Source organism: Nyctibius grandis, chromosome 5, assembly GCF_013368605.1.
Source record: "Nyctibius grandis isolate bNycGra1 chromosome 5, bNycGra1.pri, whole genome shotgun sequence".
Taxonomy (NCBI): Eukaryota; Metazoa; Chordata; class Aves; order Nyctibiiformes; family Nyctibiidae; genus Nyctibius; species Nyctibius grandis.
This window is the reverse complement of record NC_090662.1, coordinates 43,123,187-43,195,275: the sequence shown is the minus strand read 5'-3', so window position 1 is coordinate 43,195,275 and position 72,089 is coordinate 43,123,187. Positions and strand designations below refer to the sequence as shown.

Here is a 72,089-nt window from a genome sequence, read left to right as displayed (position 1 = left end):
TCTCATAGGATTAATGTAAGAATAATATTGAAGATGGAGGAAGAAGTAGGTTATCTGGTGCGCTCCTGGAAATTTCTTAGTTTTCATACATTGAAAGTATCTGTGGCATGTTTTTTACAAAGTGTCAGTGGTGGAAGAAGAGTCTGAATGAGGAAGTAAGACAGGGCGCAGAGGAGCCTAGGGAGAAAGCTAAGATCCAGAAAGACTAGTATGAAACCCATTTGCTTGTTGAAATTACTGCTATTTGAAGCTGAGAATGCTCATCAAGTTCCAAATATTTGGCTGCGGTTCTCTTTCCATAAACACTGGAGTCACATCGTACATGTCTACAGGGCTCAGCCACACCTCTTCTGCCTTTGCCTCAGAATCCCTGCCACTAGGGGTGCAGCCAACACAACAGTCCAGAGCACTCTCCTTATTGTTCCTAATTCCTCCTTTTAAAGTTTGTTTTGGGGCAGCAACAGGCAAAGTCTTTCCATCACCTCTCTGCAATTCAGGGTCGCTGACCACTTTGGACATTGGGAGACCAGGTTCTTCTTACGTTTCATGAGACCCTGAGCTTAACTTATGTGTTTATAGAAATAGCTGGTGATTTTTTAACTTCCAAGAAGAGTTTGAAGCTTTAGGGGCTATCTCCACCTTGTTGAACTCTTTAGCCTAAACAGATTGCCAAATCTTTGAGGATGCCAAAGGTTGTGCTAGCTAGTTTCATTTGGGTCTCCCACCCAAACAAAAAGGTGGAGAATTCCAGATGCAGTGTGATTCAGGAAGGCCAAAAACCCTGTAAGACTCCATGAAAAATATTTCTTTTTTATTTTTTAAGCCAATCCAGATGAAACAGCACATCCTTTTTGCCTTTAACTCAGGTGCAAGAGAAATTTGAACTACCACTGAAGATGGAAATTCTGTGTACCTGATTGTATTGTTGTGTTTTTAAGCAGAACCACAATGGTTTTAAGTGGAGCATTTTGGTTAAAACAGAGGTCAGTCTACCACTTGGGATGTTTTGGTTGTTTGCATTTATATGTGTATGGTAAACTGTAGTGACAGCTCTTTGCCTGTGTGTTGTCAATGTGTGTGCAAGTAAGCTTGCTTGTAGTTACTGTGTGAAAAGCAAGTCCTGGGAGGTACCTCCCTGTACTGATAGCAAGACAGTCTTCTAACTTCTCTGCATTTTAGGTGTGACATACATATAAAACTCAGTTTGTCACTGGTGCTAACTGTCAGGCTTTGCCAAAATGGACTGCTCTCATGCTTTCCCCGATACCTGCTGGAGGAATCCTAGGAAGCATTTTATTATGCCGTAGATATCCTGATCAGGCGTGCAGCAAAAACTATTTCTAGTGCATGGTGGAGGTGGTAGCTACAGTTTACCTATTGGAGGTTTTCCTTATTCAGATTTGTGCTGGTTTTGGCTGGGATAGAGTTAAGTTTCTTCATAGTAGCTGGTACGGGGCTGTATTTTGGATTTGTGCTGAAAACAGTGTTGATAACACAGGGATGTTTTGATTACTGCTGAGCAGTGCTTACACAGGGTCAAGGCCTTTTCTGCTTCTTAGACTACCCTGCCAGCGAGTAGGCTGGGAGTGCACAAGAAGTTGGGACAGCTGACCCCAGCTGACCAAAGGAATATTCCAGACCATATGGTGTCACGCTCAGCAATAAAAGCTGGGGGAGTGGAGGTTGGTGGGGACTGCCGTTGCTCAGGAACTGACTGGGCATCTATCGGTTGGTGGTGAGCAATTGTTTTCTTTTGCAGCACTTGTTTTTCTTGGATGTCAATTTTCCCCCCTCCATTTTCAAATAATTAAACTGTCTTTATCTCAACCCATGGGTTTTGCCAGTTTTACCCTTCTGATTCTCCCACCCATCCCGCTGTGGGAGCATGAGCAAGTGGCTGCGTGGTGCTTAGCTGCCTCCCGGCAGTTGAGCCATGACAAGATTTGAACTGCCACATGATCCCATCTGCCTCTCTTCTGAATCCCTGGAAATCATAGTTCAGAATGTGGTTTGGGTGCTCGTCATGAATGTGCATCTGCAGTGCTTAATTGGCCTTGTTTCTGCTCTGCTGTGCTCCTAACCAGTTTTATTCCAATAGTAGAGAAATTTTATCTACAATAAAAATAATCACTTCTGGCTTCCTTTGCAGTCAATGAAGAGAAACAAACATTTGTAGAGTATGATTCATCTCATTCTGAGGTAGGTGTCTAAACTAGTTTGGATGAATCATGTCCTAAAAATGCCTGATTCTCTACATAATGAGAGCTAATGGTGACAACTTCAGGTGTAGAGTTCTTCACTTTAGAAACCCTTATCCAAAGGGAGATGAAGTGAATCTCACCTAAGGAGATCCTGAGAACAGATAAACTACCACATAAGGCCAGACCATCTAGGTTAGTACTACCAATGACTGCTGCCTGAGACAACATGCCTAAAGAATAATGCAAGACCAAGGCAAGTATTACCTTTCCTCGTTATACTCTCCCAGCTTCTGGTAGTCAGCAGATTGCAGTCTCCATGGGCCAGGGGTTTCCCCCTGATCATTGCTTATTGTAGCTATTAGTGTTGTCTTCTATGTACTTGTCTAGGCCAGTGAATTAATGTACCCCACTAACCCTCCCCACTCTCCTCTGAGGCTTCAGGATTCTTGTCCGGGATTGAGTGTCCTACTATTCCTAATCTATCCTCATATGGCAACTGTTTCAATCTAATCAATCTGATCCTTTTCTCTGTATTTTCTCTATTTCTATTATACCTCTGGGAACCAGAACTGCATGTTGTATTCAACACATCTGTACTGCATGGATCATATTGTTGTATTTTGTTCTCAATTACCTTCCTGATATTTCCTAACATCCTAGCTATCTTTTTGATCACTACTGAGCATTACACTATTTTTGTAAGTAATTATTCACCATCACTCCAGAACTGGTTTCCTTGACAGAGAGAATTAATAAATTAATGAGTCATAAGGTACTTTTTCCTCTGTGCATTGCTTTACACTTGTCAATAGTAAATTTCAAATTCCATTTTCTTTCTTAGCCTAGAACATTCTGAAATTCTTCTGCAATTCTTTGCATTTATCTTGATTATGGCTGCTCTGGTTTATTTTCACAGAATCACAGAATCAAACAGGTTGGAAGACACCTCAGGGATCATTGAGTCCAACCGTTGCCCTGACACCACCCTGTCAACTAGACCATGGCACTAAGTGCCGTGTCCAGTCTTTTCTTAAACACATCCAGAGATGGTGACTCCACCACCTCCCTGGGCAGCCCATTCCAATGGCTAATAACCCTTTCTGAAAAGAAATTCTTCCTAATGTCCAACCTGAATCTCCCCTGGCGAAGCTTGAGGCTGTGTCCTCTTGTCCTATCGCTAGTTGCCCGGGAGAAGAGGCCAACTCCCACTTTACTACAACCTCCCTTCAGGTAGTTGTAGACTGCAATAAGGTCACCTCTGAGCCTCCTCTTCTCCAGGCTAAACAATTTTGTATGATCTGGAAGTATTGCTGCCTTTTTGTTCATCCAGTTCCTGTGTAAATTTGTTAAAGAGAACAGATTCCAGAATAGATTAACATAGGACAACAGAGATGATATACTCCTATAAAAAGTGGCCTCTTAGCCTCAAACTTTGCTTTGTATATTTTAAGCAGTTGTTTATCGTATAACAGCTTAGTTTTTTTAAAGTTTCTTTGATAGAGGATCTCACCAAACTCTGTTAAATTTTATGGTGTCTTTGCCAGTTAGAGATTAAAAGGGATTTTTCACCACAGAGAGCGAAAGTGAATTGTGAAATATACATTGTATTAGCAGAGAACTGGGGTATTAGGTAGTGGAGGAAAAGCACAGAAGATCATTTTATAATAAATAGCAAAGGAATTCTGTGGAAAAAAAATATAATTTCTTTCATAATAATTTCATAATAAAAAAAGTTAATTGCTTTCTTCATGGAAAGGGTTATCAAGCAGTGGAACAGGCTGCCCAGGGAAGTGGTGGAGTCGACATCCCTGGAGGTATTTAAAAGACGAGTAGATGTGGTGCTTAGGGATATTGTTTAGGGTTATTGTTTAGTGGTTGACTTGGTAGTGTTAGGTTAATGGTTGGACTCAATGATCTTAAAGGTCCTTTCCAACCAAGACGATTCTGTGATTGTGTGATTCATTGCACAATAAATTAGTTTTAAAAGGCTGCGATTCCAGTACTTGAAAAGATTAAGATTCAAAGGAGCAATCTTCTCTCTCCCTCTGTTTCAAGCCTGCTGCTTTAGAGTCTGCCTGCTTCTAATGTGAAGCTGTAGTGCACCATGCAAAGTATACATACAGATTCCTTCAGTTTTGATGACATTTTGTTGGAAGACACAAACATGTTTCTCGCAGATTTGTGATCTGCAAGAATTCTGTGTGTGCCAGTACATTGGGGACCATGCCATAGATCACAGTTCAAAATTGCCAGTTCACTCTATTTATTTACCTGGGTTAATAGAAACAAAAGAATATTGAACTGCAATTAAACTGAACTTGGAAAAGGATTTATGAAACCTTGTCAATTGTGTTATCCAACACAATACCATTTGTGGGAGAACAAATATTGTTCATTTAGAATATGTTGAAACCATAAGTGAAATCACCTTACAGATATTTTTCTCCTTGAACGGATAACATCTGACAGACGGGAAAGCAATGCCTAACCCACTATTAACCATTACAAGGTTACCATTATAGTTAATTACCAAGGCATTACCCATAATCCTCTGAAGACAATAGTTTCTGGCTGTGACCCAGGCCTGCTGCAGTATAGGCTCACTGACTCCAGAAGGCTGACAAGAGCATTTTCTTGCAATAAGTATGTTGCTAAGGAAGCCTGGTGAAGGTAACACGTGTTACTTCAGCTTTGGGAGACCGATTTGATCACATTAGCTGGCAGCACTTCTGATGTTCATTTTAATGTCAGGGAAATTTCTGCATCAATTTTCAAAACATAACTCTATATACTAATGGCCTTTTCTCTTTGGCAGATGCCTAACTTTAACAAGGAACTAATTTGAAACCTGTGCCCTTGTTGAGAACTTGTCAATAGATCATGAAAATCAGGTCGCACTTTGAAAAACTGCAAGTTTTTTTCACTCTCTGTGAAGAGAAGAGTTTAACATCTTCATTAACAGTCTGGATGATGGGGCAGAGTGTATCCTCAGCAAGTTTACTGATGACATAAAACTGGGAGGAATGGCTGATACGCCAGAAAGTCTTACTGGATTTCTCTACAAAGATGGCCTGACAGTGATGCTGAGCATGGTTACGTGGGAGATGTGTGCTTCCTCTTCGGACTGTGCCGATATGGCCCACTTCCTCACCTGGAAGATGCTAGCATTACTGTGCTAGCAGCCCATTCAACTGCTGAAATAAATGAAGGGCTATGCTTTAATCCATAATGACATACCTTCATCACTAAAAAGGAGAATAAGAGGCCTTCAATGTGGTAGCTCCTAAGTAGCTGACTGGCAAGTGGATGGATCATACAGTAAGCATGTCAGTGGACCTTTATCACACACAACTTGAGAACAGTCCAGCAAACATCAACACTGACCACTTCGGACAGTAAAGGAACATAAATAGGGATTGCTAAGGTCCTGTTCCTTACACTATTTCTGACTCACGGTGATAAGCTATTTCTGATGCACATCCTGATGTTTAAGCCCCCACATTTTCAAGGCGAATTTTCAATGACCTTTGAAAAGAATTCTTGCATTTCCATTCCTTTCATACTTTTGACCCACACTTTTATTTTAATAATATTCTAGCTGGCAATGTCAGAAGAAGTGAAGATCGGAAAGAAAAACATATATCATTACTCAGCAGTCTCATTGCTCAGCCAGGCTGTCTTCTCCATAACCTGCGTTCAGTGCTTTGCTCACTGAAATACCAGTGTGCAGATTGCATAGCCCAGAACCCATGTTGAATTCTGGGATCTGTGTCAGGGAGGTATTGGAAAAGACGACCTCATGTGATAGTCACTGTGGCGTGGTGGCTTAGCACTTCCCTTTTGTGGAGGAAAATTTATTAAACAGAGACTGTATATATACATGGGCTCATTCACCTCGTTTTCTCCCCATCCTATCTGCCAGTGTCTAGATGCAACAGAAAGACCAAGGTTTCATGGCTTTACTGGTGACAAAGGGCCCCTCTGTGAGTTTTGTTGTTGGGCTGCTGATAAGAACCACCTGGCACTCTGCATCAGTTCATGGGTCAGGAATGGTGAGAGACAAAAATGGAGCATGTGAAAGAAGACTGCCCTAGTCAAACTAAGTAGCCTTGGGCAGATGTTGTGCATAAGCTCAGCTGAGGTTCAGAACTTAGACATCTCCTCACCAAAGCACACTGAGTGGCTTGATCGGGAGAGCAGGAACTACTCCAAATGTACTGACAAAGGCATTCCTTACAAAATTTGTCTGTGGGTGCCACCTTCATTACAAAGCTAGTGCATAAAGACACCCTCCCCATCCTCCTCTATATAATAATCTGTGTGATCCTTCAGCCTGGAGGTGTAGCAAATCTGGATTCAGGCCCTCTCCATCTTAAGGGCATGCAGATTCAGATCTCCCAATAGAGTGCCTTAATCCTTGGCTGTGGGGGAGCATGGGGAAGTGACCTTAGTCCATTTTGTCAAAGTAAATGCAAAAAAAAGGAGCCAAGATTCATTGGGCCAGAGAAAAAGAGAGAGATCTGGGCAGTTTCCTCAAGAAGGGGAGCCCTGGACATCTTTTCTACTGTTGCTGTACATTATATGGAGAAGTCACTTGATAAAATGAACTGAATTGAAAAACACCCAAAACAAACCCAAACCAAACACTTTTCAGGGGCCTAAGTCTTTTTGGATCTAACCATAGGTCCTTTCATCGCTAACTTTTATGGCGCTATATCACTTTGATGACCCTGTTGTGAATTCCCTTCGTTTTACTGTAGCAAATGCTTGGCCTGTGGTGGCCTGTTACTATAGCTTTCCTTCTGAGAACAACGACATGACTGTAAGCTGCGCATGTACATGCAGAATGTGTGGTGGCACACATTTAACCTCATTTCCCAGAGCAGAGGTATTATTCTTACTTTGGCTCACTTGGTAAGTTCACTAATGAGTGGGAGAAGAATAATGGAATCCTGGAGATCTGGCTCATGAGATACAGCTGTGTGCCGTAAGTAAAGCCCCCTTTGGAGATATCATTTTGGGCCAATTTCTTTATTTTGTAGTCAGGCAAAACTCCCATTGACGTCAATGGGAATTTTTCTTCCATAAAAAATTGGGACTCAGGTTTGGCCCTGATTTTTTTTGTCAGCTTGGGCCACTTCAGATAATGCCAGTATTCTGAACACCCATTGGTGGGCAGAAAGCTTCTGTGATGTACTTAAGATATCCTCAGGCTGGCATAAAAAGGTAAAAATAAGGAAAAAACCCTCATTGGTCAGCTTTTATTCAGTATTCCCAAATGTATCTTGTATGAATAGTTGGACCCCCTCAGATGCATAAGGATAGCAGGTATTTTGAATTTAATCTTTCAAAAATGCTTTTTAAATCAGACATCTAGTAATAGCTTGTAAATAGAAATGTTAATAAAAAGGCATCATATTCGGGGATATTCACAATGTGAACTGCTTACTCCACCCCAAGCTTAGGAAAAGTAAATGTTACCCATTTTCACATAATTTTTTAGCCAAAGTCTTTCAAGCATATAACTTTACAGCTTTCATAAAAAGGGCATAAAAATGAAAAATGTGTTTTGCAATGAATCTGCCACTGATATGAGTGTTCAATTAAATGGACCGTGCAAGAAAAGAGGAAAGATTTGCTACTGGGATATTGCCAATGATATCCTTTGACACTTCTATGGTCTCATGTGTTCCTGATCAAGCAGCACAGAGCACTGGAAAATCCCATACCAATAAGCTTCAAACCAGACCAGTCTGCATACATTTGATATGCAGTCAGAAGAGGCTGATTTGAAATGATTGGCACTAAACTGTGGCCTTTCTATTGACTTACCTTAAAACATTTTTGCCCTTTTGTTGACACATAACTTCACCAACTCTATTTATACTCTGGAAAACTGCATGTTTCTGCTTAGACAACAGATTCAAACTGTGTTTTTACTAGTGGCAGCCATTTGGAATTCTTTCCTACCACACTGTATCCCATTTCACTTTAAATCTTCTCTTCTGGACACATACAAAGTACATACTTCTGTAAAATCTAGTTACAAAATTTGGTAATTTATCATTAACGTTATCCAGTGAAATATGTAACTGGTTTTAGTCCAGCTCCTAAGTTTGTGTATTTTGTTCCCATCACAGAAACTTCAGCATTCCTGATGCAATCTTGTACAGTTCCCAGTGTAAGATCCAGATTGCCATGCATGTTGTACTGCAGGTGCAGAGAAGAAAGTGTCAACTCTGCTGTCTTGTCCTTTCTTTCCAGTTCCAACTCTCTCTCCTATGACCTCAGGATGCCTGTCCTTCTGGGCACCTGGTTTGAGGATACATGAGCATGAAACAAGGACTGGTTGTTGATCCATCTTGGCCATTGTTTAAACCCTTAGTAGCTGATGGATGCCGAGATTGTCAAGGGTAATAGAGTTGCCTCCTACCTTTGTGGTACAGATTCCTAAGAGGGCTAAGGAAGGGAAGTTCCAGGAACGAAAAGACAGGATGTCTTCTGGTGGCAGAAAGCCTGCCTGCAACCTGACTCGGGAACAAATGTTGGGTTCCCGTGGTTTCTCTACCTGTGATCATTTGATTTTGGTGCAACCTCCTGAACACCAGCTACTGAGAGAGCCACGGGTTTTAGGAGACAACTCCTCTGCTGTTCGCTCATTGGGACAGCAACCACTCATTCTGATGGAAGAAAGAAAAGGAAAACCTATGAAAAAGGTATATAAATGTTTCCATCATCTACTCTGTCACACACTCATACACATAGAAAGATGCATTTAGAGCATAGTAGGAGCTCTTAACAAAGAAAACGTGAAAAACAGAAAGTCACAGAGACCATTTTCCTTGTAAAGCTAAAAAGTGGAATTGCATCATATTTGCATTCTTGCCACTCACTGGCTTACCTTGCATAAAGCTGAGGTCTTCCTTTTCCAGCGCTACAAATCTGGCACCACTCATAATGATTAAATTCTCTTAAAGAAAAATAAGAAGAGAGAAAAAGAATTATTTTGTTGTGGCCAAGGAATGCACAAACTACTGGAAGAAGAATTTTATAACTGCTTAACACAACATAACAGAGAGGTTATGCCAGTCTTCAGGATAAAAAAGAAATCTCAGGAGGAATTCATCTTCTTACTTGCAGTCTCATGTAATTGCATTCTCATCTGTGCTGATGCTGTTTAGTTCTAAGTATAAAACTACTATCAGATGTGTTTTTCATATGCAAGAAATCCTATTTCCATCAGTTCAAGATTCATCTGCTATGACTGAATTTGTTTTCTTGTGCATGAAGAAAGATATGTATGTAGCTCATTTGTCAAACAAATGACATGTAAAGGACCTGACACTACTCTTCCAAACATGTCCAATTCAGATATATCTTGGTTTTTGTTGGTGAAGAGCATGGTTGTTCAAGATCTGGCTCTCTTCACGGCAACTCACTCAAATTCCATCTTTGGCTGCATTGACCAGTGCATCCCCAGCAGGCACATTGACTCCCTGCCCTGCATATGGATGATTGATCCCTACAGTAGAGAAAATGGGACAGATCTCAATCTCAAGGACAAGTGCCATGGCAGACCTTGTGATTGCTAAACATATTTCCTCCTCAAAACAGGACAATCTTGTCCATGCTCCTTCTGAGAAAAGTCTCTGCCCTGTGCTAACCCTTGTATCATACCTTAGCATTATGTGGGAGGGTGTTTTAATTGTCTCATGTCAAAACTGGGAAGTATTCTAACAATTGTATTTAACAGATGATCCTAGGAAATTGTTCACACGGATGTCCTGACTGTAACCTTTTTACTAGTGTAAACATAGTCCAAAATATCTCAAATCTGCCACATTAAGACTGGAACACTAAGGAGTAGGCTTGAATTGGTTTGCATGGGAAGCACAGGTTTTAGTGTGTTATGAGTTCTCATTGGTCTTTCTGACTTAAATTGAAGTCTCACTGAGTATTTCCATTTAGTGGTAATTTGCAAACAGAGAAAAAATGCTGAAGACAGGTAAGCACACCATTAAGAAATAAACTCAAGCCTTGGAAAATGTTGAATAAATGTATCTATGTAACTTTTAAAACAAATGATGGACATCTCTCTAGACTGCTAAATTAACATTATCCCTTCATTTTTTTCCATAACATTATTCCTTTGTCTAACGAGGAATAATTCAGTGCAGCTGAAATTCAGGAGCTGAAATGAAATGAAGTGGGACTAATCCCAGTAAAGTTACTTGCCTCATGCCAGCCAATGACTTCAGTACAATGAGTCATTTTAATTGCATTCTGAGTGTCCAAAACACCTTCTGTTTCATTGACCTCTTCTAAAAGTGAAGGCTTCTTGTTGGGATAAGTCCTTTCTATTTCATTCCTTGCTACAATTTGTGTAAGTCTGCCTATGAGATGTATAGAGGACTATAAAAAACTGAATCATCAAACTCCAGACAAAATTAACTGTGGTGTTCAGAACAAAGCAAGATGATTGGCAAACATACAACCCTTTATGATTCCTTTTCAGTCTACGTGGCAAAATAGAGATGGTATTAAAATCTAAAAGGAAAACTAGTTATGTTTTGCATATTGCTCCATGGATACCTTCAGAAATGAAATCTTGGCATTCTCACATTCGTTGAAGCAAAGAGAAAATACAACTCTCTATTTGCAACCATATTATATTTTCCTTAATTATTTCAGAGCTTTCATCTATTGTATCATGGACTTCTTTATAGAGAAAAAATCAGTCTAGTAATATAATTTGTGCAATTTCATGACTCTAATTTCCTTTCCTGTGAAGTGGTCAAAAAGAGTGTGTTTATTCTATTTTGGTTAGAGAGCATTTTGGCAAAAACTTAATTTTGGAATAATTTCCTTGACATTTGACTTACCAGTGTACAGGAGAATGAAGAAGGAGAAAGAAGAATTTCCATCTGGAATCTTTCCATTCGGTGCTACCACTTATTCTGTGGCAATCAGCAGCTATTCAAAACCCTCATCAGATACAATCAATGAATGGTACTTGCACATTAATACATGTTTTATTTTATTTATTACAGTGTGGTTTTTACATGGAAGTTTGAGGTAACAGTTCACAGTGATTTTAAGAAATGTTTGATAAATAATCTAAAACTCCTCCTAATCTGCATGAGAACTAAGCTTTAGGAAATGAAAAGAACTTCAGGAGGTCACCTATTCTGAAGAAGATTTTTGCAAGATCAGGATCAGGGCAAAAGCGTTCCTGGAATTCCTTCTCAACAGAAAATAATGTTTCAGGGAATCATCACTGGGGAAAAACCATGCATAATACACTGATATGCAAAATTCCTGCATAATACCTCTGCATCACATTCAATCCCACATTAGCCCAGTATAATTTTTGCGATGGATAGGCTTGAGTAGGCCTCTGCACAGTTAAAATAGATTTATAGGGCAGTGTTTTCTTGTTGAAAAAAGCACCCCACAGTAGCAGGAAGTAGGAATAAAGTGGGAATGTGGTTGCATGTAAAGATAGAAACCCCTAGTAAACACTGTACTCTGAGACTGAAAGGCTATGAACCTGTTATTAAGCCCATTAAAGTTAACAGGAGCAGTTCTGACCACGAGAATGAGTGCAATTCACATACGGACTTGAGCTCACAAGTTTGCATAAAACAAGAGCAAACCTGAAACCATGTGAAAAAAACTTGAACTGAACCAAGCCTTTTCCTGAGGGTTGGAAAAAATTTGATTAATTGTTTAATTTTCACATTCCTCATCTTTTCCATTTTCATCTGGGAGCAAAAGTGGACAAGAGAGTATTTTGTGGTATTTTTACTGGCCTGACTGAAGCTGAAGAGGTATTAGAGGTAATCTCATGAGAAAATTTGACCTTGCAAGATTTCTGATTGATTTCCAGAGCCAAAAGATTCAGATATATTTGGATATACTTCGAACAAACTTCCAAACTTCTTCATGCTTGTCTGAACTGAAGATCCAAATGTTTTGATATGCCCTCCTTCCTCTCCTTGATGAACAGACGTGTATATTGTGCACATATTTGCATGTGTTTGTTATTTGTGAAACTTGGGGGAAATACGTGTACATTTAGGCTCTTGTCAGAGGAGTTTCTGGGCTGAAGTGCTAATTCATTACTGGAAATAAAAGTTGATATAAAACATAAGTGCTAAGTACTCCAGAAAGTACATTATGAAAAATAGTTGAGCTATATGCAGTCTTCAGTCTCATTAGGAAGTGAGAAAGAGATGGCATGGAAAAAATTAACTTGTCAACATAGCCATATATAATTTTCAAAGAGCACAATGCGAACACAAGATGTTGCACTGACCATTGAAGTAAATCAGAAAGCTGTGAATTGTTTCAGAGATTTATTGATTTAATTACCAATCATAACACAATGTGTTTGTTCTAAAGTAATCCTATAAAAAAGGAAAAACATGATGTATTTATGCAGCTCTTGGACAGAAAAGCAGATCCTTTGAAACTGGTGAGTTAAGGACTGCATGTGAATCACGCATTTACTATGCAAAGCTTTTAAAAGTTTCTGTAGAGAAGAGGAGCATCAACAACGCATGTTAAATGTTAGAGATTCCAATGGAGATCTTTTTGACCTCAGAGTAGCTGAAGATTTCTCTATGATTTTAGTTATCACTGAAACCTAGAAACAGCAAAGGAGCACACTGACCAGAAAGATCATTTAGCATGGGAAAATAAATCATTGACACTTTTCAGCCTTGCACACAAACAGCACCTGAGAATAACTACCCTGCAAAACTTGTATCTGAATATTTGTCAGTGTTTCAATATTTAAACACCCTGATCAGAAAAACTCATTAGACTTCAGCACAAGCTAAAGACTCCTGAGGCAATTCACATGCTGAAGGTTATGCATGTGCTTAAGAGCTGCCCTGGGGCAGGTCTGTGTAGATATGGAAGCCAGTATACTGGAGCAGTACTGGGAAACAGAAGCAAACAAATAGACGTATAATTCACAGAATCACAGAATCACAGAATGTTAGGGATTGGAAGGGACCTCGAAAGATCATCTAGTCCAATCCCCCTGCCGGGGCAGGATTGCCTAGACCATATCACACAGGAACGCGTCCAGGCGGGTTTTGAATGTCTCCAGAGAAGGAGACTCCACAACCTCTCTGGGCAGCCTGTTCCAGTGTTCAGTCACCCTTACAGTAAAGAAGTTTTTCCTCAAATTTAAGTGGAACCTCCTGTGCTCCAGCTTGCACCCGTTGCCCCTTGTCCTGTCAAGGGATGTCACTGAGAAGAGCCTGGCTCCATCCTCTTGACACTTGCCCTTTACATATTTATAAACATTAATGAGGTCACCCCTCAGTCTCCTCTTCTCTAAGCTAAAGAGACCCAGCTCCCTCAGCCTCTCCTCATAAGGGAGATGTTCCACCCCCTTAATCATCTTCGTGGCTCTGCGCTGGCCTCTCTCTAGCAGTTCCCTGTCCTTCTTGAACTGAGGGGCCCAGAACTGGACACAATACTCCAGATGCGGCCTCACCAGGGCAGAGTAGAGGGGAGACAATTATGGACAAGGAGCAAAAAAAGCAAGTAGCCACAACATAGTGGAAGAGAAGTCACAATGATTAAATTCACTGCCTTTGGATGGATCCCTTTGTCTAAGGCAAATTTTCCTCCTTAGGACATGCTGCTGAAAAACCTTGGTTGGGTTGCCCAAAGAACCCACAAGGCACAGGAGAGATCTTTTTGCCGTAACAGCACAACACAGTTTATACATATATTTATACAATACTTGTAATCCAGAACATTCAAAGGTTTTGTTTTTCAGGGACTTGGTTCATTCAGAATGGGGCCAGAATAAGCTTGTGTGTGCTCACTGTGAGCAGTCAGGGTACAAGGCCCAGTGAAATGGGAAGTGAACTAAGTGAATTAAACTTAGTGTTTTAGACTAAAAAGTGTCAACTTCTATAAGGGATGGGGAATGAATTTACCAAAGCCACAAGGATTCCTGTCTACCTGACTTTTGGTCCATGATCTACATGCAGGGAGATGAAATTAAACATAAATGAATGTGATTTCTTTGGGACAAAATTTAATTTTCCAGGCTGTCCGCTGGAAAAATTAACCTCTAAATGAAATCTCTGGGATTTAATTCAGGCCTGATTTTTATTGGTCCCTAAGCAATGAAAGCAAGTAACATCTAAAATAGTGTAACCTACATCTCCCTCAGAGCTGGAATAAACAGAAATTTTAATGATCTATAAAGTTTTATGAGTGACTGAACTTTAGTCAGCGGTGTTTCAGTGGGATTTCTAGAAACATCAAAAGAATAAAAAATCCAAATATAACACCATTCCACTTTGGTGGCTAAGAGTTAATAAAGTTAAAACCTCTGTCATTTAACTCCATATCATAATTCTTGTTACACTAAGGTTCATTGCCAGGAATTCATAGTAGTAGAAGCAGCAAATGAAAAATGGCCAGAAAGACCACAGTTTTGTTAGGCAAAACAGTTCAGGTACAAGATTTTGGCTGCTGTGAAAGAAGGGGAGGTGGCCAAAACTACTTGAGTATAACAGCCTCCCCATATTCTGCAATTATATAACAATGAGTCTAGTCATTAATATCCATTAGCTGTCTCAAAGTCCTGAGCAATCCAATGCTATAACCCCTCCCCAAGTGCATCAAGCCAACAGCCTAAAGAGGTTCCCAAGACCTAAGCAAGCAGAATAATAATGATAGCTGGGAATAAACACCTTTGTTCAGTAAAATTAATCATTGCAATGCTAGAGTCTGTGACCAGGTCATTACCTTAAAGGCAGGTCCTGATTGTGGCAGCTGAGCAACCATAGGCAGAGGGCATGAAGCAGCTCTTTCATAATGTGTAACTAGGCCAAGGGAGCAAGACCTTACGAGTCACAAGCTGAGCTGGAACCGGCCGCCATGTCCTGAGTAAGCAGGAGTAATACTACTATGACTATGGGATGCTGCCATTAGCTAGCAGTGACGTTCACTGACAGGCAAAAGAAGAAATGAGAAGAGAAAGTGGATAACTCGGTGTAAGGCAGAGAAAGCAGATGAAGAAGCAGGACAATCTGAGATTAATACAGCACTGCTCCTGAAACTGAGCTTTCGTTGCTGGGAAGAGATGCAGTTATAGGGAAACCCTGGCTCCATAGTTCGGCATAGGCAGTGCTAACCACCCACAGTCTCTGCTGCAGCCATTAGTAGGCTTGAGGCCTCAAATATATAGCTGCAGAGCTGAGGGGAGGAGGTGGTCTAGTTTCTATCAGGCACCTAACTTGCTATTGTATTCCGTGGGAGGGAAGGCATCTAAACAAAAGTTAGGCACCTAATACCTTACATGGCCCTGGCCCCCTATCCTTACAAAAATATGGTGGCTTGGATTCCTTAGTAACAATTCCAAAGAGAGATTCCTCATAGTCACTACTACCACTTCTATAAGTAGCAAGGGTCCCGGTATGATGTGCAGGTCGGATACAGAGGGTGAAGGATACAATTCCTCTCCATGACAGTCACGGTGGATGAACTCAGTGGGAGTCTGATGAAAGGATAAGACAAGTATAAAGTGAAGACGGCTTAGCAGGTATGCTGAAATCACAGCTTTGCTTTTGCTTGGCCAGTGCAGAAGGTGACTTATGGAATTTATTGCTCTGTCCCCAGACAGAGAAGCCTTCAGGGGAGGTTAAATTAAGAATTCTCCATAATAACTTTCCTTATGCATAGGGGACAGGGAGATGAAAGTATAGAGGTGGCTGAGGAAGAAGCAGACGTGGTGATCAAGGCTGTTGTCTTTGTCAGATCACAGGCCAGAGCTGACAGTTTGATAGGCCAATATATTTTACAGACAGGGTGAGGCTAAATGTGAAGGATCTTAGAGGCAAAGATAAGATGCTTGTGTTCAAAAATGCAAAGCCACTGGAAGGACACAAGGAGAGTGGTGATGCAGCCAAAGCAATGAGCCAGGAACATGGTTCTAATCTCAGTGTTTTGAATGGAAGTGAAGGCAGCAGTGGTGCTGGAACATGGCTGGAGAACAGATTATTACAGACAAAGTGCAAAATGATGGGATTCTGCTATGAGCCTTAGCCGGCTGCTGAGAAAAAAGGATGAATCTGTGAGCTATAATGTAGGAGGAGGCAAATACGCTTGGATCATACAGTGACTGAAATAGGGAGTAGAATCTAAAATGTTCCCTGATCATGGGCTGGAGGAAGTGTGAGGTTAAGAGCAGTGAAAAAATCAGGGAAGATGGACATAAAATTAAGTTTTAGCCGTTACTGATTGTCAGAGATGTGGAAGTGAAGTGTTAGAATGAGAACTACATGGAAAAAGAGATAGTGAGAGCTTTGGGAATAATTTGCAGTGATAAGTTTTTGGGAGAAGGGCACCTACAAATGGGATAGAGTTAGAAGGTTTTTAAAGAAATCTTTCTGGCTCTCTTCTCTTGATGTCCAGGCAGCTGGAAAAGTAATGAAAATCACCATTAGCAATTCTTCCTTTCTTTGCCTACTAAAAGCATGATTTTCTTAAATTTGTTATATTTTTCTCACTTCTACAATAGGCTGTTCACTGGGTGCGCAGCCAATTGACTCAGGTCCAGATACTCCAGATACTGATAGGGGTTACTGGCAATATTGGACACAATAGAGCTTGTGAGTTTGATGAAAAAGGACAATACTTTCAGTACAGTGACAAGATCCACCCCAAAATGTGACAATCTACTGGATGCACAATGGGCCCAGTCTTCTATGGATTTGATATAAAATAGTGTGGATATATGACAAGGCCCTGGGTACTCTTAAAGCAGCTTTATGTGGCTTCTTTAATTTTCACAGTGAGATAATCCTGTGCTTTTGTATCTGGTGAGAAATTAGAGTCTTGATGGGAGTTACCAGACTGGCAGACCAGGAAATACTTCATGGACATGTCATTCTTATCAAAACCACCAGCTTTGCAGCCAGGTTGGATTAAGTCCCATCAGCATGTCGTGGTTGAGCTTTTCTGTATCTCCCAACCCCTGTCCCATCATTCTTGTTGATGGACATGACACCCTCTCTACCGGCCTCAAAAGGAGAGGGGCAGTAGGGGCTTCTGTGCACTTTTTTGCTCACTCCTTGAATCCCAGAGTGGCAGACTTGGTCTCCGATGCAAGACACCAGGATGAGCTGGCCTTCAAACTTGCTCCAGGACCCATCTCTTAACAGGTTTTGACTCCATCAAAGAGTATCAAGAGCATTCTTACAGATTTCTGCTGAGAAACAGAGGTCAAAAGCCAAGGAAACTATTTGAAGAGATGGTAGTGATCCCTTTTTCCTACTAATTTTCTAGCCAATTTCTAAAAACCAGGGTGATGGCTGAAGTGCTGAGAGTAAGAAACAGAACATCATACTGATCCTTTTGGCTTAAGAGAAAAAGAAAAGCAGCAAGTCTTTGTATACTTGAAATAATTATTAACAGTTTTTATTATGAAGAGACCAAACTTGTTCAGCTTCTTTTGTAGTAGACATGTCTGGTGGGGTGGAGGGAAAGGAGGGAAAATCACGCATATTTTTTACACAGTCTGGTTGGATAGCTGGCAAGTGCACCTGTAGGGCATATGTGAATGTATAAACCCACACATGTTCACTTAAAAGGACACCGTCAGCTTGCTTCAGAGCTTTTGTTTGCTCTTTAATCTGCATTATTTTAATACCCTCTTAGAAGCTTAAAAAACATTATTTATTTCCCTATTGATTTCCTTCTTCTCTTTCCCTTGTCAAGCCCTTTCTGTGCGTGTTTGTTTTGCTTTGTTTTGAGTGGAGATAAAATTAACACAGCTGGTCTTATTTAACAGCCCAAACAACTTCGATTTGTACCACACTTTATCAGGCCAGTGCGAGCAAGGGTGAGAGCGCCAGTGGACAGTGAGCTCAGCGGGCACGTCGTGGGAGTGCCGCTTCGTGGTGCGGTGCTTAGACTGGCCTTTGATGGGACACCAAGGCAATGCAGTTCCTGGTTTGGTCACCTGGCCTGGGAGGGAGGACATGCACATTAAAGAGGTTCAGTTCCTGTAAAATGTGAGTAGCCACTTGCTGCCCCTTCTTGAACAAAATGGATGAATTATAAAACCACAGTGGCCTTCGTCTTTGTGCAGTCAGATTAACACCTCTCTGACAGTGCAAAAAGACCCGGTATTAGTGTAACTAAGTGTGAGAACCTCTGTTTTCAATTCTTGCTGACCACTATTTTCAGTTCTTACTGCTGTTTTGAGCATGGGTCTGTTTGCAGTGATGCAGAACTCCACGAAGAGCCCTGGGGGCAGAGGCTGCCTGTCCTTGCCGTCACCTTGTGGTGCTGCAGGCAGCAGACACACCAGGAGAAGCAGTCTGGTGGGAGACACCCAGTGAAAGCCCCCTGCTCCTTGCCCTCCTCAGCATGTGGGGGAAGACGGGTGCAAAGAGGAGCTTGCCAGAAAAGCGGTGATGGTGGGGAGCCATTCTGAGTATTGGGCTTTCCAGGTAGATTGAAGTGGGGAGACAAGAAAGAGTGGAGAAGCGGGAGAAGGGGGATTTCCTGGTCAATGCACTGTGCAATAGCTCTGCTGTGGGGCTTCCAGCTACCTTAGGAGATTTAGCTGCGGTCACTGCTCACGCGGCCACTGTCTTTAGGGTCTGTTCCAGAACAGATTAATTTAGCTGCTGACTCTCATTTTTAGATGTTTGATCAAGTGAGGAGGCTAGAGGGAAAGCAACAGACCTTCAAGGATCAAATAATGTTTCTGTCTTCAGCCTTGCAGGCTTCGTCAAAATCTAACAACCCGTCTTTAAAGTTCCATGTGGATGAAAGGATTTTGTGATTTCACCAAGGTGTCACTCAAAAGGAAGGAACATCGCCTTTGACAGCTTGCTTAGCACCGAATGAAAGCGAGCGGGACTGGCACTGGCACTGTGCTTTTGTTTCTTCTTGCAGATGGCATGGTGGGACCAGCTTGCAAATGAACCCAGCAAGCAGAAAATGCAGGAAGGTCTTACTAAGCAAAGCACCAGGCTAAAACATACAAAATAAGCTGCACAAGAGTTCCAAATCCAGTGTTTCACTCATTTTTGAGAATTCACAGGATTGTTGTACTTTGGAATATCACTCTCCAAAGGTTGCCACAAAAGAGCAGAATCTGATCTTAGCAACAGCCGTGGCTACAAAAGTAGTACGAAATAACAGGGTGGAAAGAGACATTCGCACCCAGCCTATTACTGGATTAAGTGTTTTGTGTTCCCACACAGCGTTCAGCTATTCTGCAGTACTTCTGGTGTGAAAGAAACATAATACACCAAGGCAAAGAAAACACTCCAAAATGCCAAGATGAAAAGCCACCCTCACACGGAGGTCGGATGTGGCTACTTCTTCCTCTGCGCCGAGCAGCTCCAGGCAGTGCTTTCCCACCTGGGCTGGTGGGATGCCATTTCAGGGCTTCCTTCTGCCATCTTCTGCCTCTTTGCAGTACTGCGAGCTGGTGAACCAATGCTTCAGCCTCCTGCACAGGTCTTTGGTTGGCGGCAGCAGGACCTGGGCTTTTGCCCAAGAGCAGAAGTTCTGATTATAGTCATACACCGGGAAATAATTGACAATAACTTGTTTACTATAGTAATTATGCTTTATTGAAATTATGCTCTAAAATGCTTGTAGCATCCCTGCCTGAGCATCTGGCGTCTGAGCACATGCATGAAGATAGAGAATAACTGACAAAGGTAAGAGACCATTTTTTCCCTGAGGGTTTTTCACCTTGACCTTGTGCTGCTAGCTGCCTCCCTTCCTGTCGAGGGAGGAGCTTTGTCCAGCCCAAAGAGGGTAACGCGCCCAGCATTTCTGCAAGGAAGTCTACAGGTTACATCCTTTGAGATAATAAAGAGGGCAGACAAAGAAGGAAGCAAGAAATCGTCTACTTCACAGTGATAGTAGACGGCTGTGCGCTCCCACAGGTGCTCAGGTGTTTTGCTTCCTCCTAACAAAAATGTGCCCAATGACCATATAACTTTTCCATGTATGTCTCAAGAGATTGTTGATTGTCTGACAGGCCTGGCTTACAGTTGTCCCTTTAGTTTGCTCTGACCAGCTAACAGTGATGCTGAATACTGCTGTATGCCTGGGTTTTAGATAGGGTTTGTCTCCTTGGGCTACTGTAGCAGAATTATACACAGTAATGGTTGTCATCCCTGATCAGTTGTGATGGAGTAAAGACTGTGAGGGACCTTCCTTTGCCTGTCTTTCTTTCAAACTTCCAGACTGAAGAATAACACTCATTCACTAAGGTGGAAGGCTACTAAATGGATACCTCCCAAAGCGAACAGAGTTGTGTGTGTGGGGAGCTCTATGTCCCTTCTGAAGGAGTTCCCACTCTGCTTTTGCCACTGACGCATTTAATCTTAGCCAAGCAGCTTTCTGGAAATGCCTGCCCCCACCTCAGTACACGAGTCCCTGCCATTGCTGGGTTGGGTATGAATATTTGAAAATATTTTGCATACGTGAATATGGCATTATTTCCTTCCAGATGTATCCATCCACCATGCTGCCAGCTATCTTGCAGCATCCAGGATTTGCACTGGCATGCATTCTGCTGCATTATTTTCATATCGGTTAGTAAGTAATGTTTTCAGCTTTCGAGAAAACCTCAGCTACAAGCTATATGTACACATATATTCTGTGATATATTTTGCTGCTGGCATTTAAACAACAATAACAGTGACAGCTACCAATTTTTGTTCCTGCTATTTGGGTCTAAGCTACAGTATTACCTGAGAAGGTGGAAGGAGTTCAGATATTTTCTGCTTTTTCCTAAGAAGGTGATTTATAATTTCTCATATGTTTTTCCTCATGTAATTTTGGCCCTGGATATGTCTCTCTCTTGTCTCTTTTTACAAATGTTGTCCCAGAAGTAGAAGGTTAAAACAGTGGTCTCCCCATTCACCTCTAACTTGGAGTTACAGACGTGGAAGTCCCTTTCCTGCCAATTTCTGTGAACAACTGCATCTAAAAGCTATGTGATGGCTTTCCTGGCAAAATTCTGCTTCTCATTTCCCGTTTGTTACATTTTTTGTCCCTGCGCAAAATAATTAATACTTTCTGTTCTACTTTCTTTTACCTTCCACTTGTCTTCGTTTCATTTCTGACTTTGTAAATTTGTTTCAAGATAGAAAGGTCTTTCTCTTAGTTCTTTCCAACAACCTCGTGTACTACATTTTATGAATGATTGTGACTTTTACAGAGTACAGCCTACTTGTGTGTGCGATTTTGCAGTGCTATGGTTTTCAATAAAATTCCTCTCACCACAGAAGTTTAGTTAAGTAAAAAAACTGACACTTTTTTTTTCCAGTTTTGCTTGGGGTTACTTTTATGTGTTGTTAAGCACATCTAATTAACTTTGGCACAATAACTTTGTCATAAAAGTGGAGACAATACAAGCTAAGTAATCCTTGCCTAAGATCTCAAAATACAGAGAATGTTGTTTTTTTTGTGGTTATACCGTAATTTATTTTAACAGAAAATAATTTAGTCCACCAAATCTTTTTTTGGGCATTCTTAGCCTATAAGGTTTGTTTCCTTGCTTATGAATACAAATATTTACTACGTCAGTTATTTGCCATTTTTGTGTTGTTAAGGGGAGTCTCTGTGCAGCCCTGGGCCAGAAGCCGGGTTTAATGTGCCTGGCAGAGAAGCAGCCCAGGGGGCAATGACCCTTTCCAAGGCAAAGCTCTGGACACAGAGCTAGTCACTGGGGATTCAGCAGGGCTCTGAAATAGCACAGGTGCTGGAGACTTTCGGGGCCAAAGTCCAAAGTAACATAAAGACTGATGCCAGCAGTAGAAAGACATTATTTACACACTGAGGAGTAAGAAATAATCAACAAACAAAAAGCCTCCAAGAAATGAATTAAAAGGTGGGGAAGGTATAAAGCATTATGATAAACCTATGTTTGGTTTCTGGGACAATATTATCTTACTAAAACTTGCTAAAATGTGCTGTATCAGTTGCACTCTAGTAAAGGAGCTGGGCACCTGCTGAAAAAACCGAGAGAGTTTAGTGGAAGAACATTTTGTTTGCTGCAGTGTTCCTTTTCCTTCCTGTTTCTTCAGCAAATGTGTGCGTTATAGTACACACCGTATTTTAGCTTAATCAGTAATGTACCAGGCACCAACAGTTACACATCATCACACACAGGTTCTTATCATCTCTCAAGGTGTGTTTGTAGATAATGTGTAATGTAAATGCAAGTGAAGTCTCCATCATTACATGAGTTCCACAGAACAGTTATTGTTATCTACAAAAATTATTTATTAACAGAATAAGGGAGGAGAAAGGCTGGGTGCAGTTTCAAACTAGGGTTTCTTTTGCTTAACCTTAGGTTACGTGACTCACAAACTGAAGGGTGCAAATGTGTATCTAAAGCTGTGCTTTATTGCCTCAACTATGAAGAAGCTCAGGAGCATTTTGATTTGTCTGTCTCTGATCTCTGTTGTTAATAGTTTACTATGTAGCACAGTCCATGTGTAGCCCCTGTCTTTCTTGATTTCCCTTGCCCTAAGTAGCCCACAGTATTCTTCCTTCCGCTGATTTCCCTGGTATTTCCTTTGTCATCAATTCTCTGCCCTGTTTCTGTTTTCCTGTTCTCTCCCTGACTCCGGACGCTGGAGCAGAGCATTTGGTTTGGAGAAGTGTCAGGGTTGCAAAAGCCTGTTTCGAGGGCTGCGGTGTTCCAGCAGTCAGGGTTGCTATTTCTTGGCCATGTCCCAAAAGACTTTCTATAACTAGAGCTGGTGCCAGAGTAGTTATGTCAAGTTGGTGAAGGTAGAGGATTCCTCTGTGCACAGAGGACACTCGGTTTGCTATTTAACTAACTTTAAGTTTTCTCATGAATTCTGCAATAGCACCCAAACAAGCCTAATGTGGTTAAGTATTCAGCCCAATGATCTCACATCCTCCACAGCAGTTGAAGACTCATAAACACATTTTATGTCTGTATTGGTATGTTGTCATAATTTGGGAGACACATTGCCTGGAAACACAACTGTTGGTTATGAAAGTCTAGTTTGATGCTGAGAGATCTCAGCCAGATATTACATTCTAGTAATCAAAATTATGTTATTGCAGGAGTGAATAGAAAGTAGTGAAAGGCTAACTTTATATAGCTCTGTTTTTTTCTTTTTTTTTAAAAAACATAATTTATTTTTGTCTTTAAAAGCGAGGACTCCTCAGAGAAGACAATGAAAACTAGGAGACTACTAGGAGAAGAAATTCAAAGAATTATAGAATCAGTAGAGCTAGTCAGGGAAGACACTTCATATTATGCATTAACTTAGAATGTATATCTGATTAGAGCTGTACATGCATTAAGTGTAACCTATCAGAGTTCCAAGAAAGATCAATAGATTGTAGAATCTGCTGGTGCAGGAGTACAGAGGGATATAGAAGATATGGTAGAGAAAAGTCTTCACAGAAAACTCAGAATTTGCAGATACCTACTGCATAAGGCAATCTCAAGGTGACCCAGGGAAATATGTCTACAAGAAAAATGTAAAGGAACAGAGAGTCAACTGAAAGACACAGAGGTAATTAAGGGTTGAGTTTTCTGCACTGTGAAATGAAGAACAGGAAGGGAGAGAAGGCAACAAAGAAGGAATTTGGAGAGAATATCCAACTTCATAGAAGACAGGAGGAAGAATGGAGATATCTGGCAGCCACGATCTGGGGAAGAAGAGCACAAATACACAGAAAAGTTATGTCTCTGAAAAAAGGAATGTGAGAGGAGGACTCGAGGCAGGGGGCGGGAAGGGCAAGTAATCTTCTTGGAAGTAAAGGAAGGTTAACCCATCTCTCTCAAAAGCAAGATCCACACAAAATGAAGGTGAAAGCTCAGGGAACTTCTGTTTCTGTCACATATTCAAGGACCAGTTTAAAGCAATATGCATAAACACCTATGGTAGTTGAATCCCACAACTGATCCATGGTTAGTTTGTTGTCCTAGTGAGTAAAATAATACAGAACTTATTTTCCTACCAGTCACCTGGATTCTGCTTTTTTATCTCCACAGGGGCCTAGCTTCAGGAGAAGTAGATGATGTTTGCGCACCCTACCTTCATACTCCTCCACAATGCACTGTTCCCTGATAGTGGGGATTTTTCCCCCAATTCAAGGCTGAGATTTGCTTAGACCCTTTGTCTTCTGCTTCTCAGGAAGGTACTTCAGCTAGTATCCAGAATATCACCATCACTGGCCTTGTCCTGAGAGATGTGAAATACGCTTCATAAGACAACCACTTCTGCAGACAATGCAAATGCAGGAGCTCTTCTCTATCCCATCTCTGTAAAGCATGTGATGGGATGCCACATAGGGGGTTATCTGTTAAACCAGTGAAGATGGAGATCAACGGAAGCGCTCCATGGTGGATAAGGAGACGCTTAAAATAGAGATGTCATCAGGTAGTGTTGAAAGGGAAGATGGTGGCATCAAAGGAACTTAGTTTATAGAGGAGCAGAGCTGGAGCAGCAAAGGAGAACTGTTGGGACCTTTTTTTTTAATGTTTTCACTGTACCCTGAAGAATGGGGGAGAACTGATGGGAAATGCTAGTGACACAAAGGCTTGAGAGATCATCATCAAGATATGAATGATCAAGATATACAGAAAAACTGAATGGCCTGAGGACTAGGGGTTTAGAGTGAGATGGATTTCTGCAAAACATAATGTCAACTATTTAGCTTGGATAGGGATAAAAAAAAAAACCTTCTGTTATAAACCAGAAACTAATCAGGAAAATCGACTGAGGATGGGAACTTGGGCATATTATTTACCAGGATAAGGATGTACTACTGGTGTGATACAGCCAAGAAAGAGAAATATGGACAGGAGAGTAATTACCTGGAGAAAGAGGAATGGCTATTTTTCAGACCTCATCTGGAACTCCATGTCCTATGTGGGGCTCCCTTATTCAGAAAAAAATGAACTCAAACAGAAACAGGCACAGAGAGACATGGTTAGGTTCAACAGGTGAATGGCAAGCATCTTGTGAGGAGAAACTAGAAGAATGTGGCATCCTTTTAGCAAAAGCAGTCTTTCAGTTCATAAAGGTGTTACAGAAAGAAAATAACTATTTAAGCTAAAAGACGGGGTTGTCAGAAAAGACAGAAATAAACTGTATAAATGTAAACTGGCCTTGTGCAAATTCAGAATAGAAATCAGAAGAACTTTCTTAACCAGTATAGCAATGGGAGTAGAGGAAGTGAAGAAAACAAATTGCTAAAATGGAAGTTGATAAAAAAGGATACAATATGATGTCTGCAATAACAAAAGACTGGTTTATGTGACTCAGGAGTACTTGCTGAGCTCAAAAGCCAGTTTCTTAAATTAGATGTATTTTTATAGTTCATGAAATCAGCATACCTATGGCAGTGAAGCACTGTCTAGCTAAATGAGACTGGATTCATATGTTCAGGTGAGGAGAGAGCATTAAGATCATCTATTCTGAACTCTAATGTAATACAGCCCATACAAACCCACTCATTCATTTTTGCTCCAGGCTCAATGCATCTCTTTGATCTATAGCGTATCTTTTCAGAAAGGTATTCAGATTTAATTTAAATGCTTCAAGTGAAGTAGAATCCACCATATTTAACAGCAACATCTATTGTAACTGCAATGCAGATGGGGTTTGAAAGAACAGCTTTTGACCTTCATGATTTTTTTTCTTTTTTGCCATCGTTGACAGGCTTTATGTGGAAATACATCAGATGGATCATTGTGGAAGATATTAAACTTCCTACATCTATTCTGCTCTCATGAATTTCTTTTCAATAGTCTCGAGAGGGGTTAATGGTCTGTGGCATGTTCTTTCTGCTATTGAGCCCATTTTTGAAATCAGTGAAGCTATTCCCATTTATACCAGGTGAGAATCTGATCCTTTATGCATATGATTAACAGACTTTGTGGGATGAGCAAATATTTTCTAAGTAATCCACCAGGCTGGAAAATAGCTATATATCTTACCTCTGGATAAAGCCAGCAGGTTTTGTTTTATGGTACACTGTGTGCAGTGCATGACATTTAATTTCTTACACAGATAGAAAGCTCTTAGGGTAATATCTATTTCCTTTAATATTAGCTTCCTAAATCTGGCACATAATCTGAGCTACTCCTTTAAATTCTCTCTATAGTTGGAAAAGAGAGAGAAATACTTGCCAACAATAAGCCATCTCACCTGTTTTGTATACTTGGGATGGATCTCCTTCAGGTCAGAAAGCTAACTTAAATTATAGACTTACCTTTAAGTGGCTGCAATTAAGTGAAAAGAATCCTATTTATAAAGTCTGGAAAAGAAATATCCTCATGACAGGGAATTCTGGGTGGCTGTCGTAGAATAAATTTGGAGTAGTGCAAAGTAGAAGACTAAATAAACTAAAAGAGCAGTACTCAGATGCAAACAGAGGTCTGATTTCTGTGTGATAGAGAGAAAGGAAAGCAGAAGAAGCCATTCAGATCTGGGAATAAATTTGACTCCTCATAAAGAGCTATGAGCCTCAAAAACCAAGTATGGAGCTGAACCCAAGCAGAGCTAAATAGTGACTAGATTCATGGTTATTCTTCTTTTGCGACATTTCTGTTTGGTTGTAGTATTTCATTGGCACCCCTTCCAGAGATCTCAGGCACCCTGGAGCGCAGTCCTGTGCAACCAGCAGCGTGCATCCTGGAGGATGCTCCCATTATGTATGACACCTTCTGACAACAAGCTTATCATTTGCAGCACTGTGGTTATGCATTGTTTTTAGTACTCAAAGACTCTTTCAAGAGCAAAGTGCGATGATGCCAGACTTTGAACTAAATCTCAGACTAATCGAAATCCTTGCCTAAATGGCCTTTTTATGTATAGTTAGCACACTGTTAAGTGTGTCTTTTACAAGGACAGTTTGAATATATTTAATCTGTACTGTGGTGCTGTGAAAAGAAAGACGATGTGTCCAAACTGCTCTTAGCTACAGCAGTCAGCACAGCCATCTGGAGGTCAAGTATTTTTAGAGGTCTGACTTGGATTAGAGTATGACCCCCATGCACATGAATCGTCACAAGGATTAATGAAGTGTATAAAGTGTGTGTGCTTGTTAATCTCATCTATGGACATGACAAAGGAAGAAATTCTTCACTTTGAGATAGTAAATGGTTTAGCAAAGAGAAGACACAAAGCCTAACCATATGCTGATGGGGAGCCTACAACTTAATGGAAAAGTGTCTTTTATTACCGTAACAATTAAGAACTACAGTGGTTGTGCTCAAAGGAGGCATGACATGAAAACGGTCCCGTTTCACTTTTAGCTGTGAAGTTTTCTCTCTTCTTCCTTTTGGCATTCCCACCTCTGTTTTAAATGTTATCTATTACATAGATTCTATTTTAAATTAAACTAATTAATTTAAATTTTAATTTAAATTAAACTAGAGTTTCATCATTTGCATTGATTTTAGTTCACACTTCCTGTAAGTTCCTCTGGCTCATGCCATGGATATAAACACGGATGCTCAAGATTTAGCTTTGGCTTGGCCGAATACTTCCGCAAGGGCAAGTATTTCTCATAGCAACTCTCATAACATAAAATGGCAAGTTTACTAACTTAATTTTGGCTTGAGTTGTTGCATTAGTTCTTTGACTGTAAGGTTAGCAGAGGCCTCTGCCATTCCAGCTATCCACCTAGGGCAGATACTCTGAGGCAGAGTAGTTCCATAAAGATTGTCTTCCCTGGCCTGCAGAGAAGGTTTTAAAGTTTCAGAGTCAGCTCTAAGACAAACTGTGTGCAGACCTTTGAAATCCTTCATGGATGGTGGCAATCAGAGACTCGTCTTCAGAAGCTCAGCCCTTCTGGTATTGTACAGTTTGACACAGAATGAGTCAAGGGGATCAGAGAGCAAGTGAGGAAGCACATCACGGCCTCCAAAAGGCTGAGCTGGTCTCTAAGAACTTCTGTTAATACAAAATCCCCTGGTTTGTTCCAGTATGCATCTTCTTTCTTTCTATGTCAGTAAAGGAGGGTTTTGAACACTTCTTGTAGCATTAAGGAGAATCATCTTTATGCAACAGCCAAGAGTATCCTAGATCCATGTGCTTGTCTGTTCAGAGGGAGGCAATCCCAGAAAACTTGTGAAAGCTGAAAAAGGGGGAACTATTTTTACAGTAGTGGTTAACATTTGGAGCTTAGTGCTGGATGGTACTGCAATTCCTCTGAAAGCAGCTCAGCACTCTCAGCCCTGATTACAGTCTTGGGAGGCCGACAGTCCCTCAGCATGGGCTTCTTAGCTTTTCTGAGGACCGGGCTCTTTACAGCATCATTTTTCAATGGCTTCAGTAGGAAATTAGTTTTTAGTACAAATGTAAATTGCACATGTGTAAGTTACAAATCTGGATCATTGCCAGTAGGTAAAGTTGCTAACTTTGCTATGTGGTAGTTAGTTACTATAAAGTTTTCAGTAATACTCTTCAGTTCTGTTCCTGCCCTTTCAGCTACAGAAAAAACATTTGGAAAGAAAAGAGCATTTTTATGTGTAGAGGGGATAAATGAATAGCACTTGTGGGACAAAGATGAGTGGGAGTGAAAATACGAGTCTTTTCAGCGAATGTTTATAGTCTGCAAATGATAGAATTTTCATATTCAAGCTTTGTAAAAAACAGCACTCAGGCAGAAATGAAAGGTTTGTGTGTGAGGGGATTAAACAAAAAAAGCAATACAACTATCTGAATCAGAAAAGACCCCAGTGTCCACAGAGCACTGCAGAGCAGCGAAGTTTAATGTCAGTGGGATTGTGAAGGTCAATGAGCAGATGAGGGTTGATGGAAACTCCTCTCTGGACTGTGAAAAGACTATACACATCTGGTAGAATAGTCCCAGAGGATCTCTGCATTTCAGGGGGTTGTGAAGCCTGTAGCTCACTTGCTGTGTAGTGTTATTTTGATAGCATCACTTTGTCTACAGCAACCATAGAAAAATAAAGAAGCTCACATTCAACTTTCAGAACACAGATGTTTGACCCCAAATGAGACTTAAGGAATTAATAATGTTGAAAGCTAAAGCTTGCTTACTTATATTTGTTTTTTAATTTTTGTATATGTTTACTTACTTTGCCAAACAGAGGTATGCCTCAGTGAAAGTGGGGATTGAGTGTCATATTATCCTGAAATAGAAGAAATACGCTTGTCAAAATAAATACCAAATCTGCATTTTTTGAGCAAAATTTCATGGCAGATGTTATGTACTTCCCATGTACTAATTCTAAACATCACTGGTGGCCACATTGCCTGCCTGCCCATATTATGTAGAGTTTTCATATAAGACATTGAGAAAGCATCTTTATAGGGAATAATACAACTATAGTTACATAACTGATGTCTATAAAACAGCAACAGAATAACCTAGTTCTCATTTTCTAACATGTAAGTATCTGATTTTTGGATCACAAAATAACTGTATACCTGTCTGGGTCTCATATCATTTGGGACACTTCCCACCCATGGCTGGATGGCAGCTGGGAAAATTCAGAGAGAAAGTGTCACATTTTTCTGGCGGGTTCATTCTTTTTCCCTTGGAAAAATTAGGGCAGGGAGGAAGGTTAGATATATTATTTCTAATCTGTACCGACAGTGACTTGCCTTATAAACAACTTCTGATTTACATGGGCATAAACAAAATCAGAATCATGTTCCCGGTGTTTAGACCTGAATATGAAATATGCATGCCCTTTTCCAGGAAAAACACTCCTAGATCAGGTCCTTCCTGCTTGAAAAAGAAGGTGATATTCTAAAGATGCATCCAAAGACTTTTGATTCTTCATTGATGAAGGCTGTTCTCTATATTTTTAAGGCATCTTTCTTTACAGCAATCTGTACTTTACGGCACAGACAGTTTCAAGATATGCTGAAAATGTCAGGGGTCAAAAATGCCACCTCTTGTGTTAGTAACAGCTCCCGTACATTGAGCTCTGCCTACATAATACAAACCTACAAGAATCATATTCAGTATGGGTTCTTTAGCAAGCATTTTTTTTAACAAAATTGGGCTTAATAGTGTACTTATGGGCTAGATAGTGAAACCCTTACTGACACTGATTAACATGTTAATCCATGATGAATTCATTTTGAAACCAACAAAATATTTTAAACCTGGAGATATGTGGTTTAAATGAATCCTGACCAGGCACTGGGAAATAGGAAATCCCTGACATAAGCCTTACATAAAAGAACAGCTTAGTTCATGAAGTACACAAGTGAGCAAAAAGGCTTTAAAACAGCCAAGAAGGCTAGCAGTAAATGAAAAGGTCTGGGGAGGCAGGGAAGGTGAAAAGAGAAATATGTGGATTAGGTATGTGAGTTTATTTGTACTTAAGGACTTCTTTTATTTTAATACAAGCCAAATATCAACAAAAGCTTAAAAATGTGTATTTCAGAGAGTTTTCAGATGAAAGACTTAGAAGAAAACCAGCAATGTACGGGAAGAGGAGGCTGCATCCTTTGGGAGGGAGAGCAGATTACAGGCAGACCTGCTGCACGAGGTTTGTTTTCTGGTGGAAGAGTTGTTGCTTTAGGGGAAGTGACAGTGTTCGAGACACTCGACCTTGCTAAAGCAGGAACATATGAGTGGTGTTGGCGTCAGGCCATGGAGCGGCTGGATAGGAGTCCAGCACAGAGCTGGCCAGGGGTTTTCTGATGAAACTCTTGTCGGAACAGGAACCTTTTGCGGAGACATATCCCCATTTAAACTCCCTCCCTGGGGACAAGATTTCCAGTGCTAACATGAAAAATGTGGTCAGAGGGAGGGCATGATGCACCTCTGACCAACACCCCAATGGCCAACACACTCACCTGGGCCACAGAAGTCCCCCTCTGAGTGCCTGTTCTGGGACAAAGGGTATTATACACCTGTGCTGCTTTTCTCCAGGCTTTGTGAACAGGGGAGAGCACCAGATTAATCCAGCTATACATTTCCCATCCCAGAGCTGGGACTGGCAATGGGACACAGCAGGATTTGGTCTCTTTAGCTTAGAGAAGAGGAGACTGAGGGGTGACCTCATTAATGTTTATAAATATGTAAAGGGCAAGTGTCATGAGGATGGAGCCAGGCTCTTCTCAGTGACATCCATTGACAGGACAAGGGGCAACGGGTGCAAGCTGGAACACAGGAGGTTCCACATAAATATGAGGAAAAACTTCTTTACAGTGAAGGTAACTGAACACTGGAACAGGCTGCCCGGGGAGGCTGTGGAGTCTCCTTCTCTGGAGACATTCAAAACCTGCCTGGACGCATTCCTGTGTGATATGATCTAGGTAATCCTGCTCTGGCAGGGGGATTGGACTAGATGATCTTTCGAGGTCCCTTCCAATCCCTAACATTCTCTCATTCCGTGATTCTGTGATTTGCCTGCTCCTGAGCATATAGACATGGCTGGGACATCTATGTTTGTTTTGATGGCCAGGCCACTGCCTATTCCGAGCTGAGTTGCTCACCAACTCATGTGTTGGGCTGGATCTTTTATATAAAGAGTTTACATTTTTATTGGCTGGAGTACAGAGGAACACGGTTATCACGAAAGAAGGGTTTATATTGTTAATGGCTGTAAACACCTATTATTTCAACAGCCCTAACAGGCAAGAAATCAGTTCCCAGTATGACACTAACCGGAGCCCTGTTCACTCATGTAGCCCATAGGAAACTGAGAGGCTTCCAGTTTCTCCTGCTCTGAGACATAACTTTGTTCATCCTTGTAACAGACCAGGGTGTGGTAGGATGGAGGAAAAGAAAGGAGAGAAGTCTGTAGCAGTATTTGGCAGGGAGAGACCATACCAGACTGCTTTCTGTGTGGATTCTAGCTCACTCTGAGGTGCAACTGGGGTGGTGCTGGGGTCAGTGCCCTGCTGAGCTGCAACGAATCAGTGCCTCTGAGAGACTGGGCTTGCTGCTTTGGGCTGCACACCATGCTAAGGCAGCCACCCAGCTTTGGGTTGGGTCAAGGCAAAGCCATCTCATGGCAAAAACTGCACAGACATGCCCACAGTGTTAAATACTAAGGCCAGATACTGATTTCCTTTTTTTTTTTTTTGCACTTCTTGCACCACTGTAACAGAGTATAGAAGTCCCAAAAGGGAAAGAAGCATGTTATTCCTTTAGAGCACTATAAGAGGAGAAAGGGTCTGCTGTGAAACAGAGGTGCTGTCCCACTGGGAAGGCTCTTGGGTGGGATCCATCTCATATGACTTCAACTTTCCTGGGCTCACTTTTTGGTCAGTGGAAAGAAACAGGGAATTTAAGGGCACAGTTCACCTGACCTGTTGTCCTGCCCATTTTAGGATAAGCTAAATCACTCCCTAGCAGCCCCCATTCCTCTGCAGAAGCTGTGAAGGCACCCTAGACAGCTGACTCAGCCAGCCATATACATGCCTAACTCTGGTTGAAAATACTCTCATTTCTTTTCATGTGGTCAGTTGCAGGATCAGCCTTGGACTCAATCATAGCTAAGTCATGTGAAGCATAGAAGTTATCTGCTTATAGTATTGTCGATCACAAATCAGCTACTCAAAATCATGAAAATTGTGTAAGACTCCTGTGATTAAATACAATACTGCTGTCTTCTTTCTTCTACTTTTTACTCAGCCTTTGGAGTCTTCAGGCACATATTTGCCGTGGTTTCCACTCTTACCCTTCATCTCAAGGCCTAGATGAAAGTATATTTTAAAATGAGGGCAAGGAATCTTGTAATTGTTTGACTCTGTGAGCTGAGTATAGACTCAGCAGCCATGTCAGTGCCACATATATTCCAATGCAAAATAATTCTCCATAAATAAGATCTGTTAGGACACTGTTGTATTTTGCTAAGAGTCAGACATGGGAGTATACTTCAGTTTTACAATTGAAGTATTACCAGCTATTATGGTGTTGCAGTAAGATCTATTTGCTAAGGTTGAACTCAAGACATGAGGTGTAGTAGACTGACTGCAATATCACTCAGACCCAGTGCTGCAAATACCTTCAAGGACAAAAACAGATGCTCCCATTTCCCATTGGTTTGAAGGTGTTTGTCCTACTGTTTGGACTGCAAACATGTCTTCTTTAGGCAGCATTCCCCATTTCATTTGTTTCATCTGGCGTCATGGGTGAGCAACTTATTGTGAAAGCATGAAAAATCTCTTATACTTTGCACTACTGTTTCAACAGGAGTTTAATCAGGAAATGCAGAAAGTTATATTGAGTAGAGACCTCAGGGCAACAGGTGAGGTTGCAAGAGGTGAAGTATCCCTTCGGCTGAAGGACAAATGCTGTGACAGCCTGAGATCTGTCTCTGCACAGCTTTTATATGCTGTCCCTACTGATTCAGCAGATCCAGAGATCTACTGGTCTCTTCAAAATTGCAACCTCCACGCTGAATATAGTTCTTACCCGTTTTCTCTGTTGTGCATTTTTCACCGTACTGAGCAGAAACTCCAATGGCAAAGAAACTTTTATTATCCGCTATCCACATCCCACTGTTTAAAGATCTCACTGCTACCCAGGACAAACCAGTTTTTCAAGTCCGGACCTGAATGTGTGACTGGCTATACAGTGAATCATCTGATATGGGGCTTTGGTCACAGCGTGACCATGGAGAGGCACCTCACAAGGGGAAGTGGAAGGTGTAAAAAAAGGTGAAAAAGACCCAAAGTGGGGAAAGGCTTGGAGAAGAAGGAAGATAAAAGCATTATAAAACCAACTGTAGCTGCTTTGGAAGTGTCAAAGGGGAGATGCTTTATGCCAGGTTCATTACAGGTGTACTGGCATTTTTTTCTGCCGAAATATACCTCTCCCTCTCCAGTTTCTTGTGTGACACAGCGGGCAAAGTCAACACGTCGTCATAGCTCCCCTGTTGTGGTGGGGAGCTGCGTGTGCTGTGTCAGAGGCTCCCACCCTGCGCTGCACCCAGCCTGTGTGCTGATAATCCTCCTCTTCTAATCTGTAAGGAGGAGCAGTAAGTGAATGGAGTTTTACAACTTCTTTGCTGGGAAAAGCTTTTGAGAAGTTTGTGGCACATGCTTTGTTGTTGGTAGGGCATAGCTGATCATCTAAACAGTTAGTGGAGGGGTAGTGGGAGCAATTTCACAGGCAGTCAAATAGCAAAATTTCTCATGCCATTGCTGTCCTTCTCAAGCCTCTGCAATTATCTGTGTGACCTTCATACTTGTAGGTACAACTGCAAATGTAATCTGTGCCATAATTGTGGTTTTGCCTTTTCCAAGACATACAAAAAACCACTGTGTATCCAGGAAATAAGAAATCATCCACTCATGCAGAAGATTTAACCTGAAAATCTGTCACTTAATGGAAACTGCTTGTTTGCTTTTAATCTTAGATGACATATTTTAACTTTGGATACCATTAAATATAGATATGAAACATGTAGGAATTGTAGTAAATTCAGATACTGAGTTTGTATTCAGCAGCAATATTTAGTACGTTGGAAATCCACTAGGAAATGTATCTAACTTTGATATTATTTTCTATTTGCCATCTTAGCAAAGGAGCGTCTATCAGGTCCTAGAAAAGTCTATTTTTGCTTTTTCCGAAGAGATCAGTAAACATGTAAAATGCAGGTAGATTATTCAAGGTTTAGGAAGAAGTGGGATCTTACCAGAACTTGCTTGTGCTTAATGTACAATAGGATATTTAGGAAAAAAATACAAACAAAAAAATCCCAGAAGTTCTGGCAAATTTCTTCAACATCCACAACATAAGTATAAAATTGTAATGAAAACAAGTTTCAGATCTAAATCATATCTGTCTTCAGCTGTTTAAATTTCCTAGACTGAATGAGAAACTCAACTGTGCTGGCCTTACACCTCCCGAGGATGGAGGCTGTGGAGGGGTCCAGAGATGCTGTGGAGCCCTCTGTCCCCAGGACAGGTCTGGGGTCCTCCAACCGCCCAGGACTGTATACCACTCTGGGAGTCACTCTGGGGCATTGCTGGCACAGACCCCTACCTGCCCGAAATCCAAGAGTGCTGTGAAGGAAAGTGAGGAAGTGAGGAGGAAACAGGCTTCTTGCACGTGAAAGGTCCTTGCACACTGGCCTTTTTCGAAGGGCCAGTGGTGAATGCTCACGCTTGCTTCCTATATTATTACTGCCCTAGCACAGTTTCCCTCAGACATCTCTGACTGAATGCCTGGGCTAAGCATCTCACAGACGACAGTGCTACAGTTCAAGCCTTTAATGAATATCTATCTACCATGCGTGAAGATTTATAGCCGTGTAGTTTTTGGTACAAAATGATGTTTCTGAACTCTGCTTATAAAAAATTTAGTTTACTGCAATTGCATGGTCTGATTTCAGACTTATCTCTTCAAATTCGGTGTCATCTGTGATTATCTTATTACCCTTCATGGCCCTTTTCATTCAATTTTATATGGCACTTTAAACTCTCCTCATGATTCGTCTGTGGCTATGGCATCCCTCCATAAAGACACCCACATTTCTCAACTTACTTATTTGTTGTTGAGTGCTTTAGATCTAAACCATACCACACAGTTGTTTCTCCCAGTCCTTACAAAATATGTATTTCATGAACGCAATTATTTTTAGGAACGTTCTCAGATTCAGGGTGGATATTGCGAAATAAGCTAATCAGACAGCCGATCTCCTAGAGTTAGCAAAAAGAGTATTACTCCAGAAAGGAGCCTAGAAAGTCAAAGGCAGGTATAGAGCCACTCATAAAAATGGGAATGGTTGTGTCTGTTTAAATATAACTAGTGAAAATGAATGGAGAAATTACAACATCACACCTTCATTAAAAGCTGGTTTAGAGAGCAGCTGGAGGAAGTTGTTTTCAATGTAGAGTAGATTTTTTTTGTGGATCCTACAAAAGCCAGGCTCTAAGTTACATCTTTTTGTCACCATCTGCAGGTGTGTTATATACTAACACTTTCCATTATTTTTCAAATACAGACAGCAGAATTGAAGAATGCGAACTGACAGTGAAGACTGAAAAATGGGGCTTGGGCCAAGGGGGCTTCATAAATCAGTTCAGTCCAGCATGTCCTTAATCTCTCACATTTAAATCCTTTGTGCTCACCTGCAAAATAAAACTTCTTTTTTTTATGATGAACTCAGGGGAACCTGTGTCTGACCCCCATCACTCCAAGGACTGCTATATGGGGCTTCTCTAGAAAATGGGCTGATAGAAAAAACAGAGCAATGATACTTTTATTTTCCCCTCAGGATTCCTAGTTTGAGGAGCACAAAATAAAACAAACAAGACATAAACCAAAACTAATGAAACAGGTTTATTGCCTTGTCTTCTGAGATGAATCTAGCTGCCGTTGCTGAGAGCTGTCCTGCATCTGACACCAGAAACGTGATTGCTGTGCTAGGGTTCACAACACTTTTGGAAACCTCCACAGCAGTGCTCAGGTTCCCGGGGTCCTGATTTGGTGAGGAAGAGGAAAAGGATCCGAAGTAGACACTGAGAGGGAGAAAATGGCATCAGATTCCTTACCCCTTCTCTGCCGGAATAACACAGACCCATCCCTTTATTCTGGTTGAACGTCTGGAATAGGAGGGTGAACACGACCAACTGAATGTAGGCAATGATCAATGGGCCATGAAAGAGTAAACCCTGTAATGTAAAAGCATTAAGAAATGCACTCATTTCAACCTCTTAAAAGCAGGTCTGTAAAATGTTTTTATGCTCACTTCCCTTTCTCTTGAAACTATGACTTTTGCTGCATTATCTATTTACTTTCGAGGCGTAGGACAAGACTAACAGGACTGTAGAAAAGTACAAGTCACAAAGACGCAATAAGAGTCTGGAAACTCAGTGATAACACTGAGTAGTGCTTCCCCAATGCTCTGGTTAATATTTACCTGTGTTATAGGGACTATTTAAATAATTGTCGATGCCTTGGTCACAATTTTTGCTTTCAGTAGCAGAGCATGGTGTATTTGATGTGGTTTGAGAGGTTTTCTGAAGACACAGGAACAACTTTTATATTGAGGTCAAACTCTTAGGAAAGCTTCTTCTTCAGTGCTCGTTTTTGTCTCAGCTTGTTGAAAATGGCGGGTGTAAGCAGCTGCATGAAGTACTCCATGTTCATCTTTAACTTCTTATTTTGGGTAAGTTGGTGTTTAAATATTTATTAGTGATGCATGAAATGTGTTCAACATTATCTGAACTCTGTAGTTGAAGGAATTGCGAAGAAAATAGAGCATAAGTGGAACCAGAGTATGATTCTAAATCAGGGAGGGGAGAGCATGTTTAACTTTTACCTTTCCCTTTGTCTTTTTCCTTCAAAACAGCTTTCCTGCCACATTCAAAGGTAGACGAGCCATGAGTCTGTCTCCCTGCCCATATCGTGCCCCTCATGTCAAGGGACATCACTCATTTCAGTCATAAGATAACAGACTCACCACTCAGAATACATAATTCTCTTGCTTTTATTGTCTGCTGCTTGCATCCAAATGGCATAATCCTGAAAACATAGTTGCAACAGAAGATATGTAAAATTCACTTTTATTTTTAGCCTCCTAATTGATAAATGGTTTTCATATCCTTCTTTGTGGTTCTTTGCTTTACTTTCAGTGTAATTAGTTTCTGATGGTGGACACTAAATGTTTGTAAAATGGTATAGGCTGGCAGCACTACCAATAGCTGTATCCAGGCAGATACAGCACAGGGCAGCAGGCAGGTTTCTGGACATCATTTGAACCATATTTGTCTATTTATCACATCTCAGCTGCTTTGCAAGAATTTCAGGTCCTGGAAGCTCTGGAAATGTTTGAGTTAAAGAACATTTTTCTCGTGGTTCAACCTCACTGTCAGCTTTCCCAACAGAGATTTGTCAGGTTCACCAGAGGTTCACTGAAATGAGAAGCGGAACTACTAGCCACATTATGGGCTTTGCCTCAAGGGATTTTTCTCAGCTGAAAAGGTGATACTGTTCAAAAAGGACCGCAAACAGTAGCCTTGGAAAATTTGTGGCTAACCAAAATGAGAAGAATTAGCAAAATTCTTTCATCAGTTGTGGACGTCAAAAGAAATTCCTAACAGGCCAGTGATGGTTTGGACTGCCTTCCCCTCCTCTTCTTCCTCCACCTCCATCAAGGCAGATCGAAGATATTTGACATCTGTGTTGAAGTTTTTCTGCAATGGTACTTAAAAGAGTCCATAAGTTTCTGACTTGGAATTTCTGCCCCTCAGGAAGTTTTTCCTGTTCACATTCATCTGTATTTACTGTAAGCTAAAACACAGGCAAATATCTCAGACTAGCTTTAGAAAAGCTTCAAACTACTTCTGGAACGAGCATGTGAATAACATCCCATGCCTAAGCCTGCAGTGACAGCGTGGGTTTCCTAGGAAAAAAACACAGGATGCAATCTTGAAAGTCTTGAAAGCTCAGGAAAAAAGCAAGCATAGAACAAACTTCCCAAACCCATCTTTATGCCAAAGGTAGGAAAATCCGTACTCTATTGTGTGGAACAATATGCTGAGAGCATTTGCTGTGCATGTGACTGCCTGGATGGGACAGAAGAGGACAGGAATGAAGCTATAGTTACTTATTTTGAAGGAAGGGGTTTAGCACTACCAAGACAGGGAAGAACAGACGTGGTGCAAACAGGAATATGAGCCAACAGAGTACAATGAAGCTGAATTCTTCGATGTACATTCCTGTCTCTAATTCATGGAAATCATTAAATTACTGTAGTAAAGTACAGGGAACAGTGGTGTCTTTACAGCCACTGGTCCCACAGCTGCTCTCCCTGGTGCACGAGGTAGTTGGCAAGTGGAAAATTAAACTGATGGTGGGAAATGAAGGTCACTTTAATCTTAACTAGATAAGAGCAACGGCTGCTTATTTACCTGGCGTCCTTTCATTTTAAGCCTTTTGCAATCTCTCTGGGAGTGTTCCCTCTTAGGGCACACTGGAATGGGCTTTCCAGCCTTCTGATGCCTTTTTCTAAGCAGCCCTTACAGCATAGCACTAAGTGTGTAAGCCCTGGAATAGTCTAAGCTAACTCTGCGAAGTGGCCCTGGCTTCACTACATAACATTTGCCCCCTGGGAATCTACAGCCCCATGAGCCCCATGCAGGTCCTGCACATGGGTCGGGGCAATCCCAAGCACAAATACAGGCTGGGCGGAGCCGCCCTGAGGAGAAGGACTTGGGGGTGATGGTTGACGAGAAGCTCAACATGAGCCAGTGATGTGCACTTGCAGCCCAGAAGGCCAACCGTATCCTGGGCTGCATCAAAAGAAGCGTGGCCAGCAGATCGAGGGAGGTGATTCTCCCCCTTTACTCTGCTCTCGTGAGACCCCACCTGGAGTACTGCGTTCAGCTCTGGGGCCCCCAACATAAGAAGGACACGGAGTTGTTGGAATGAGTCCAGAGGAGGGCCACGAAGATGATCAGAGGGCTGGAGAACCTCTCCTATGAAGACAGGCTGAGAGAATTGGGGCTGTTCAGCCTGGAGAAGAGAAGGCTCTGGGGAGACCTCATAGCAGCTTTCCGGTACCTGAAGGGTGCCTACAGGAAAGTGGGAGAGGGGCTTTTTACAAGGGCAAGTAGTGACAGGACGAGGGGGAATGGTTTTAAACTGAAAGAGAGTGGATTTAGATTAGATATTAGGAAGAAATTCTTTACTGTGAGGGTGGTGAGACACTGGCACAGGTTGCCCAGAGAAGCTGTGGATGCCCCCTCCCTGGCAGTGTTTAAGGCCAGGTTGGATGGGGCTTTGAACAACCTGGTCTAGTGGAAAGGTGTCCCTGCCTGTGGCAGGGGGGTTGGAACTAGATGACCTTTAAAGGTCCCTTCCAACCCAAACCATTCTATGATTCTATGCTGGGCTCCAGCATGTCCACAGAGTTTTGCATCCTCCACGCTTGGTGAAAGCAAGCTGAGCATGGGCTTTTGAAGACCTGTGCTTTAGAACTGTGTGCCTATATGGAATTATTAATAGTCCTTAAATTAATCCTTAAGTCCGTTTTGTGCATTAAACCTGACATGTAGGTCAGATTTTTCCTTTTTCCCTTCTTCAGTGTTTGCAAGATATCCAGTCTAACCTGCTACCCTCATTCTGTCAGCTTCTGCTACTCCACATCACGCAATATTGTAGAATTACTGTTTTTTACACCTAATATTGATGTCTCATCCTAGTTTGAAGCAGACCAATTAGTGAAAGAGCAATCTTTGATCAGTTGTTGATATCAGACTTGCAGTCCCATATACAACCAAAGTGGCCCTTTCTGCATACCTTACATCTGAACATCTCAATCTCTGAAAGCAACAACACAAAATTAGCAGATATAGCCATAGACCACATTCTGTGTAGGACGTTCCTAGCACTGTTACTTTCAGGTATCTCAAGGAAGTCTTCCAGTCAAATGTTTTCCTGAACAGGAGCAACCTTATAGAAAGCTCCTCCTGATACCCTTAAATTGGTTGCTTAAAAAGTGTGTGCCAGTGGAGGGAATTCCCACAGGTTTGGTATTCCTGTGTCTGAAAAGTGCAAAGTAATGATATACTGCTGGTCCAGCGTCACGGCAGGCTCATCTGAGGTGATATTAATTCAACTAGGCTGTATTTCTTCATCACACCAAGACTGAAGAGTTCAAGAAGAGAAGGACCGATTGAAATCGAGGGACAACAGTCCTGTTCCTGATCAGTTTATGAGACTGTGATGAGATCACTGATTCTTGGTCAAGGGTTGAGGCAAAACTATGATAGATGTCTAGTTTTGGGAAAACGGGTGAGGACCTTTTCAAAGAAGCTCTTTTTATTCTATTGGAAAATACTGGTTTGTTAAAATTGAAATCTCCTGAAATGTAAGTTTCTTTAGCTGAAACTTTATTTTAAGAAAACTTAATAATTAGGATGGAGTATTCCAGCAAACTTGAAATGTTCTACTTGGACTTTTTTGGGAACAGACCATTTTGATTTGTTATTTCAACACTTCTATTTGTATGTTCTTGCACACTTTGTAATTATGAAAATAAACAGAAACAAAACATTAAGATTTTACTGAAATGGAGCATTTTTATCAGCCTAAACCAACTCTATTTTTATAATTAAAATATATACACCTTACAAAATACTTTGATTTATAAATGATGTTTCTTTTTTGAATGAAGGAAATATATATTGTAGCATTCCCATCTGACTGGTAATTTCCTGTACATTCAGCTATATTTACTTCTACTACTTTGCTGTATTTTTATGGGAGGCCCATTATAACAAACAAGGCAGTGGGCCAAAATCTGTTTGGATTTGTAGCAATAGCTGCTTCAGTTGAAGTTTTCACATTAGCGAGCCCATGTTGTTTGGTGCATAGCCACATGTCTCACATAGTGCTGCTGAACAAGACCTAAATATAGAGTCATATGATACCATCAGTTTCTAGGCAGATTCAGTGGGATTCAGAAGGTTTCAGCAGGGAGTTCTAGTTAAATTTGATAACATGACATAGCTGTCATCAATTGTACAACTTTCCTTTTCATGTTGAAAATGTACTTACAGGAGCTTTACTTATAGCAGGAAAATGTGTGGTACTCATGTCTGAGTGCTGGCTCTGTTCCATATTAAATAATCTGCTGAAGTTGTTACGGTCTTTGGTGCTGAATATTATACGAAACATTTTGCGGGGAAAGTATTTTTCAAGAAAAATTATTTAAAACATAAAAATAGCTCTTTTAATTTTAAAAGGTTAGGAATAGTCCCAGTCTTCATGGGAAGCTCATAACATTTCAGGCCCATAATATACTTGACTATTAATGACATACAGGAAGATAATTCTAAATCTGACTAGTCTTTGGTCCTCAGTTATCTCTCTTTCCTACCAGTCATCTCAGGAGGCACAATCCTTACACCTGATTAGCCTCCTAATTACCTGCCTCCAACACTTAAGAAACAGAAATCCTGTGTAAGAATCATCATGGACAAGGTTAGGAATAGAGTGACTCGTGCACAGTGGAACAGTACCTCAACGATCAATGAAACAGGAGCATAACTAGATATTAGGGAATGTGTCTGGACCTGGGATTCATCTGCCCTGATTTCAACATCTTAAAGCAAGTCATTCTGGTCTAACTTTCACGTGTACGTGACTGCGGATGGTTGTTTTCTGTAAAAATGTAATGGAAATAGTAACTGTAGGCATTTTATAGGAGGAATATTCTAAGGATTGGAGACAGCCAGATATTGTTGCAATAGAAACAGCAGAAAGACTTTATTTAGAACTTTTCCTGATAGTTTTATCATAAAGAATATGTCTCTAGATATGTGTCCTGAATAATTCTAGAAACAACATTTATGCAAACATCCCTTATCAAATCTCCTGTGTTTCCATTACAGAAGAAACAATGTTCTTTACAGTCATGTTTGTACATACTATAGCAATTTATATTCCTCTCATCTGACAGAATTTCAGTGTGCTTCCCAACCACATGTATAAATCATCAAGGAAATGCAGAGTCCTCTGAGGTAGAAACATCAGGGATTCAGCACATAACTGAAGATCTAACTACCCTTGTGAAGTTTCCTGGATATGAATCAATATCCTATGCTCCAGCAATTCATGTTTCTTTCACTTTGCCAAACAAATGATTTCAGAATTTTGTCTGTATCTGCTGCAATTTGGCTGCTGAATGTCAATCTAAAACTGCTGATCTTTCTAAATATTCTTTATTTTCTCCTGCAGGTGTGTGGTTCCATTATTTTGGGAGTCTCTGTATGGATACGTGTTAGCAAAGATGCTCAGCAGGTAAATGTATGCAGTCGTACCAGAACCATGTAAAATGTGGAAGCCACTGCATACACCTTCATTTCCCATCTTCATTTCCACAAATTTGTTATGTTTTTGTTGAGGTGGTTTGTGTGGGTAAAGATTAATGCTTTTTATGATATTTAAGATTAAACAAGATGGTGCAGGTAGTCAGATAAAGTGATTGATGTAAGCACAGAAGTGACTACAAAAAGTGTCTTCTACTGTTATTGATGTAGGTTCTTGCAGATGCACAGTGATTTCTGTTGGAAAATGTGTGTCTCTTTCCTCTAATGAAAACTAATGATGGTTTTGTTATTGATTTAAGTGTTAAGAGAGAATAATGAGGACCCATGCAGCTCCTAGGCTTTTCATTTTCTTTCCCTGTTAGAATAGTACAGTCATATATATTCCTGGGGTTACAGAATCACAGAATCACAGAATCACAGAATGTTAGGGATTGGAAGGGACCTCGAAAGATCATCTAGTCCAATCCCCCTGCCGGGGCAGGTTTGCCTAGACCATATCACACAGGAACGCGTCCAGGCGGGTTTTGAATGTCTCCAGAGAAGGAGACTCCACAACCTCCACTTCCATATGTTTGTAGGGAATAGTTTAACCTTTCTCACTATCTTAAATAATACAATTCTTATTTCCCCAGTAACTGCAACTTTGAAAGGGAGCAAGGATTTTTCCCTTCTATTTTCAGTGGCTCCTTAAAAACGCCTTATCCTTTTCCCCTCATATTTATATAGAAGGGTTTTAGAGACCCAAAAAACTTTACTTAGGATTAAAATATCCTAACAGCCCTCCTGGAGGGGAGAAGAAAGTCCTTGAGTTCCTCTTATGGATTTTATCTGGGTTTTTAAATTACTTCAGACTTTATGACTTTCCTTTTCTGCAAAGCTAGGGAAAATGCAATTTTGAGGAGCCCTTGATCTTGCAGTCATGCAGCAGAGGCTGGTCCTGTTGGTGCAAAGGCCCTTTGGCCTTGTGGGCCCTGCCAGCCTTTTGCTAAGCATGCTCCCAGTGGCACTGGCCTCTGACGCACAGCATGTTTTCTGTCACCCTTGAGTAAAGCTGATTTCACAGCTCATAGATACCTCTCTGAAAGGCACTGTTCAATCTTTGTATGTTGGTGCTTTGTTATACTAACAGCAAGAACAATCTGACTCTAAGGTTTAAGCAGTATGTTCCTTCTTGTGAATTTGGGCCATAGAAATGTAAATTAATTTGAAAAATTAATTTGCATATTTCTATTTCGAAAAAGGCTTTCTGGCTATAGAAGTGAAAAAATGGCCAGGTGTGACATAGAAGCATTTTTTTCAGCTTTCAGATTGAGCCTTTGGTTTAGATTAAGTTGCAAATCTTCAGATCACTCCTCTGCTGCTCTGCTGCAGTCGGTCAGTTAAGAACAGTAATTTTTAAGTCAGTATTTTCCCATCTGGAAATAAAAAGATGGTGGAGAGAAGAAGGTAGTTTCATATATTTCCTGCCATTTGGCTGATGACGCTGTTACCCTTTGCCAGTCCCAGATGTCTCATGTCTGGCAGAGGATGGATGCAACAGAACTCAGTTCATGATGACGTTGTGCCATGGGGTAAATTAGGTGATGGTGGAGAGCTCTGCCATTCTCTACTGTGGAAGAGTGACAACTTTCACTCCTCAATCAACATTTTAGAAACTAAAATTGCCATACTTGCTAGCTGACCACCTCTAGTATGATAGCTCAGATGGTAAAAAGGAGCTTGGAAAACCATAACCACTATTATACTTCCTTGTTTTTTTCAGTGATTTCCTATTCAGAAAAAGCATACTTAAGTGTGTCCCAAACTAGTTCCCTGAAGTGACACTTAGTACTCCCCAAAAACTGAATTAAGAGTAGGGACCAAAATTGAAAGCATTTTCTCACATTTTTGCCTCTATGCAGGCAAAGTTTCCATTCAAAACCAATGTATGTTTTGCCTGAGTAATAATTGAACAGACCATAAGGATTTGGCTGTAGATGAACAGAGCTTTCTAAGAATAAGTAACAGGAGGTTCAGTCCAACTTGGAAGGGAAAGAACAACACATTCTTCAAATTATACTTGTCTATATACCTTCGCAATTTCCATCAGAAGATAAATGTGACAACGTCCAGACATTTTTTCTCATCTTGGCACAAGCCACATTGGAAAATATTCTTTGAACATTTTTTCTCTGTTTTGGCCTTTGGCCTTAGTCAGTCCTGTGGGAACTGGATAATTTGATATTTAATAATATTGAGGTATATGAATTGTTTAGTTGAGTGTCCCACACATCAAAATACAGTCCTCATCTCTGAGGGTAATATTAGAGATCATGCCTAAAAAAAAAAGAAAAAGAAAAAGGAAAAGAAAGCTACTTTGGAAAATAACATCTAACTGTTTCTCTAGTATATCCAGCATCGCTCTGAGAAGTGTTCTCTCAGGAACAGCCACAGAGTATGTTCCTGGCCTTCTAATGACAAACAGAGCTTTTGTTTCTTTAACATTTAGTTAATGTAGGAGAGATTTCGAGATAATCAATTTTGCTACTTCCAGTAAAAAGCAAAGATTCATCGAAAACTAACTGAAAGCCACTTTAAAGACAAGAGATCTTTATTTGTTCTGTAAAGTTGACTTTCGTCTTGTGCAGAGACAAAGACTGTGAAAAGCCAGGTTCTACCAAGCTCCCCAACAAAACATTTAAGAAGGGGGCATCAGAGTTTTGTTTATTTATGGATCAGAATTTATCCATGGTTGATAATTGGTATGTTTATCAGTTATCAAATAATTCTTTTGTTTTGGGGGATACAGATGTTTTTAGGAGAAGCTTCTTGTAGCTGAAAGATTTTTTTTCCCCTCTCTTTTCAGGAGTTGGAGATAGACAGCAGCCTGTTTGCAGGGGTTGATCTGCTGATAGCCGTGGGCTCCATCATTATGGTCCTTGGGTTCCTGGGGTGCTGTGGTGCCATAAAGGAGAGCCAGTGCATGCTGCTCTTGGTAGGAAAGAAAAACATTTGGCTACCTTTAACAGGCCACAGCTACATTTGATGGATAAAGTCCTTGCAAGTAGTATCAAATGAGAATGGAGGCCTTTTTGGTTAAGCAAATGCTTGATTATGATGATGTGTTTTCATTGCTTACCTTGTGCTTGAGCCCCTTCTGAATTCTGGTGCAGAAAAAGTGATGGATGGTCTCATCAACAAGAAGAGAGGGTCCAGAGAGCCCCAAGCATGTCACTAGCTTTTTTTCCATCCAACCATCACCAAAGTTCCCTCCACCAATCCGTCCGCCCCACACTACCTATCCCATTTAATTTCATAAATTCCCAGTTGCTCCCTTTGCTGGTCCTCCTAGAACGTCCTCTCTGTCCTCCTGCCCAACATCTCTCACCTACACGCTGCCCATCATGCCACTACTCTGGTGTGCACCTTGTTTTGATCACCAGCTGAGCACACTCTGTCTCGAGCACCCCCTTTTCACTCCAGCAGCTCTAACTGGAACTTCAGTTCATTCTGCCTACATGGTTATTCAAGCACATGAAAACGTAACATTCACTTAGAAGAAATTATATCATCTTGATCAAAAGTACTATAGTTTTCTCCTTCTTTTGTTTTCTTCCTAGTTTTTTATTGGACTGCTTCTGATCCTGATCCTTCAGGTCACAGGAGGTATTTTAGGAGCAGTGTACAGATCTCAGGTACAGTATTATTCTGCATTTTCATTGATGTCTTCCCAGAGTTTTGTTTCTACCTTGAAAACTAATAAAGTATTTGGTCTTGCAGATTGAAAAATCCTTTAATAAGACTCTCTTGGCAAGTGTGGATTCATTGCAAAGTTCTGCAGAAGAATCTAAAGTGTTTCAAGAGAAGTTCCAGAAGTTTGAGACGATGGTAATTAAAATGTAACGGAGGCCAGGGGTTGTTGCTATCTGTTCCATCTCTAGCATTTGTCTGTGCTTCGTTTTATGGCTACTCTGCCATAGATTTGAATTTCATTCCCTGGGAATGGGGAAGGGTCTGACTTAAATGCATGTTAAAACACTACACAAGGGGCTTCTGCTCTCCTGATATGACATGGGCCTTCTGTGATGATTTCTTTGTGCAATAGTGTTTATAAGAACAATGGAGCAAGGACACACAACATGCAAGTGAGACAGACAGCTAAGCTCTTTCATGAGAAGGCTGCCTGCTCCTTTGTTACAGCTCTCCCTTCTGAATGGACATTGCTCCTTCACTGTATCCCAGCTAAGAACTATCTAGTACCCTTAAGGCAAGGTACCCCTGGGACAAGGAAAACTTCAGGAGTGTATTTAATTTGGAATATCCTATTGCTATGAAGTCATTAAATGCCATACTTTACTGTGTGAGAAGGGGGAAGAAAATATGATAAAAGGGAGTTATGTTTTCGCTGTGCTTATACCTATCCTGGCTTCCCCCACCTGCAGGACCCCAGAAGGTGGACACAGTGCCAGCTTGCTCCTGGGTATCACATAGAGAATACCCTTGAATTTCACTGATATCATTGACGTGTAGACCCCTGCCCCTCCCACTAATACCTGTGTCTATACACTGACAGAGTGCCTGCTGTTATTTTTTTTTTTAGTCCCTCATGGGTGATGACTTTGATGGGTAGGCTTAAAGAATTCCTGTTTTCAAAGGCTGCTAGTGTGAAAGAAAAGGAAGCAAGTAACAATATTTGGGTGGCTTATATTACTTCCACTTCTCCTTCCCCATTCCACCTCCAGCCCTGTCCTCTGCTTCTGAGCCAGCTTGTTTCTTCTGATATAATAAGCAGCTCCCTGGAGAGATGACTGAAGGGTGAACAAAATGAAAAATCCCATAATTACTGTATTAATTTTTAAATAGACCAGGATTGTTTTATTATGTCCCATGGCCTTTGCTTTTATACAAAATTACGTGAACATTTCCAGCTGCTTTTTAAAAGAGAGGGGACCTCAAACCCAAGTCTGCACCCCTGAGCTTTAGTGGCTTAAATAAAGTTTCACATGAAGTGAAACTGCACCTGGTTTAGGTTTCACAAACCCCAAATGGAGCCCTGGCCTCCTCAGTCCATTTCTAATGTAAAGTCTAACCATCATTCAAGGTGATTATTTTTCTAGATTTCAGAGTTTTATGTGCCTGAATTTTACATTTTCTGCCTGGCTTTTCAAGATGTGAAATGTGGATGTTCCTGGAGCCGTTACTTACCTTCTGCAAGTATAACCTGCAGAAAGAAGACTTGATTCTCAAAAAATACTTTACCCAGACTTGTTCCATGTTCCAGTTCCATTCTGGCACTGACAATTACTAGCTTTATATAGTATGTTAATGTTTTTAGAGTACTGTATTCTGAAAATCTGGTCTTTTTTTCCTTTTTTTTTCTTTTTTTAAACTTGTGCATTTACATTCTTATAACTGGTATGGAAATGTAAAGGGTGTTTGAGCCATACCAATTTGGGAAAAGTTCCACATGGGAAAAGATGAAAGGAAATTTCTCCTTCGTTGTTCCTTTCAGTTCCCTTCCCTACTCTCCTTGAACTGCAAATCACTGCTTTTTTCCTTATCTCTCCGTTTCCTCCTTACTTGCAGAACCAGTGCTGCGGTTTGCTGAATGGACCTGCAGACTGGGGAAAAAATTTTAATGTTCCTCTTGGTAGCAATAAAATCTGTGAGTGTGAACTAAAGAACCCATCAACAGATCTCTGCACCTACTTTCAAGGCAGATACGTTTATAAAACGGTAAGAAAAATGTAATATTCCACTCTTCTTTCTAAAAAGAGGTTTTAACCCAACGTTGCCTTTGCTGGCTGGTATAGTCAGCAGTTCTGTCTCTTTCCAAAAAGGCAAAGTTTTGGCTCCTCTTCATTAGCCAGAATTGCCCGTGCCATCTGTTACGAAATTACTGTGTATACATGAAATACACTGCTGCTTCCTCTTCCTGGGATGCTTCTATTTTAGCTGTGCAGTGCAGTACCCTTAGGACCTCAGCAGTCTGCATGGTTACTACGGGTGAAAATGATTATGGCTTTGGGGTCAGAGGATGCCTCTGGGTCAGAGCAGCACATCAGCTACCCTTTGGCTCTCATTCCTCTCTCAGAAGGTTATGTTCCCACCCAGGCTCATTCTGGTGGTAAGCATGTTGACTCAGAGGCTTTCGAAGGGCTAAGGGATATTGGAAAATGAACACATTAAATGCAAGAGCTTTGGGGTTTTATAGTCCTTTAATAAAAAAGCCACACTCATTTTGCAGGATCGGCTGGAAAGAAACCTTACATGTTGTAGGCTTCATGGCAGCATACTCAAAGCGTATTTTCCTATAACTACAGCCTGTTGAAAAGCTTGTGGCAGTCAATGTAATAATAAGGTAAAAATATCTGGTGACAGGCAAGAAGAAAGCATACTCAAAAATTGGTTGGTGGGCAGCAGAGATCTCAATTAATTAATTTCAAGATTTATCTGTCTCCTTATATGGAAATTTGGACTCCATGTGTACAAAGAAAAATATGAAAAATAGTGGAAAACTAGCATGAAATAGCTGCATTTTTAGAATGCTGATGGTAGAAAGTTTGCCAATCTGCACGTAGCACAAAGCAAATTTTAGTAAATGTCCATTCCAGTTGTATAGTTTTCTAAATGCACAGCTCCTTAGCCAGGTCCTGCCTGAACACTAATTTCCTCCCTGTGTAGTCCCACAGAAGCAAATCATGTTTTAAAGCAACTTAATCCTCTGGTTAAGTAGAGGATGCCAGAACCCAATCTGGAAATAAGACATATACAAAGAGGCTGTTTTGGCCACATTTTAATGTCATTTTGGCCTCAGGCGAACCCTCAAAGGACACATGCGAAGCCATCTGTGAAAGTACTGCAGGTGCAAGATATCGCTCACATGAACACACATATTTCATGGTGGTGTTAGATGCTAGTAAAGCCATTCAACTCTTGTGATCTAGGAAAAAAGATTTGAAATTCAGTGCAGTTCTGAGTCAGCTTAAGTGAGAGGTTTTTTAGAAGGACTAGAAGGAGAAGACCCATGTGTTTATTGTGAGGGAGCAAATACGGTGAAAGAATATAACTATATTTGGGGGGAAGGCAGTTATACTGTTGGAACAGTACCATAGTTTTGATGGATATAAGCAGTACTTGACTTTCCCTACAGTTTGCAAAATGAGTATTGTCAATGCCTGGAGAAGATGTAGTCATATTATAAGAACAGATGTATGCATTTATTAAAAAGGAGAGTAACTCTGCATAGAACTTCAGATATGATCACTCTCTTTGTCCCAGCCCCAGACCACCAAATATTTGTCAAAATTACAGAATCACAGAATCACAGAATCAAACAGGTTGGAAGACACCTCAGGGATCATCAAGTCCAACCGTTGCCCTGACACCACCCTGTCAACTAGACCATGGCACTAAGTGCCATGTCCAATCTTTTCTTAAACACATCCAGAGATGGTGACTCCACCACCTCCCTGGGCAGCCCATTCCAATGTCTAATGACCCTTTCTGAAAAGAAATTCTTCCTAATGTCCAACCTGAACCTCCCCTGGCGAAGCTTGAGGCTGTGTCCTCTTGTTCTATTGCTAGTTGCCCGGGAGAAGAGGCTGACTCCCACTTCACGACAACCTCCCTTCAGGTAGTTGTAGACTGCAATTAATATTTAAACTAGGTTTTATTGTTAGTTGAATCCAATTCTAATAATAGGCTTTGAAGTTTCAAATTCAAAGATCAGATTAGTGGGAAACAAGTTTTCTGTCAGATCTAGTCATTGCTACATCGGCTCTTTCCTAGCAGCAAATGATTGTCAAGTGAAAGTAAGAATAAATACTTCTCTCCTTGTCAACTGAAAATCATGCAAACATTAGGCATTGCAATTGCATATCTTCATTTGAAATTGTACCATTTTATGGTCAGCTACTAAATTCATCTTTATATTTGGGAAGGCAAAGACTCAGAGCACAAGATACATATAGCTGTGTTTTTTGTGTTTGTTAGCAACAAGCCAGAGGAAATTCAAATAGCCTTTCTTTAACATAGAGAGAGAGAGAGGAGTTATTTTAGAGGATGCGTTCCAAATAACCTTAGGAGAATATTGCTTACCTATAATTAATTGTTTTGTCTTATTTTTCAGCCTTGTGGAGAGGTGATTAAGGAATACCTTAAAGACCATCTGCTCATAATTATGGGGATCGCCTTTGGACTGGCTGTTATTGAGGTACCAGCATACACCATAAAAATATTTAGTAGCTGACAAGCAACATGTTCTACTTAGAAATACGCTGGGAAGGGGATTAAAACACCTGGCTTACTCAATTAATAGACAAGGGAAAACCACCTCTCACCTTAGCTATAACCTTACTGTTATTTCTTGTAAACATTACAAGGCTGCTGAGCTGCAAACTTCAGGTGGGATCAGACCACCCTGCTGCCTGTATGAGTGTAGCACATGGCACTTCTGCAAAGATTTGACAGTTCTGGAGCCAGACTGTGCCTTGACAGAGAGCCCTGTGGACAGAGGGGTGTGCGGACACCCAGCCTCAGGAAGACATGAGGCAGGATAGCCGATCTTTTCCTCCTCTTTCTCTCTTTTGCTTGAGAAAAAAGTCATTTCATAAGAAGACTCAACCCCTAAACTGCATATTCTTGTCACAGAGAAATTATGATACAAAATTATTATTCCGAGGGCATAGTTTAGTCATCAAGATAGTGCGTGAATGTGCCTGAGTGCACACCTGTGCTGCTCCATATATTCCTATGTGTAAAAAAAGCAGAGCATGTTAGCTCTTCATTTTAATTGCTTCATCATACATTGAAGAATAACACGCAAAATTTTGTCTGAAGAGAGGAGGAAAAGCATTGAGGTTATCCAGTCAGCTACTTGATGAATGATAGGCTTTGATTAGGAGAAAATGTCAAAGAAACAGGGGATTTCATCATGTTGCTTTCTTCAGTCATTTTCTTTCTTCTCACTGTTCCTCTGTGGTTTCCCTCCTCCCCTGCCCTCCGCCAATGGATGTTTGAGGGAAAAAGCAGAAATGACGAAGATTGCTATGCAGAGTTCAGTCTGTTATTCCAAGTGAAAACTTCTTAACATCATTGGCAGAGGATTGCTCCTCATGGTAGAAGAGTGGGCAAGAGCCCCAACTCAAAAATATATTTCCAGGAAAATAGTAGTAAGCAGGGAAGAGTTACGCAGCTGCAGCACGGAGAGAGGACAGGCCACTGACTTCTTACTCGGCACAGGCTTTATGTTATTTAAGGTGCTATATGTAGGGTCAGGTCTATATGTAGACTTTGGGGGGAAAATAGGTGTAATACACCAATATTAAAAGGCCTTTAAAAATATAATAGAAGTGTAAAATTGCATCTGTATCCCGAAGGTAAGTTATAAGTCACTTTGCTCTAGTTACTGCAGTTACATGAGTTGTAGCCTTTAGTTCATTGGCCATCATTCTTCCCTGTTCTCCAGTTGGCATTTTCTGTGGCGGCTGCCTCTCCCAATCATAAATGCATTAGAAAACAACTTTCCCTACAGTATAACAATAAACAACATGAGCCTCAGCTGGTACAAATTGTCAGCTGGCAATTTACACTTGATAAACATTTAGCCTTTCCAAATATATTAACATATTATGACTTCTCAAGTAATTGCAAATCAAAGGCCACATGCTTAACCATCTCTCTGCTCTGGTAAACCCCGGGTAAAAAGAAGCGGACAAGGAAAAGTGCTCTTCCCTAGCGTTCCCCTCTCTGCCTGCTCCATTATGCCACTTGTGGGCTGTTAATGGTTTCAGCTTACCCTGTTAGTGGAAATGATACTGGGAAGAAGGGTCCAGTTTCACTTGGGTGCAAGTGAAAATGCGAGCATGCTATGTCAGGGAAGCCCTTTTGGCTTATTCCAGCTGTGTGTCCATCTCCTTGTCTTAGCTGTACCCCTGTGTGATGTACTCTCTCCACTGCATCCTGGTGTTCATGGCTTCATAAGTGTCAATGGGATACTTTCCACTTTTGTGAAGCACCTTCACAGACTGATTAATTTTAAATCCAGAAGGAAGATTTCTGATCTTGCCAGTTGTCTGTCACAGGATGTGGAATTTCACCCAGTAATTCCCACTACAGAAGGTGACCCTACTGTATTTTATATTTCAAGCAACAGCTTCTTTAGTGGACTCAGTGTTTCTATCCCAAATCTATTACTGATGAATATAAAATATTTGTTGCATGATCATTTGCCACTCAAAATGGTGGGGTATGTGTATAGGTATATGCCTGTATACATAGACACATATATGCCTCTACACATATATTTACATAAAAGAGAGTGACCGTGGAAGAGAATAGAGATTTCAAAGGCAAACAACCCTTAGAATATGCAATGAAATCAGAATGTTCCTCCAACTTTCTTAGAAAATAAAAAATTGAATTTTTGTCCGAATTTCTTGAACTTCTCATCATTTACTGCTCCATGGCAGCTAACAACTGCATTTTAAACCCCCAGAGTTACAGGGTTCCCCATCCACAGAGGCAATCCATCTTTTAAACAAATGAAAGCTTTCCATCATGTCTGCAGTCTTACCTGTGGTACATACTGATTTCATTAAAATGGCTATATTCTAGAGTCATGTTCTTTATGAATTACATTGGAAAAGATCTTCTGCATAGCAGATTTAGCCTGCATGTAAATCCAAGACATTTGCAAACAAAATGTTCCCTCTGTGTATCGGTTGTATCCTGGGATTTCCAGGACTGCCAAGTAATACCAGAAATGTCTTTGTTTTCCAGATTCTCGGTTTGGGGTTTTCTATGAGCCTCTACTGCCAGATCCAGAGAAAATGAAACCGTGGAAGTCTCAGAACAATGTCACCAGCCAAATCAAAACCTTTGTAGATAGAGGGATATTTGGCTTGGCACATTCAGATAAATATATGCATTTCCCAGGCAGCTGTTCTGATGAACATGGCAGCCCTTGTGCACACGGATGCTTCACAATTTGCAAAACGACCTCCTTATACTTCATAAGATTTAATGATGTGAATGGGAATTTTTATTTGCAATAAACGTCTTTGCTTATGTTTCTGAGGAGTTTATTTTGTCCGAAGAAAGCATTTAAGTCATGTTGAGATTGTGAGCTCACAAGGCAGTGTGTCCACATTGGTGTTGCACCACCTGTAGCAGTCACCATAAACAGCTGCAAACAATCTTGCAGTGGCTGACTGGTCCAGGGAATCACATGTCCCCAGGCAGCTTTGCTGGTGGGGCAGGGTGTTTTCATTACAAGTGTCACGGGTCCGTTTGACACTCGATATGGTATATACGGCCAGGGTTTTGTCACTTGTGAGAAACACAGGGACCGACTTTCATTCGAATAGGAAAGATGATGCATTTCCCTTCAGGGACGTTTGAATCAATATCCTGGCAGCTGAGAGGGTCACTCTCAGGCCCAAACGATGCTTAGATTGCATACAGGAGTTGGATTTAGTGGCACGTATTTTGCAAATATGCACCAAGGGTGAAATCCAAGCCCACGTGAAGGCAAGATGTACACAGAAGTCATGCAGGTGAGACTTCACCTAGAGCAGCTAAGACAAGCAGTGGGCTTCCAGCAGCAGGTGGAGAGCAGAAGGCAAATGCAGCAGCAATATAAAGCATGCCTGCCTTTGGACTGAGCAGTGCTTGCAGGTGTTGGTGCCCTGAGGCACTGACAGCCCTGACTGTCCCTGTCCAGCCCCTCGGGGCTCCCCCAACCCTGCCCATGGCCCAGGACCCCCGTGGGGCCATCAGCCCCTGCCCCAGCGATGCCACAGCAGGTCTGGTCTCCAGTTCCCCACAGCCCTGCCCTGCTTGGCCATGGGATCCCACTGAGCTGGGCCCACCCATGGGTCCATGTGCTGGCCTGGCCTCAAGCCATCCTGAAACCCAGGGAGGTTCCCGATGCTCCGGGCTGGTGCTGCCCCAGTGCCCCCCAGCTGCCCTACTCCTGGCTGAGGCAGTGGGACAGGCCCTGGCTGCCAGACCCTGCCCTGCCATCCCAAGTGAGCTGCTGGCCCAGGCAGCTCCCTGACAGAAAGTAAATGACATCAGGGAACAGATTGTTTTAAAGGTATGAAGATGCCTAACGGTGCCCATAGGGATCATTTCCACAGCATGCTGAAGGCTTCACTGATGCGCATTGGGGGCTAGCTGTTTTCACCAGTCCCACTGGGCTCCATCTTCATCTTTAGGAGCAGCTTTAAACACCTTCAAACAGCTGCTCTTAAGGGAAAACCACTGTTGTGGTTTAACCCCAGCTGGCAGCTCAGCCCCACACAGCCACTCACTGTCTCCCCCCCGGTGGGATGGAGGAGAGAATTGGAAGAGTGAGAAAACTCGTGGGTTGAGATAAGGACAGTTTAATAAGTAAAGCAAAAGCTGTGTGCACAAACAATGCAAAACAAGGAATTCATTCACTACTTCCCATTGGCAGCAGGTGTTCAGCCGTCGCCAGGAAAGCAGGATTCCATCACATGTAACACTTCCTTGGGAAGACAAATGCCAGCACCGTGAACATCCCTCCCTTCTTTCTCCTTCCCCCAGCTTTATTTGCTGAGCATGACACCATATGGTATGGAATATCCCTTTGGTCAGTTGGGGTCAGCTGTCCTGGCTATGTCCCCTCCCAACTTCTTGTGCACCCCTAGCTTCCTTGCTGGTGGGGTGGTGTGAGAAGCAGAAAAGGCCTTGACTCTGTGTAAGAACTGCTCAGCAGTAACTGAAACATCCCTGTGTTATCAACACTGTTTCTAGCATAAATGCAAAACAGAGCCCCATACCAGCTACTATGAAGAAAATTAACTCTATCCCAGCCAAAACCAGCACAGCCACGTACCATGCTCTTCTACTTTGAGACCCCTCAAATGCCCATGACTGTCTTGAAGCACACCTAGACTGCTCCCATCTGGACAGAGCAATGCAACTGTTGCTTATAAATACATTAAAAGCTTTCCTTGAGCAGAGACCTTTGCCCATGCCTTATACTGGCAGGATTTGGTTCAGGGAAAATTCATCTGCAGCAACCATTTTTAAAACATATCCAGAGGAAAAGTTTCTGTCCCGTCCCCCACCCTTTCCTGAGCACTCAGACCATTAGGCCAAGCAGTGAGAGCTGCTTTCAGAAATTTGTGTGTCTCCCAGGAAAGTCATCTAGCTACCAGACAGTTCTGGCACTTGCTCTTTCCTCTGCTGAACCTCAGAAACTGTGCCAGAAGAACTCAAAGTTTGTTGGACCAGAGAAAAAGCATGACTCCATAACCCAGCCATACTCACTGGAAGGAGAAATGCTGGCTTCTGGTTCCTCCTCCTCCCCAGAACGTTTTTTTCTGTGCATATCTTACCCATGATTTGAAATCCTGAGAGGTGAGCCTGAGTCGCTCAGATCATGGGCTGACAGCTGGACTCTTGGATTATCACTACAAAAAAACCTGCGAGTAGAAGGACAAAAAGCAGACAGAATTGCATCTTCCTCTTCCTCTTCCTCCTTCCCATTAGAAGGAATGTTCTCTTTGAACAAAGGACCAGAGGGTCTCTCATAGAGAGGGGGCTCAGAGCTGTGGATGCCTAATGGGTAACATGGAAGGGAAATTACAGTTCACCCTTGCTACCAGAATTAGTTGGCTTCAGGCAGCTGTAAACTTGAGTATTACTGCTATGGATTTGTGATAAGCTTTGACACGAGATTGGCACAAAGTGCGCTTTGGACACCAGTCTAGTCCTGTATGCTACTCTCTGGAAGAGAGATGTATAAAAACAAGGTGTTAATACATCTGAATTTTGGTTGTCTACAGCCTGGTTTTGGATACAGCCCTCAAAATATCCTCCATTTGCATCAAAATAATGATGTATGATATATTAGACTTTTTGTTAAAACTCTGGTGCCATTAAAATCAACAACAATATGTTGTTGTCTTCAGTGAGGGAGTTTGACACAAGAGTTTCATCTGGAGCTAAGGTAACTAGTTCCTCTGTTTATTTAGGCAATTTGTCTTTATTTCCTAACGCTCTAAGGACTAAAACTGACGTACTATGATTATGTGCTACCATGACTTGTTTAAATGGGATTGAATCAATGACGTCATTCAGAATACTACCAACTTGTTGCTGAAGTGCGTTTGCCCCTAAAACATGCCCATTGCCTTTTATGTTGCAAAACTTATTTACTTATAATGTTCTGTAGCCTCCTGAAGTTTTCTCCTCCATTTTTTTTCAATAGAAACAGCAAAATACAAAGCATAAACCAAAGTGAAATCTGTCTAGATGAGATTCATCTGGTCATACGCAGAATTCCACGGAGTAGAAATTCATATCATAGAATCATAGAATCACAGGATGGTTTGGATTGGAAGGACCCTTTAAAGATCATCTAGTCCAACCTCTCTGCCATATCTGAACTGCCTGTTTGGATTCCCCTTATAATCGATGAAGAGAGATAAGCACATCTAGGATTTGAGCCATCTCATTCTAAAACAGATGTCCAAAGAGAGTAGGTGAGTAATTTGTATTGCAGATCGGTGAAGTTGGGGTGAATGTATCCCACCCTATAATACTGAACTTGTGAAAATCAATAGAAGCAGTGGTCAGTCAGAAAAGAGCATTAGTACAATATTGCATGAGGGTGCATTGATTATTCATTGATTCATTGGCCTTTTCACTCAGTCATAATCCAGCCTGCTAGGAAATGAGCCCTGCTTACTCTCTAGGCTGGTAGGATGAGATTCGTCTGCTGCGCAGGAATGTCCCTCTCAGAGCCACAATGCTGTAACAGAGATCCCAGCACCATTCCTTCATGGAGTCCTCTTGGTATTCTTATCAGAGAACATTTTGAATTAGCAATTGACTCAAAATAACAATGGGACATTTTTCTGAGCCCACATCCACTTTTTAATCATGGTGTCTGGAACTGCTGAAATGGAATTTGACAATAAATCCTCAATAGAACAATAAAATCATAAGGGTGTTGAGGAAGGTTGTTTTTGTTTTTTCACAGCAATCTCATCCAAGATTACGTTCCTCTCAAACTCAAATCAAGCATACAGAGAAAAGACACATGGCCGAGACCTTAGTACTTTGGAATAGCAAAGGGAGAAAAAGCATATATCATTATAATCATAAATAGTATAAGAAAAGAGTGGTAGGAAGAAAGACAATGCATCACTGCCTTTTCTAGGGAAGCTGAATCCCAACTTAAAACCAAGTCTATTTAACACAAACTGGTGATTTATCATGTCAAAGCCAAACAACTATTTAATGGGAGCAGATAAGACAACGCACCTGGGTCAAACTATCTGCGAAGAACGATTTGTTACATCATTTAAGGGATTTTGGAGGAACGTATTGTTCTCAGAAGGGATTGCATTTTGGGGAAAAATACAGCATGAATAGAAAAAGAAAGAAGTTATAGTTTATGGTAAAATATGAGGCAGTAAAGCAACGTCAGGAATGCCATAAACAATGAAGGGAGCATTAATTATTATTATTGGAAACAAAAAAAAAAAGAAGAAAAAGGCAGAAGCGGATAGACAAACACGAAATCTGATTTTGAAAAATGAAAGAAGAATGAAACAAAACAGGGCAGGTTAATTTGAAAGAAAAAAGAATAAAGATATTGAGCTTATCAAGATTCAAGGGTTTGTTGCACTCAGCTCAGCGTGAGGGGAATTTGGCCGTGATCCACCTTTGTGTCCTGGATGTCATGTTGAAAGACCATTCAACCTGTTCTTCATGCAATGCCAAATCTGCCCCAAATTTGGCTGGCCGTCAGGGCCCTTAAGTAGCTGGTGTTGCAGCTGGGGCTCATCAGAGCAGAGCTGGTAGTCAAAGGGTGGCCCCAGAGACAGCTCTGTTAGCTGTATGGCCCCCAGGGATGCCCAGAGAATAAGCCTGAGGAGTTGGAACTGCTGTCTTTCCCAGGGAGAAGGACACCAGGGCACTGCAGATCTGACCCAAGTATGTTTAGAGACATGATTAAGTGAGGCAGCAGAGTTTATTTTTAAATTAAGATGGAGGATTATCACTTTAAATTCTGAAATAGGATGGAAACCACAAAACTAAAAGCCAGTTCTTTGGCTCTGCTGTAAGACCTGTCCTTGACTGCTTAGCCAAAGGTTTTCTGGCACGGGAGAAAACTCGGCTGATTTAGGCTGGATTCAACCCTCCTCAGCTGAGGGGATATTTGACTTTGGTTTTTTTTGCATCAGCCATTTGTAGAGCAAATACCTAATGCTGCTCCAGGCCAGAGCCAAATTCTCCCCCTGCTAAGGTTCAGGCTAGGGAAGCTGCCTGGACACTGCTCCTCCAGGAGGGAACTGGGCTGTGCCAATCTGGGGAAATGTTGCATTAGGACCTCATTCAGGGACCAAAGGGAGACTTGGATCTCTTCTGTCTTTATCCATGGCAATTTGATTATTCTTGATAATTACATATCAAGGAAACTGGCAGGTTTTCTCCCCACCCCTGTCAATAGCAATATTCTCATCCTTTCACTGAAGGGCTCTCTTTTTGTGCAATGCTTTGGACTAAATTGCTTCTTGTTCTTTTCAAATCTTTCTTTTTTGAACTGAAAGCTGACCCTCAGTGGATTTTGAAAAATGCTGAGCCTGCTTGGGTTTCTTGGGGAGGTAGAGGGTGATGTCATTCACCACTTGATAGGGTTGAATCCTTTATCTATCTGAACTTGGACACTGGGGAGGAATAGGAAAATCATGCCTCTCCCTTTCTGTCTCAAATCCACTTACAAATTCTTTCTCCTTGTAGTGAATGACAAGTCTCTACAGCAATATCCTCTTACCCCTAGATTTTATAAAATTTGCTTGAGCAGACGAGAATTCTTTTAAAGACAGGAACCAGAGAAGTGGAAAAGGCATGAAGGAATAAGAGGCAAGAGGGGTCCTTGGGCAGTAAGAGGGATAAGAGACATATAATATTCTTCCTTCCTAATCTGTGAGGAGCTCAAATTCAGCTAGTATAATTCATCAGAGAGACTCCAGTTTCTTAATCCACATTAACCTGTGCAAGATTGGAAAAGGCTGTTGGGCCGATTTCTTCATGAAAACTGAACTAAACTGTGCTAACGGACTTACGCACACAAGGCTATGGAAGAAACTGGTAAGAAAACCAGGCATCAAATATGGACAAATCCAAGTGCATTCTCAGCTTCATAAAACAGTGTGAAGGCATTTCAGCGTACCAGCGCTTTACACTGAAAGTCTGTGATCTTGCTAACGCAAGGAGGTTAATTAGTGGAGTGGGTTCCAGGGGTTGTATTAAAAGGCCTAAAGTGTCAGTAGTTCCACATCTGTTATAAAATGAACATAAAGTGAATTAAAGCAGCAGGTACACTCTGAACCATTAAATCTATCATTAGCCAACTTGACATTAAGGTCTTCATTATTACAGTTAATACAGACCGGAAAAGATCTTTTGTAGTTTTGTTTCTGTTGGGGATGAGAAAAGAATTGAATGTACTTACTACTGTCTCTGTTAAAAAATTATCTTTTAGAAGGTATTGGGTTTTGTTCAAAAACATATTTGACTAAGTCTTAATATCTGTATCATTGATTAGCAGCATATTAAGGGTAACAAATATGAAGAAGTGGGGCCATGGAAATGAATGTTGGCTGTTCATCACGGCGTCCGTTATTTATTTCTATTCCCTGCCTGGACAAGTGTCTACTGCTATAAATACTGTTGAGATCCTCTGGCATAGGATTAAAATAGACTCTTTCAAGAAAAGCAGTGACTGAGGAAATAGTTTAATAAAAAGTATATAGTAATGGTGTGAATAGGAATGAATATACCAAAGAAATATACTGGCACTGTGTTACTGCGTAGAAAGCTAATTGCAATCACTCCCATAGCTGTAGCAAAGGAGTTGGGAGCATGCTGCCTTGATACCCTGTTGCAGTTCCATAGATGTTTATAGACAGGCAAACAGATGGGGTGAGGAGTGAGGATCATGTGGCAACAAGGCTCAGAACATCAGAAAAGAAAGTGAATGAGGATGTCATACCTAATTGCAATGGGGAGAGGAATCCAGGGAGCCAGAATGTGAGTTACATGAACCGGAATGTGATCAGAGCGACAAGACAGAAGTTTACAACCCAATCTGGTGGGAAGTGGGATGAATCCCTGGAGCCTCTTGCAAACTGGTCAAGGGCGGGACTGTTTGTCAGCACAAATGAGAAATTACAGACTACTGAACACAACAGAGTGTGCTCAAATGGGAAGGAAATGAGGGCATGTTTTATAGCGGTTGGATGTCAAAAATGTCCTCTGCTCTAAGAGACATTCTAGATTCTGAAAGAGTTCGTCACATTAAGTACAGGAAATTGTCTGTCGGATATGGTTTTGGGTACTGTGTGGTACAAAGGATCCAGATGTGCTATCTCTGACATGCTTAATACCATAGCACAAACAATTACGATGAATTACCTTCTCCTTGTGGTTTAAGATTCTGCTCTCATTCTACGCATGGACTATCATTACGACACAGGGAACTTCCTGCTGTTACCTTTTTTGCATTATTATTTTTCATTCTTTCAGCCAGTGGAAAAAGGATTTGAATCAATAGAATAAAGAGGCCATTCTGGAGTGTAGTGAGGCTAACCTGTTTAAACATAACTTTAAAAATATATATACAAAGAAATACACAAACCGTCTGAGAAAAAAAATTGCCTGTGGCTTTAGAATAGGAGATGTGCTACAGATGCAAAAAGTTGTGGACAAAAGACTTCAAGAGCAGTTTTTTAGAGCCGAAATTGGCTCTGCTCAAATATTCTTGAAAGACTAATTTTTTTTTGGATGGCAGCAACCACAAGTTGATGTTGACAGTGCAAGTCAATTTTAATAATGCGTGGCTCTAACTACAATAACCACAACAACGTTATGTAAAAGGAAAAACTGTGCTGGTGTGGAGAATTTTGTGAGCAGGTGGAGCGGGTTTTGTATCTTCCAAGAGGGACACTTGATGTATTTTTGGTCATATGGCAGCCATTCCTGAATCTTGAAATGGTAGGTGATATGGTTGGTATAAACTTTCTGTGCTTGCAAATCCATGGTTTGAATTTATGCTTATTGTCCGATGGCTATCGCTTTCAGTTATGTTGGAATAGAAATGTATTAGAGAGCCTGGAACTCTGTAGGAAGAAACAAAAAAATACATACAAAGCGATGAAAAGGGAAATTAACATTGACACCTACTCAAGAAATGCAAGCCACCAGAATGAATATTTTGAGAATATTTCACAGGGGAACACACTTCATGTACTACTGCATATTACAGACCATGACCATCACATCACAAACATCTAATATCTCCAAATGGAGAAAATATAGAGGTTCACTGATCTATTCTGGACTTCAGTGGATCTATTTATCAAATTAAGATTGGATAAGTGAAATGTGATTCAATCACCTAACGAACTTAGTCCCTTTTAGACTGCTAAGGTCTTCTGCCTGGGCTTCAGCTGCTGCTTGATGAGACCACATGTATCCCTTGTGTACTGTGTCATACCTGGCAGCCCTGCATAGACTTCTTCCTCACCTTAGGAGAGCTAAAGTGAGACAACTTACTTCAAGGCTCTTGATTTGTCCCTAGAAAAGGATTTGCTATGGCTTGACTACCAGTTACCTGGGTTATTACAACAGGCTGCTTAGTAGAAAAATTAAAAATCTAGAAAAGTTTGGTTTATGCTGACAAGAGAATGATTGTGTCAAAACTCTGCTATGAGTTAGATATGCAGGACATGTACTGCTAGGAATGCTAATGGGGCTACGCCAACTCCGCACCATGCTCGAAATAAGAGCACAATATATATATATAGTCTGTGGTCTGTAGCAGTTGACCCAACTGTGAGACTGAGAAACAGACACAAATGCTCTTGTGGTTCTTGTGGACTTAGTGACTTGTTCACATGAAGATGTGATGAGGAATCAGCAAAGTCACAGGCTTTATGACTAAATTAATGTCATAGGCAGCAGAAAGGGAGAGAAGGCTGCAAGGAAGCGAATAACTAAAATATTTTAAGGTTGCAAAGTGTAGTTCAGTTGCACTTTCTATTTTGGGACTTTGTCATGCACCTGGAAGCAAAATTATTTTGGCATGGAAAATGCTGGGTGACTTGAAACCCAGGTGACAGAAGAAAGCAAGATAGCAAGGGCTACCTTAGTTCATGTTCATGGATTGTCCTGAAGCGTGTCCATATGCACAAGACAGTTTTCTGCAGCAGTAGAGATGTAGGACACGTGGAAAATTTGTGACCCCCAGGCTTTTACTTTCAATTGGTTCTCCAGGGTATATATTTTGCATATATCTTGTATGTGGTATGTGTCTTATTACTCTAACAAATGTAACGGTGTTGCTACATACTTCGTAGAGCTCTGGAGGTTGCTTGTAGCCTGGAGTGTGACAAATTCTAACAAGGATATACAATTATTAGGGCCCAGATGCACTGAAAAATGTGAAAGTCATCACTAGAGATATGGGTTGTGGTGGCCTTCACGACAGCAGCCTGCTGTCAAGCATAAGATACAGCTCAGCACTTGAGCCACACTTCAAAGCTTAGCATCTGCCTGCAGCCAAGAAATGTCCACCCCACTGGAGTATGGATTAGCACTGTGCATGGAAAATAAGCTTTCACAGTCACCTCACAATTTGCTATTTTGACTTTTCTGTATATTTTTGCAAATGTTAGAGAGCAGAACTAAGAGTTAAGGACTCTGGGGGGACAGGTGAGGTGGCAGAAGACAAGATGGATTTGCAGAACAACAGTCAACTAATAAGATATCAGCATGATTTCACAGATTTTTAAACCATGCGTTGTTACTCTTTTCTGAAGCTGCAGAATTCTGCTGAGGATGGCACTTGTTAATTGTAAACTCTTAAACTGCTACAACGGCAAGTGTCGGTTTCTTAGGAGTGTACTTATTTTTTCTACCAAAAAGAGTATCAACCTGATGGCCAGACAACATTCACAGACAGGAGTTTATGTTCAAGCAGATACAGTGAATTCGTGCAAACTCAGAGTAGCAACAAAGGGTGCCACATCACGATCTTTGGAAATGGAAAACTGTTTTGTCCTATTTACCTTCATTTAGGTTAAGGAATCTTTGGGAATCAACAGTTTGAAAAAGCAAGTTAGTGTTTAGGGCGACAGTGCTGTGCCATTTGTGGAATAATAATGTTCTCTTTAACACAGAAAATCTCATTCACCCAGGAGACGAAATGTGGCCAAATCCTCATCTGATGTCAATCAGCATGATTCCTTTGCCATTAGCACGCTCCAATGTGTTCAGTGGAGCAATACCAATTTACTTCTGCTGACGGCTTTGGCCTTCTGTCTCATAGCTCAAAGAAATTAAGTTGCCTTCCAAGTCTTCTGACTGAAGCCGTGTGCAGTTTAAATCTTGCTGCAAACAAGCCTGTTCAGATATATTTTTCCTTTCCGTTTCAAATGATTTTGCACATTCATCATATGAGTTTAATGGAATAGGTCTAATTTCCATTAAACCATGGAAAACCAAAAAATGTCCACAGGTTTACGCCAATGACCCATTTTGATGAAAAAAATAGTAATGCACTTAAGCTAAATTTACTTTGCAGAAATGGTTTCTCTTTATTTTTTCTTTTTTTTTAATTTGTAGTGAAATGTGAAGAAAGTTAACATATGAGCCATTTTACACCTTATTAGTAACATTTTGACAGCCCTGCTTTGAAGGTCTTTTCAAAATAATGTGAAAGTCCAAGAAAATTACGTCATTATTATTTTAAGTTAGAAAGGCACCCTTTTTTCATCTTTGTTTTTACCTTGGTCATGTTTAAAATGGCCTGTCTTGAATTTGGAAAACCCTGTAAATTCACAGTTAAAGATATAGCTCTGACCTTATTGAAACTAACAGTCTCCTATATTACTTTAATCTAAGACCTCAGCTCATTGTCTCATCTCACAAATCAGGTAAACTATGAAGCTCCTACAAAACAGGAAAATTAAAGGAATTACCATTTTTCCATGTTATATAGCAAGAACATCCTACACAGATGTTAATAGTAGTTGAGATCAGGAGTTTTGTACACTTCCTCCTGCTTTGTTTAGGTTTTGCAGTTATTTTGCATACCTCTGCCATCACTAGAGTTAACTTTTTTATTAAAAGTGAGGTATTTGGTATGTTTATGCATTCATTTCATTTTATATTTGTTATGGTAGGCCTAAAAACCCCACAGTCTTTCATGTGTGGGTCTCACTTGCAGCTGGCTGCACCTTAAGGTGGTGAATTGTAAGACCAATAAGCAAGATCTGTGGGGATCTTACCAGAGAAAGAAAGGGTCTGAGAGGGGCTGGTCAGCCCCTGCGGTGAGGAGGACCTGCCCAGGATGAGGCCGAAAGCCCCAGTGGCAGGAGGCTTTGAGAGGTCTGAGTCAGGTCCCTGTTGGCAATACTGAACTGGGACAGTGTTTGAACACCAAAGGTCTCCCTAGGAGGAAGAAAGCAAGAAACAGTGCCAGTAGCTTGGAGATACTGACGTACAGCACACGAAGTGCTGTGCCGGCTTATTTGAGAGAGGGGAACATGAGAGAGGATCAAACATCTTGGAGCAACTCTAACTAGAGCTTCCTCTTAGTTTTAAGAGCACCTTCGTCATCTCTCCTCACTGACCCCGTGGTCATGGCAGGAAACCTCCTTGTAACTTGGGTTCAGCGTGGCCCTGCAATTAGAAGATGTGACCCCACGCATCCCACCATGTCACTTGTGATTGCCACCATGAATGTGAAGAGGGGAAAAGTCACAGGGGGTGAGGACATGGTGAACAGTGGTGCTGGCTGGGCTGGGAAGGATCTGACGGCATGTCTAAAGGAATAAGCCCTTGCAAGGAGAAAAACAGACAGCATTCCCCAAAGGAACTACACATGATGACCAAAATAAGCTGTTTCCCAGCAGATCCCGTCTACGCTAGGGCTTTGCTGGCATGGCTGTGTCAGCAAGTCTGGAAACTCCTAATTGAAGAAGAGCTTCAGCCGCCAAACTTTAGTGCAGATCAGGCCTCAGAAATGGCCAGGACTCTCTGATGCATTATTTCCAGTGCAGGTCCCACTAGATTAGGTTGTGTTTTTCATTTGAAGTTGAGCTACTCTAACCCCATTCCCTCCAAACAAACAAACAACCAAACGAGTGAGCAAACAACCCTGTGGGAGGGATGGCTTGTTCGTGCGCAGTGGGGAGCAGAGCAGGGTGGGGACTGACTGGCTCCGAGTGCCGGCGTTCGGGTTGTTTTCCCCTATGACTTTCATCCTGTTTGTCACTGTTACCAGGGGTTTACAAACTCAAAGCAGACATCTGGTCTGGTTTAATGCCAACAAGAAAGAAAACTGGATATTAATTTTGATATGACAGTAAAGCAGTTTGATAGTGCTCATGCTGACAGAGCCGCCACACCATTTACGATCTCTAAAAGTAAATTGGTTTTCATAAAAACCTTGCAAGATCCTATTAGGGCTGACAATTAAGATTATAATGCAGCCTAGCCTGCTACAGAGCAGTAAATTTTCCTGGAATCTGGTCAGTTGGTTACACTGATTTTATATTAAGTTAGAGAAAATTTTGGTCATGTAAAGGCAAAAGCAGTTTAAATCTGTTTCATACATTGCAGCATGGACTCACTGATTAAAAATACCTGGGCCTCTTCCAACCTTGTCGTCATGTTGGCTACATGACTGTTATAAGCAAACCCCCGCAAACAGAAAGATCTGAGAGTTCAAAGCTTATTTAACTTGAGAGTGCTTGTAAAAGGGGAAAAAATGCCATTTCTGCATGGAATAATGGCTTGTAACTTTTCCAGCATTATTTTTTCATTAATATCACCTGAATCTGATATGCATGTTTCACAGCAGACTCTAAATAAGAAATCCGGTACCTTTTGGCCTGTTATTCCTGTACCATCTGGCTAACAGGTACTGTACTGTTCTTGTAGTGTGACGCACCAAATAAAAAAGTCAGATCTTTTTAAAGCCACAATAAATTTCCCAAATGAGTTTGTGTGAAATGTTAAAAAGCAGAAGATAGAGGTTTTGGGTTACATTGCCTCTAATTTGAAAGGGGGATAAGTGGAGCCAGGTGGGCTACTTAGCCAATACCTGCCTGTTCCAGCTTTCTGAATCTGTGAACATTACACTCGGATACAGATGGAAATTTGAAACAATAAATGATTATTACAGAGTCTTTATCATCCTGTAACTCGTTCTCAAAAGATGATCCACTCTCAAGGACACTTTGAAAGTGCGCTGCTTGGGCATGTATCCGGACAGATGTACGGGAGTAGGAATGTGTCATATATCAAGTGAGAGGAATAAGATTTCTTAATTCTACTGTGACAAGCACAAGCGTATTTTAAAAAATGAACCTCCCTGTCTTGGTATTAATCCAGTTTCTTTCTGATGTCTCTTTTTTGGTTAAGATGAGCATCCACTCATTTCCAGCAATCTGCCAGTCCACAGCTGGAAATGGAGGATGGTATAAGTAGACAGATATTAAGAAAAGGGGCTCACAATATCTTACTTGAGTTACAAGAAATAAAGATAAGCTCAGACAGTTAAGTTCTCCTCTCCCACTGGCCACTTCTGAATCATAAGTATGTATTCTCATTAATGTTCAAAAAGCTATGTTTCAGGACAACTGCAAATAAAGCCAGATCAGAAATTACTCAATAGCATATTTCTTCATTGACTATCACAATCAAAACTTCCCACACGGATGGCCTGACTTTGCTGGGGGATGCCTGGGAAGCAGAAAAATTTCCATCACAAAATGTCTAGCTTGCTTTTAACTTTCTCAGCAGAAGCCAACTACCCTGTGGCCTGGGGTCCCTGCTCCTGATCCTCTCCCAGCTATTGGGGCAGAGGCTCCCAGGAAAACTGGGGCTCTAGGAGCCTTGGCAGCAGCTCGATCTGGATCCATCTCAACCTCACGTGAGACAAATCCCTCTGCAGAAGTGAGTGTCTTTTCCCATTAATGAGGAAGGCAGCTCAGACAGACGCAGGCACTGAGCAGAGCCGGGCAGCTGGGCTGATGTGGAGTTCAGGGCTTTCCTTTGAGTTGGTGACAAAACAAACTCTGAGACATGAAAATCCCCAGCAGGATGGGATGAGCTTCTCTGCACATCTCTATAACCAGCTGACAGGCTCTCCCTTGGGATGGGAGACCACCGCAGCCAGCACAAATCCTGATAAAGCTCATAAGCTGCTTGGGCAGCTCTTCCTGCATTTGATTTCTATTTCCATTTGATTTAAGACAAGAATGCCAAGGGGCTGAGCATCGTGATGCTCAGCACTACCATACTAGGGGCTGGGGTGAAGAGGAATTCATAAACCCAAGGCAGGAGTCCAGGTAAGCTGTCCTCTGAGGGGAGCGTGGGGGCCATAAGGGCACGGATGGGCACAGCCCATGCACTGCAGGCAGGCAGGTGGGCACCCTGACAGGACAAGGGTGGGTGCAGCATCTGCCTCACTCCTGCATGGGATTCACAGGACAAGAGCTCTCCTCAGGAGCCTAAGTCACTCCTCTGTTATAAGGGACAGATTTTACTCTCTTACAGTATTGCAAGGCTTTAACGTTCACTGAGCAAAGTGCATACACTTTGGGTTAGACAGGAGAGGGCAGAGGACTCGCAGTGCTGGACTCTGGTGATTAAAATTGCTCATGGCTTTTTTCGGCCTCTTGCCCTCATGCCTTACCACTTTGCCACTGTTTTCTGTTTTCAGTCTTTTTTCCTTCACAATGGTCAGCTCACTTCAGCTCCTTGTAAAGCATCACCAAACTCTGCAACACAGTAATCAATTAAAGGGCAGAAAATGTAGGGATGGGAATAATGCAATTCTTACCCATTTTCTAGTATTTTTTTATTTCTCTTAGGGAAAACAAGCATGAGCTGGAACAGCAGGACTGCATTTAAAACAAAAACAAAATCTTCTTCCAAAATACCTCCATATATAAGAATGGGAAATTATTCCTTGCAATTAGATCAAATCAGAGTATTCCACAAGATGTGAGACTCAACCCAGGAGGTACAGATGGAACGAAGTGCAGTGGAAAGCTTAACACCATCTCTATTTAAAAGGAAAAAAAAGAAAATTTACAGATCTGATCTTCATTGTATGAGAAATCAAATAATATTTTCAATATTTATATTCATTCCAAATTAGTGGAAATGCCACAACGATGATAATTTTTTGGCCTAGCACAGAAAATGCCAGTTTCATAACAGCTGTACATGTTAACATACTTGTTCCCTTTGGGGTATTTGTATGTCTTACCAGCTTAAATAGCTCCACTACTTATAAACTAGTACACAAACGTCTAACAGATGTACAAGTTCACATGAGGAGGAATAAAAAATGCACAAACCCCACCACTCTTTCACAACTAATCTGCTTTAATGTAGGAAACACAGCCCTTGCGCTTCCTTCACTGCGAATCCATTCTCATTCTGTGAGATCCCTGAATCCCAGCCTACTCTTTGTTCTTTCGTATTTGAAATAGCTGTTGGACTTTTAGAAATGGCCCATCAGTCTTTTTTAATTGTCTCATGAGACCCAGTATTCTGAACCAGCATAAATAACTGCCTTTAAAATCTCCGAGACGGATTTACTGGGAGGACTGAGGTGGGTACATTCCCCCTTATATAATAGCAGAGGAGCTATGACCCTGAGTGGTCCTTTCCTCCCCTTATCCACAACCATGTGGCATCCATCTCTGAACAGATTCTGATTTTCGTTCACTTGGCACATTAACCTGCATCTACACAGTTTTGACCTCCTGGTTCTCGTTCTGCCTGGTTCCTCTTCTTTTGTGATTTTGGGCCAGAGCTGTGTGGAGCAGATGTTTCTTCTTTCTCCTACCTTCTGTTTGTCATGTCCCTTCTCCAGGGAAGGAACTGGTCTAACATGCACATTTAGGTTATATGTCTATGTCTCACAGTGTGGTCTTGCAAAGAGGTGGCTTGAGCAAGCTGCATGTTAACACAGAGATGTTTGCAAAACCAATCAGCCTGCAGTTTTACCAGAAGATAGATTTATCCTCAGAAGTACAATAAAATAGTCTCCCTGGACTGCCACATGACTTGAGCTCTCCTGCTTCTACCATCCAAGCTAGCTTGCTTATGGTTGAAGCAGATGGTTTGTATGGCGGTGGTTTGTCTGCATAATTTGAATTCAGCTCAGCAGCGGAGAATGCTTGGACTGATCAGTCACTTGAGTAAGTTTCTCCCTCTGACTATTGCACAGAGCATGCAGCATACAGCATACAGCACTCTTGTGTGCTGTATGACACCAAAATCATTCTTGATTAAGCAACCATGTATTTTCTGAAAGAAAAGAGAGGCAAATACTTATAGACCAATTATTAGTCCAACCTTGCAGGAGGGTAGATGAGGAGTACATTCCTGTCACTTCAGGAGACACCTCAGAGCTCTGCTGAGCATCCATTACCATCATCAAGTTTAACTAGATGTCAGTTAAATGATTGCAAATGCTGTATCCTTAACTGTGCTGTGGATCTTACTGGTTTACTGGCACCAGTGAGACCTAGATTGACTGGGATTTCCCCCCTGTGTCCTTTGCTGCAGATCCTGCCTATGGCTTTTGGGCTAGCTCTTCTCCTTCGTCAAGAGAAGCAGTAAACAAGCTGGTAAAACTGTCCTCTGCATTGTCAAAGTGTAAAGTTACACCGCATCTGTACTTTCTTCTTCATTTTGTTTTTTAATAATCTATTGGGTTTGTTTGTTCAAGTTAATGAATGTAGTATGTTATTGTTATGTAGTTATGCCAAAACACTTCACCAGAAATTTCATAAATGTTTTCTGGTGCATTGCCCAGTTTCATGTGGTTTCACTTTTTCCCTTCATATAGAAGAAAAGCACATGGAAGATAAAGATCTTAGGGTTAATACAACTAGAAAAAGCCCTGGGAAGATTCCCTTAAACAGCAAAAAATGAGTTAATGAAAAATCAAGTACAAACGAATTATTGTCTGGCTGGCTAACAGTAAAGCTTTAAGGTCTCGATTGCAGCTTTTATTTGCAATGGTAAACATTTATTCTCAGCAGGAGTCTAGCCAACTTTTGGGGGGGACCATTTGGGTGAGAAAGCACACATCACCACAGGGAAAGGTCTCGCCACCTCACATTTGCAGTTTCACAAAGTTTCAAAATTGTCCTTTGCTCGTAGTAGCATTCCTCTTGGGCTAAGAAGTTTCCATACAATTAAAAGGAGAGGGTCTCTGCCTCCAGGGAGTTCACAGCTAAAGGTCAAAAAAACCCAAGGGGAATCAACAAAGGGGTTTTTTTTGTGCAAATCAGCAGGATGCTACAAAACAGCATTGCACTAGCCTGTCTTTTAGGATGTCTCTGACTTGTTCTGTTAGTACAAAGAGGCTATTTTCCCAGAACACCTCCACTATCTGTGCAAAAATGGGACTTTTGGAGGTGGCACCTGAGAAGTTCTGGAACTGTGAGAAAGCAAATTATAAGTTTGCTTTAGTTTTGCAAACTAAAAAAACTGTAGTTTGTTCATACAGATAGTGCATAATTTGAGTGCAATAGACTTACAAGGAGGAATATATAAGGGTAGAATTTGTCCCTCTGATGGTAAATATATCTACTGATTTAATTTTAAAGCCTGAATTCTGATACATCAGCCTTATATACCATCTTTGCATCCTGGTGGTACACATATACTGAAGTTCAGGGCTGTGGAACTTCCTGGATACTTTTAAGCAGTAAAATATTCCTAATTTCTGATTTCTCTGCTGTTCATGTTAAAGTAAATGGAAAGCTCTCTTTGATTTTATTCAAGTGGGATCAAGCTCTCAAACATAATTTAAGACCTCAGCCCGTTCCCATTGCAGCAACCAGGCCCAACAGCTAACAGCTAGAGTTGCACATGCAGATTGTCAAATGGAAGGAAAACAGGCTGAAAGAAGCATAAATATAAGGGGTACTGAAAATAAATTTATTGGAAATGAACACTGAATCTGAATGAAAGTCTGAACTGCTTCCAAATCAGGTTCAAAGAACTGATGCAGCAGAAAAAGGCCGCC

The 72,089-nt window shown here is 41.2% G+C and overlaps 1 protein-coding gene across 1 annotated transcript; it reads left to right on the top strand.

Annotated features, from left to right (window-relative positions):
* The first annotated feature begins 37,269 nt into the window (after positions 1-37,269).
* On the top strand, positions 37,270-53,812 carry TSPAN8 (tetraspanin 8). The gene is made up of 8 exons (XM_068402362.1): positions 37,270-37,329; positions 42,906-42,981; positions 45,856-45,971; positions 46,597-46,671; positions 46,757-46,864; positions 48,563-48,712; positions 51,108-51,191; positions 53,759-53,812. The coding sequence occupies exons 1-8, from the start codon at positions 37,270-37,272 to the stop codon at positions 53,810-53,812; spliced, it is 723 nt and encodes a 240-aa protein (XP_068258463.1).
* The last annotated feature ends 18,277 nt before the right edge of the window (positions 53,813-72,089 follow it).

Coding starts and splice junctions, on each gene's coding strand:
- TSPAN8 (XM_068402362.1), top strand. CDS start 37,270: ATGGCGGGTGTAAGCAGCTGCATGAAGTACTCCATGTTCATCTTTAAC. Junction 42,982..45,855: donor TCAGCAGGTAAATGTATGCA/GTCGTACCAGAA, acceptor AGTTGGAGATAG/ACAGCAGCCTGTTTGCAGGG. Junction 48,713..51,107: donor GCAGATACGTTTATAAAACG/GTAAGAAAAATG, acceptor CTTATTTTTCAG/CCTTGTGGAGAGGTGATTAA.